This window comes from Perna viridis, chromosome 9, assembly GCF_037379345.1.
Source record: "Perna viridis isolate PV_CMFRI_1.1 ecotype Kerala chromosome 9, ASM3737934v1, whole genome shotgun sequence".
In the NCBI taxonomy this organism is placed as follows: Eukaryota; Metazoa; Mollusca; class Bivalvia; order Mytilida; family Mytilidae; genus Perna; species Perna viridis.
The window spans coordinates 3,305,531-3,377,619 of NC_142453.1; the positions used below are offsets into that span (position 1 = coordinate 3,305,531).

A 72,089-nucleotide genomic window follows, 5' to 3' on the forward strand; every position below is an offset into this window, starting at 1 on the left:
TTTGGAACATTAATTCATTCAAAGAGTTATATTAACATGGTTTTTAGGTGCGTTTAATTGTGCAATATTCTTTTCCACAGTGGCGGGATTTTAATGGGGAGGGTTTTCATCATGCTTTATCACGACGTCTTCCCATCATGCTTTGATCACGGCGTCTTCCCGTGTGTCGCCCCATGCGTGTCCGGGTGTCAAAAGAATAGGCCGCCAGCAGCAGCGCTAAGCTTGTCGTAAAAGGCGACCTAATAGTGCTCAGAAACCGAGCAGGGGACTAGGCGCTCTGCTAACAGAGCAACTGGGTTGTGTACCCCAGGTTGTGGAATAGGGTACCCCTGGCGTGTTACATGCTGGAGTTTTCAGGAAATAATACGGGAAACCTGACCGCAAGCCATAGTGGTGCACCGTGTTGGGAAAGATGCCACGTTCCTCGCACGTTAAAGAACCCTGCTGTGGTATTCGATAGGAGTAGGAACCTTTGCGCTCCGCTACAGTAGGCTAAATTGCCCGACTCTACCCTTCCCTCCATTTTATCTTGTGGCAATCAAAATTTGTCGACCCTATTATCCTTGTGTCCCATGCTTATTTTCTCATTTCCTTATCATTTCATGTTTATTTTATCATCCCTTTCAAGTTCATCGCCTGAATATAGCTGAAACATTGCTGCTCGGGCGCTACACCCCAACAATCAATCAAACAATCAAATCGTGCCATGTATCGTTTGCATGTTTATAATTTATTGATTGTTTTTGTTTACTAATAGACTAAAGTTTATCCACTAGCTTTGTTTGTTATATCTTTTATCCTTTATTTATAAACTGAGTATATGGGTTATGTGTACCCCCTCAGGCACAGACATTCCGGCGCATCCCAAAGTTGCGGAATAATTACAGACAACCCGGCGCATACCAAGGTCGCGGAATAATAATCCTAAAGCTTATTATGGATTTTCATAACACAGCAATATAAAATATAACCGGCAAAAACGCTGCCATTGACCTTCATGTGATTTTCTATGCCACAATTCTATATCGCTATAAAAACAAATAGATTAAAGTCATACTTATGACTCGTGAAAGTTTTCCTTATAGAAAGACAAAAGATATACATGATATGCATGTAGATTGGATATCACTAATTTAATTTATCTTGATCTTGTCATGTTAAAAAAAAATATTTTAATTACAACTCGGACGCCACTAAAAGCTGGGAGCAGGACCAGTTGCACCGGTAGGGTAAGCGTTTGCTTTTCTGGAAACAACCCACCGAGTTGCTCATAAAAAGTCAATCCGGTTGACGAAAGAAGAAGACCAAAATTTACTTATTTCATGTGTTTTTATATTTATTTTTTACAAAATTGAAAATGGTTGAAACAAGGGCATTGTTATAAAGTGCATTATATGTGTAGTAATATCGACTGAACAAGAAAAAAAAACATCAAATTTCACTATCTTTACCAACAAGCTTAGAAAAAGAAACAAATGTTTTTAAAACAAAACAGGTTGTTTTGAGTCATGTTGAGCAACGCCATAATTTGACATTAGATTACATCATTCACATTACATCAAATGTGGCGTGTTATGAATAAAAGTACTTTAAGGAAAATATTTTCGTGTCGTGTCGTTGTCTGAAAATGCATTTCATTTTTTCATAACATTACCCTCCCCATTTTTACCGCAATTTTCATAACATGATCACCTCCGAATTTTCGATAACTTATTTTATCAAAGAAATGTTTTCTTTCAAAGGATGTATAAGTTTGACATATGTTCTTAGGGTGCATAAAGTTCTCATTTTCACACATCAACTCTCATTATACAAGTAAAGGTACAAGTTTTTTAAATCATGATTATATAATTTCATATTGTTCGATCTATCCTTTAGATGCTTAATAAATTGATTCAATGTCATTGCAAGTAAGATGTGAATTAGTTTCTTATGTCGTGAATTTTGAAAAAATTTGTCAGGTACTGATCTCAGTACATATACTTTTTCACACCTCAACGCTCACTGTACCTGATGAGACTTATCATAATAAATTAAAGATAACATAATTCATATTTTTCATCTTTGTCAGTTCAAATAAGGTATGGATCATTTTCCTATATCGTGAATTGTGAAAAGTAATCCTCAGTTACTGATCTCAGTAAATAAAATGTTTCAATAATAAAAATGTATGTGTATGGGCACAGTGGAACAAATTTCTCAATTTAGATTATCCGGTATAAGTTCAAGAAAGTGAAAACGAAATCAGGTATCAAGTGGTAGTACCCTTCTTTAGAAAGACGGAACTATTCTATGATTGCCATGTTGATCATTGTTCAGCTCAGCTGTGTGTTCACATGACTCTGACTAAAGTATGACAAAGATTTCGCTGGCCAGGTTTTTATGTCAAAAGTTATGTAGCGGGTTGTGAAGTATGTTTGCAAACGAAAGACCATGTAAGTAGAAACGAGTACCAATGGGCATTGTAGAAACAAATGGGCCAATGGAGGCTAAGCCATAAATGATAATATCATATCATTTGCTACTCTGGAGAGTTAACTATTATCAACAAATACCAGCAAGTATGTGGGCATGGCAGATGGATGATATTATATAGGAAGCCTATTCGTAGATGTGAAAAATATGAAAATATAATTACCCTAACGCTGTCTTGACAAGTTTGAACAAATTGAGGAGATATATGTATCATAGTTTTCCTATTCTCGTTTGTCTACCCCGGACTTGACTTTTTATGAGCAACTCGGCGGATTTTTATTGAAAAGCAGAGGACGCTTATCCTACCGGTGCACCTGGTCCATGCTCCCAGTTTTTAGTGGAGTCCGAGTTGCTCATTTGCTTTTGTTACTTTGTATGTATGATTTTAGTTACTTTATGTTCTTTGTTGTGTACGTCTGTTTTCCATGTCTGGTCTTTGTTCCTGACTTACATTCTTTTGATTACCGCTATAACCTTGGTTCCCTTGATTACTCTTTCCAACTCACAAGAATGAGTGCTCTCCAAAGGTGACTTGTGTTTGGCGTGGCCTATTTAAGTTTTTACAGAAGTTTACAGACGTGACAAACAATTTAAAATGTGAACTTGAACGTTGACAGGATGAAAAGAAAAGTGAGGCAAGAGCTTTAAAGAGAATCATTTTTTTTATGACAAGCCTGCAGACAATGATGAAAATGAAATCGAGCAAACTGAGTGTGAAGCAAGTATTGAGGATGATGAAGCCATGTTACAAATAATACAGAAGGAGACAATAGATGCTTAAGAAAAAGCCTGAATTGACGAAGAATTATTTTGTGATATAGCCAGCTTGTGTATGTGTGTTTAATCATATGTACAATTTTATTATGTTGTGAATACTTCCATTCATCTCTAAGAGACCAAGACCTGTTGTTCTATTTATATCATGCTTATGGTTGTATGCATGGCAAAGACCAAAACGACCCCAAGGATATGTTATGAGTTTAGGTATGGTTTCAGTACACTGAAGTTGACCGGGCAAGAACGGAGTAACGACATAGTAAAATGTAAAAGGTGATCCTTTTCACATTGATATCTGTAATTACCGTACGACTAGGTTGGGTAATCTCCAGAGGCATACTAAGGCTAAGCATAAAAGTGAAGCTGTTGAACAAGAAAGAGACAACAATAACAATACCGGGGCAGGTTGTTTAGAGATGTATTACTGAGAAAATCAGGAAACTGGCAGTTGAATTGCTGATTCCGCTGAAGAAGAGAGTAGAGCTGGGAAGTCAGACAGTGGAAGTATTGTTGATACCGGAAACGAAGGTGAAGCTGTGTCTAAAGTACTGAATTCTTTAAAAGATAAGGTAAATTCCGAGCGGTTACTACAAGGAAGTGTAGTAAGAATTAAAATTTGCACTATACTGACGATGTGTCTGTCTAAAATTAAACAATCAAGGGCTTCAAAAATAACATCTGTTATTTACATAAAGGGTTGAGACCACCACTAAATACTCGGGGGGAGAGGTCAAGACGATCGTTTTTTTTTTAGGATTGTATAAATAAAATTGGATATGTAAAAGGTGAGATTAATTTTATTTTTTACAAAAGCTGTCAATTATACTGTTGTCAATTGTGCTTTAATTTAGACAAATTATATGACGGCTATTATCAAATACAACAGTTGAATCCCTTTAATATGTTAAGTACATAATTACGCTGACCATCGCGAGAGATTTAAATATAGTTCACTCTTTATACACTCATTGACAAAAATAATGCACAATTTTATGGTAAGTCCATTTGTACATTATGATGTACACGGTTGATTTATTATCATTGTTAAAATTTGTATTTAGCTATTACGATTGGTTTTTATTTGCCTACGGTAAGCTGGACTTGTTTATTCGACAGAGGTAAAACAATCATTTTTAATACAGTGTTATGGCTGATAATGTGTTAACCTCCACTGGTGTAAATAGACTGATCCAGTCATAGGGTTACGTTATGTGATCTGGGAATAGTAATACCATTACAGTCAGTAATTCGTACTTTTTCATCTTGTGGTCACTGGGCTTAGAGGAAAACTCGCTATAGTAATCGACATCGTCTATACAACTTTAGCTTTTATTTTGTTTTTATACAGGAGCAAGTGTAATTAATTCATTTAGTTTTAAGTAGCCTTTAAGCGAGAGTCTAAGAATGAAGTATAATATTTAGTTGATTTTCTTCCAATGAATGTTCTATTGAGTGACTCAGTGAGAAGTTTCTGTTAAGTGTTTAGATAAAACCTACTGAGTTGTAATTAATTTAGTTATGTAGATTATTTTTGAATATATATATATATCATTGTGTTAAATATAGATAAGTTTTACTGTTCTGACGTCGCGGGCATTTCAAAGGATAGACCCATTGAGGAATTAGAAATGAGAAACATTATATATCAAGGTAAACACTCGGTACACGTAAAACAAGTTACAAGATAATTTAATAAATTGTGAATACTTTATTTCAAATCAGTGGGATGAAAAATGATACTGTTGAACGCCAATATTGAAAAAAAAAACTGTTTAAACAGCTGAAGGAATTAGAAGTGCGTCGGACATGAAATCGTTAAGTGCAGTACCTTTATATGAAGTTGCATTCCAAATATCATAAGGATGAAAACTGTTACTGTTGACCACCTGTACATGTATCAAATTCCCATCAAAAATAAACTTTTTCAGACTTGACCTTGCATTATTGCCGTTTGACCCTCAGACTGATACATATACACTGCATATATAATACAAATATGAAAACGACTAATATATAATAGTTTACATTAAAAGAAGATTTAAAAATGTGCCGGAAGTAGATTTGTTATCATTAATATATGTTAAATACATTTAGTTACCGGTAACTAGTAAGTACATGTACATAACTATTAAGCTGTAAAAGAATGTAATAAGTCAAAATTCGAAACAAATATTTTAGGGTAATGGAGATTGTGTTATATTCATACATGTACCGCTGGCACGTGCCTTGAACTATTCCGTTTTTTTTTTTTGTTTTTTTTTTTTTAATTAATTTTTGGAACTTCTGGGTTGGGTTGAAACCCCACTTTTTGTTGGAAATTTTATTAGTTTTGTATATTTGGGCACAAATAAGCATGTAAATAGCTCGAAAGTCCCTTTTTCAATATTTCAAGATTTTTCACCGCTAAATCGTTTAAAGCATATGGATTTTGAAAGGGTCAAAGTGTAAGTACCCAATTGAACCTATTGTTTTACTAAATGAAATAAGTAACAAGTATCCACATTATTCGGCAAATGATTTACAGGCTGACTGTTCTGTTTGAAGTTGAATACATTTTTGCTTGTTTCAGTCTTTAAAATGTTATATTTGGCATGTTTAGATGTAAGTATCTCAAATATTTTTTAATTATCCATAAATTAATTTGTACAGAATACAAGCACTGTAAACTGTGTTAAAAAACAACAACCTTATTTTTTGTAAATTTTTGATCAATTTTGTTTTCCGTGTACTGAGTGCATTCCGTGTACCGTGCGCTTTCCGTGTACGTGTACCGAAAACCATGTCCATTTCGCGTATTGTGTGATTGGGAACGTTGATTGATTCAGGTAGTGTATATTAGAAGTACGCTTAAATCTGTACACAGGTCTAACTAAAACAACTTTTAATATTTTCGATGAAACTCATCTATTATTCAGAAACGTCGTGTTATCGTATAAATGCATTCAGAGAGATATAATGTTAATTGTTTTTTTGTCTCCAAGTCAGTTTTGGTCTTATATTATTTTTCACGATTTTCCAATCTTTGTTCCCTTAATTACTCTTCCAACAGATCCTGTGGTGCTTGCATAAATTATATCGATTATGTATAATAAATGTTTCTGTATTAAATATACAGCTTTGATAAATATGTCTCCTTGTGTATCGTTTGCATGTTTAAACTATTTGTTTATGTATAATATATAGTTTTATACTTTAAACTATTTGCTTTGTTTGTTACTATTAGGTTAAAATTCATACAATTATTAACGGTTCTTTATCCACTTATTGTGCTTGTTTATGCTTGATGCATTTCTTTAACAAACTGATACAAGTGGCAAAAACCTTACCAGAAAAAATTGTATCGCTATGAAAACAGAATGATTAAAGTCATACTTGTGATTCTTATAGTTTTCACTTATAACAATGAAATAACTATCCATCATATACATTCTAAAGTAAGCAAGAAAACTAAAAATCTAGCGGAAATAAAAATAAGTCACGTGATTCGGTAAATTCCTGAAATGGTTCCCTAACTATAACTGAGAACCAGAGGATGTGGTTGTCTATAAAGTATAGACTAAAATTGGTCCTTACTTTTAAAGAGTAATCAAGAGAAGCAAGGATCTAGCGGAAATCAAAAGAATCCAGAAATTAAGACCAGACATGGAAACCAAACAAATTCTACAAAAGAAGACATCAAATAATCCAAATTATGCATACGAAGAAACAAAAGTACACGACCAACTCGGACACCACTAAAAACTGGAAGCGTGGTCCAGGAAATGTTTGATAAAATTATGTCATATATTTATATCATGCGAAGGAAAATATTTTCACGCCTTATTGAAAATGCACTACATTTTTTTTCATGACAAAATCCTTCCCCATGTTGACCCCAATTATCATAAAATTTGGCCAACTCTTACTTTATGACAAATCTTTTGATTAGAGATACGTTTTTTTTTCTGTCAAACATTAAATAAATTTAAAAGTTACTCTGGTGCATTAAAATCTGTTTCACACCTCAACGCTCACTTTGCCATAAGTGATTTTAAGTATACATTTCATATTGTTGCATATTTCCTCTAGATGCTTAATAAGATGATGAAATGCCAGTGGGAATAAAGTGTGGATCATTTGTCCCATGTCGTTTAATTTGAAAACTAATTGTCAGGTCCTAATCTCAGTAAGTAATTGATCTCAGTACATATACTTTTTCACACGTTAACGTTCACCATAAAAAAAGTAAATGCCAGTGTATATAATTTTTTAACAATGAAATGTATTCATTGCTTTCTTTTCACGGCATTTGAAGAAAAGAAATTACTTAATACAACAAGGCAATGTGTCATTCTTGAAAACAGTTAGTTAAAAACAAAGAAATATTGTTCGTGGTTAGTCATAACATATTTTTCCTGTTGAAATTATTTATCTTAAAACATGAGTTGTCTGTAAAATGTAAAAAAAAAACAAGCATGATAAGTAGAAATAAATTTTACCTATACCTCCTTTTGACAGCGATCTACAAATGTATAATACAGATGGATACTTATTACTGAAACTTTTACGCCAACTTAACCAAGCTTGCAAACTTCGACCTGAACTTTTGTAGGGAATATACTAAAGACTGATTTTGACCCAAAACGCTGCTGTTGCAAAAACTTGTCGAATAAGGCTTATACAAGTGTCACAAAAGATAGAAGAGTGCTGTAATTAAACAGACACTGCCTTATATGAAACCATTTAAAATACTACTTTGAAAAAGGAAACTGCATATTGAAATCACCATATATATCCTTTGATAAATGTGGTATAGATTAATTTATATCCCACGTACACATCATTTGTTGTGGTCTGTTTTTCTTTTTGTTTTTGTTTCTGTTTTTATTTGTTTTAGTTTGTTTGTTTTTTTTTTTTTTTTTTTTTTTTTTTTTTTTTTTTTTTTTTTTTTTTTTCCTTGTTGTTTGTTGTTGCTTTGTTTCTCAGGAATGTTAGTTTGTTCCGTTGACTGATTTTTTTTATTATATTTTTCATTTATTTTTCATTTCTTCTAAACATGAGTTTATGATCTCTTAATGCAGAAATTTAATTAAAAACAAAATTTTGCATGTGCCACTTACTTTTTGGGTCTTCAATTGACGAAACGGAGAACTCAAAGTTTCCAAAAACTGAAAATTTGTCTGTAACCTGTATTAGATATCATGAATAACTTTTTAAGTTTAAGTATTTTTTATATCAAAATAAATTCATGATTAAACTTTACTTTTTTTATGACGGTGTCCATTTTTTCATTTGAATACAAAATAGTATGCAGATTAATTTATTTCGAAAAATACCTCCGCCATTTATCGACTTAAGATTCCAGAGACTTATCATAAATCATGGTGATTTACAAACTGTTCTTTGTTTCACGCTAACTTGTAATATGAATATCAATAGATGGTTGTATATTGTTGCAATTTACATGTGAAAATATTGGATGTAATCAAATATATTGAATTGAAAGACAAAAATTCTCATGACATGTTTTTGTTTATTGATTGTTGTATTACACTTTTTGTATTAAAAGTTTTTGTAAACAATTCACTCTTTTGTCATGATTATATACAAAGTTAATAATTTCCATCATTAGCGTATTTATGTAGCTTTCCTCTAAATGTTAGGTAAAATGATTTATTGACATACACTTAGAAATCGATGGTAAAGGAAAACTATTGATCAAACTTGACGACAAATGTGATGACTTCTTATTTAGAATTGTTAATTTTCCTTTCATCTGTAGCAACATCCCTTCAGCACAGGCGTATGTAGTGTTCATATCAAAACTCATTGTTACGATGTATGCGTCTGCCCCACGAAAACTGATTTGTTCAGCGAGTCATAGTTTTCCTTTCCTCTTTCGTCTAGCCCGACTTGACTTTTTGTGAGCAACACGGCGGATATTTCTAAAAAAGCAGTGCACCTGGTCCATGCTCCCAATTTTGGTTGAGTCCGAGTTGCTCACTTGCTTTTGTTACTTTGTATGTATGATTTTAGTTACTTTATGTTCTTTGTTTTGTATGTCTAATTTCCATGTCTGGTCTTTGTCCCTAGATTGCATTTTGATTTGTATTTTTTGATTACCGCTATAACCTTAGTTCCCCTGATTCAAAATATTAAGATAAAAGCAAAGAGAAAAAGTTTCTTTTGGAATACTTGATCTTTAACAATTGTCTGTAAAATGCAAACAAGAGAACAAGCATTGTCAATAGAAATGAATTTTACGATGTGTAATACGGATGGGTAATTATTGTTTTTAAATTTGCACTTCAATGTAGTCAAAGCTTGCAAACTTTAAAAAGGGAAATATTGATATGCAAATCGCTGTTTATAAAAAAGACATGTTAGATAAGGTTATAAAAAACGTGACACAAGAAGAAAAGAGTACTTAAATTAAATAGGCATTACTTGATATGAAACATTTTTTTAAATATACTATTTGGAAGATTGTACCCATATAGAAATCAGGCAGATCCTTTAATAAGTGTAATAGCTTTCCTTTAAATGCTAAATAAAATGTTTGAATCCTTTTGCCTTTGTAGTGAATTGCGAAAATTAATATTCAGGTACTGTTCTCCGCATATTTTTGATTAATATAATCTTGTCATCATTTACATTCCAGAAAATTCGAATAAAATGAATAACTAAAAATTAAAAACGACAATGTCTAATTCTGAGGATATAATTTAAAAACTTAAAGATAATGGTATTGATTTCTAAAAACAGTATTTTTATTGAAATATCTAAGCCTTAATTCAGCATTGTCTGTAAAATATAAAAATGAACGACAATTTAAGTACAACTCTTTAATTTGTAACAGTGGGTGTCTTTTTTTACTTCAAAATGTATTATTTGTAAGACTGCGTTTAATTAGATTCAATCTTTTTATGAAGAAAATAAGTTTATCATATACATGTTTATGTAGTTATTAGTCAGGGAGCATGCTAAGAGTTGCAAGTAAGAATTATCATTTCCTTAGAAAATAACGATGACACACTTCATGAAGGATGAGTGTCCATAAGGGGTTGTTCTGCCTACTGAAATTATTGGTAAAAAAAATTATCATCAATTCGGAAGAAAACTAAATAATAATGTAATACATATTGTAAATTTTCAATTTTATGCATTTATTTTGTGATTTAAAGAGTAACAATACAGAAACAAATGCACAAAAACCGCCTGGAAGGCTATTCTGTCAATAAAATAGCTTTTTTTTCACTTCTCTGCCACTTATTTTACAGTGAGTTCCAGCGTTAACCAAAAAAAAAATTGAAACTGAAAGTGTGCATTTATGAAATCTTTCTACAAGAAAAGGGATTTTTTGGTTAAAGCTGGATCATTTAACAAAAACCCTTCAAAAATCACGCTTGAAATCCCTTCAAAAATGACTGTCGTACTTCACCTGTACATGTATCATGTGACCTAGCTAACTGTCCCATGATTAAGCACCTGGCCACCCGTGTTATATACACTGAAATCCTAATTACACTGTAGCAAATGGAGTAAATACATTAATTAAAGAGCTTTAATCTCACCTTTTATGCCAAAAACAAATGAAATAAAGTCTGAAATAATCTTTGATCAGATGTCCATTTTGATATAGCCAATGCTTTAAATATGCATGCATGTACATGAATGTACTTATATTATTTTGACCCGCGTTACTGCACTTTACGTGGGATTATTCCTATGGATTTAATATTTGCTCCAATATTTTTCAATATTTTTTTGCTCTAGTATCCGTGTAAAACGATAAAAGATTGTTCTACTTTATGATTTATTTTTGCGTGGAACGTATAACAAAAATGAGGGCTTTAAATAAGTTAGTATAAGTATTAGTGTACAGAAACCTACAGCACACTTATTAGATAACTTTCTTTGTAATAAATGCTGCGACGCATTTTATTTCCTTATGCCAACGGGCAAAGTTGAAAACTGTTATAATATCAAGCGCGAATAAAGTTTTTTACTCGCTCCTGTTTTTATTTTGAGAGTAGAAAAAAATGAAAGCCGATTGCTTTGTTTGCCTGTAAAAAAATCCAGGTCTGGGTATTTATCTATTACAATGATTAAGTACAGTTCTATATAACAAAGTTCTTTCAACACTGTTTTCTTTATCCGGGGAAAATAATCTTCAATGCATATACATTTACAATGTACACATATCAAACATGTCCTTACCTGTATTCGATATTGCAAATTTAGTATGTGCAAAATGCTGATCAATTGTACACAACTTTTATGTTTAAAATCCTGTTGCTTAAGTTTCTTGTATATAACGTAAATATTCCATCATTTCTTTTGTATTTAGTGTACACTGACACAAAAAAACATGTAGACACTTAAAATACCCGTGTGTTATATTAAAGCTTTACCTAAGGAAGTCCCTTGATGCTCCGCTCAGGAGAAGCATGGATGTACATGTAAATTCTTCACGTCCATGTGTAAATATCTGTGCTTGATAGCCTATATGTAGTTTTAATATTTGTTAGAACAGGTCTTATATAATATTTGTGCCAAGCGGTCCTGTCGTCCTAAGTGTTCTCTGCAGTTCAGATTTTTGTCGGTTTTTCGAATATTAAATGCAAATTTCGGAAACCCTACAAAAGGAGACTCCCTGTTTTTCTAATCCTAAATTGAAGTGTGTCACTCCTTGGCTTCTTGACTTCCCAGTTTCATCCCCAATATTTTGACTGATAAATAGCGAAAATTTCGAAAGCGGCAGGATTTAAGCTCGCACCGGCAGACGGACAAGACCGTTGAAGATTATGAAATGTATGACGAAATGTTGGGAGAATCCAGCCGAAAACGGCCGATGGCGGGAGGTTTAATACCTATATAGATGCATTTAGTTCAAACTTTCCCACATTAATTTATTATTATTCGAAATAATAAATTCTAATCAAATTGTTTTATCTTTATTTTCTCATTTATGTATTTTAATACTTCGCAAATATTATATAAATTATTGATTTAACTAAAAGTATTGATAAGTTTTTCAACTATGATTTGTGTATGTACGTGCTTATCATTTTTTAGCTTTTGTATTCGGGAAAATTTTTAACACATTACTCATGACTCTGTCTGTCTGTCTGTCTGTCTGTCTGTCTGTCTGTCTGTCTGTAGTTAACCACGAGAATCATTACTAACCTTTAACTGGTTATGGAGATATATATAGCCACTCGTGCTGTGTTATTATTTTTGAGGATTTGTTGATTCTGTTTTCAGCGGAACATACTCTGAGACTCGATGATTTTATTTTATTTTAATTTTATACAAGTTTGATTCAAGTAAAACGATATTTTACGGAAGGGGAGACAAAAATTATTAATTGCCTAAAGCTTTATAAAGTGTAGAAGTTGCAAGGCTAAGTGCGCGACCGCACTAATTCGAAACTACCTAACAAATTGTTACATCGGGCACTGAAAATGAATTAATATATATATGCCTCCTTAATTTGAAGCTTCAAAGGTCAGTTCATGCGCAGACAAAAATTGTACATAAATCATTTTTTCTGGCTGATTCTAGAACGCGAAACGTTAAGATATTAACATTACATGTACATGTATGATATGGTAATATATATTGTGTTTAATTGATGAAAACACACAAGCAACAGATCAACACTAAACAGAAGAGAAATATTAATACATCATACTTGTATGGCTATATGAAAGGTTTTCCTCCATATCTTGTTACTATATATGTCTAACAGATTGCGTAAAACATATCACTAAGGTGTAATTGTTTTTGTTTGTTTGTTTTTTTTTTACTTTACTCAACATATGCTAATTGAATATAACTTTGTTTATTTGTTTCATAAACAAAATGAATTTTCTCTTTTGATTTTGTAAAGAACGAAGATGAAATAAATAGTTTTAATTTTAAAAATGGAACAATTTTGAGTTTATTAAATAGAGATATTTCATTTCTTCTAGTAGGCGATACAGCGCCTTATGTTCTCTCAACCTTTATTTTTTATCACGCACTAACTCTGTAAGCACACTGGTCAATAAATCACCTTAAATAGAACATTGACGTTTGTTGTTGCAATTAGACTTCCCTATTTTGTCTGACTTTGTCGATATTGTAGGCTTTATGTTCTGCAACCCACTTGTACATATGATCATACCTATATCACCCCAAATAACGGCGCTGCAAGCACCGCATTCTACCAAGATATTTTGCTATTCAGTTAAGAATAAATCCGCTGAACTATATATAATCAAAGATGAAATTTTGCACGTCAACTAATTCAAACTTCATCAAGTGAACATTCTAAAAACAATATATTTCAAAGGCAATTTCTGATTATGACAGAAAACGCTGTAATTACAAAATAGTTAAAGACTTTCCATAGTGTAATGTTGATAATTAAACATTGATAATGATTAATAAAGTAATCACGAAAACTCCATTTTGTCATTGTTTTACCATGGACTGGCCTTTTATGTCGCATTGTGTAACCCCGAACGATAGAGTTTCCGTGATATAGCCAATGTGCTGCATGAAATGTTGGTCATATGTTTATATCACTTTTTTTACCATGGCTGTGCTCAAAATAGCTTTGAATCATGTCATATTCGAATAAGGTAAAATTCTCATTTCAATTGGAAAACGATATATATAAAACTTTCATAGTTATAAAGTAGTTCGACTTTTCAAAATTTGCATCAACAGCAAAATGACAAGATTTGTTTTCTTAATAGCGCATTGAAAATGTAGATATGGAGCAGACTATTCGAAAAACATTGTGCTCGGGCGTTTTAGACGCTGAGTTATTTCTGTCCTATTTGTGTAGTTAAATCGGTCTCCAAGATAAAGCTCGCCAGGTTTCCCTTCTCATTCCTACGTTATCTTATCTGTTATCAATGTATAGTCCATTTAAATTTGATCAATACCATCCATTGTACCACCATCTACCTTTATATATAGCAGCACAATGCACATTGCGCTGGTCGTGGTTACTGTTATGGTCGAAAAGGCTTGGTCATAATGATGCTTTAGGGAATTTCCTATAACATATATTCCAGGATTAAAAGTTTTAACTCATGCAAGTACAATTTCAAATTTTCGTTACACATTTTATATGTTATCTACAAGTTGACAAATGAACAATAAATGCTTATCAATTTGGATCGATGTGTGTGTGTGTGTGTGCGTGCGTGCGTGCGTGCGTGTGTGTGTGTGTGTGTGTGTGTGTGAAAGTCGTCGTTATGTTGTAGTTCTTTTTTAGTTTGATAAGAAAAATAGTCAAATGAACGGAAATATAAAACTGTATCCACTCTAAATTTATCTTCGTCCTTCAACCTGTATCGCATAGCTAAACATGTACATTGTATCATATTCCGAAAAATCACATGGTTAAATCAATTTCGCTATGCGCTTGGATATTCATAGATTTTAACCATACAGTTTGATAAATTTTACATTATGTTCAATATGTTCAATGAAGAAATATATCTATTGTATATATGTTTTTGGTGGGGAGAATACAAAAACTTGCAACTCACTTCTAACTTGTACAACAATGGACAAACAAGATATTTATGTGAGTTGCCTGCATGCGGACTTTGCTTTACATAACAGTTATATTTATCCTTGTTACGAAGTAGGATTATGAGACCCAACGACACGTGAAAAAGATGCGCACCTGTTGCTTCGACAAAGCCTGAAGTGTCTGAATTGTAGTAGTTCCGTCTGTCTCCAATAAAAAAAAACATCTGAATATTCACTAATTACTTCGTTCTCCTTTAAAGTCAACCAGATTTACTCTTAGTTCATGCCTTGTCATAATGTGTAGAAATTTTTTCCCTAAAATAATTAGGACAATGACAGTTACGATTTTAATATTTTTAATACGTTTCTAGTTCTTGGGTTATGTAATTTAGTCTTTGTATATACGAATAAAGAAAGGAGAAAGTGATGAAAACAGAATGATTCGTCTTGAATATGCATATATTGACTTTTACATATGAAACTGTAAAACCTTTGACTTTTTTTTGCTTTTTATTCAAATATTTAATAAATATGGCTCCCGGTTTGTTGAAAGGATAACCAATTACATGATTACACTTGCCAAATCAATATTCACCATGCTTATTTTCAAACCCTCGCTCATACTCTTTCCAACTTCTGTAAAAATCTGTATACCCATTTTATCTTCTTTAGTAATATTATTCTTTACAAATTTGTACTGACTAAATTACACTATGCGGATTTATGTGTTCTTGTACGACTTTTTTCGTAAAAAGCAGATTAAAATAAAGAACACAAAAGGTTGAATTCGAACTTGTAGAATAGAAACGGTAGCTATCTACGTAAACTCGAGATGTGTATGCTTGGGTTTTTCAAATGTTTATGTGGGGAATCTATAATCATTTGTTACAAAAGAGTGTGATACATGCTAGCGAATGTTAATTACCCTAGCCAGGTCAGACGCGGTTTGATATCGGTTCTCGGGGAAAATTAGCAGAATGATAACTAAGTTTTGTTTGTTGGGGTTTAACGTCCGAGCAGCGATATTTCAGCTGAAATGGATGATAAAATAAACATGAAATCAAAAAAAGAAAGGATGGGTCACAAGGATAATAGGGTCGACAAATTTCGATTGCCACTAGAAAAAGGGGGGATGGGTAAGGTCGGGCAATTTAGCCTCCTGTGGCGGAGCGCAAAGGTTCCTACTCCTATCGAATACCACAGCAGGGTTCTTTAACGTGCGAGGAACGTGGCATCTTTCCCAACACGGTGCACCACTATGGTTTGCGGTCAGGTTTTCCGTATTATAGCCTGACAACCCCAGCATGTAACACGCCAGGGGTACCCCATTCCACCACCTGGAGCACACATCCCAGTTGCTCTGTGGGCAGAGCGCCTAGCCCCCGGCTAGGTTTCTGAGCACTATTTAGTCGCCTTTTACGACAAGCTTAGCGCTGCTGCAGGCCTACTCTTTTAACACCCGGACCTGCACGGGGCTGATAACTAAGTAAAGATGATGAGATTGATAAAAAATACAAAGTAAACATTATAAACACAAGTAGGAAATATAACATAAGTAAATTTCATACAGAATGTGTTTGCTACTCGGTGCTTCAAGACATATACCTGTAAGAGGTCGATTTTAAAAGATCACTTCTTGCGCTAGTATTTCGAGTTACATACGTTCTTTTTTGTTACTTAAACAAGCAAAATATAAATTATATCATTTAGATTTTGAAAACAATAATAATTCTTAAAACAAGAAGTGATCCGTACTTACTTTTTAGATGTACTTGACACTTAGAGCTTGATGAAGTGAAAGGTTTTGTTGCTGCAGTTTAAAGACTCTCTTTATTACAATCTGTGCGCTTTCCCCATAGAAACATATGCCTAAAATATATAATATTTTCATTATTGCATTCTTCGTTGCAATTTCCAAAAAGCTTCAATGAAAATAACTTATTTATTCTCCCCATTTGAAATTAAATTATATTTTTACAGTGTCAAAATGTAAAACTTAAATGCTGTCGACCTAACACTAGAGGTTTGAGAACTGATAATTCAGGAAGCTGTTGAACAACAATAAAACTTTTGGTTTTTTTTCAGTCTTGGTTTGTTAAATTGTTTACTGGTAAAATGTATTTTGTACAAAGACAATGACATTATTTTTATTATAACTCTACAAAAGACATATCCTTATGTTTCTAGTTTGGTTTTGCGATCGTTTATATTCATTAACTTTGTTACGATACAACGTTTTATCAAACTAACTGAGCGATTTCATGTTTAAAGGGGTATGTTTTTCAAACATAGTGCGTTTTCTTTTATTAAGGTCTTCCTTCAATAGTTTTCGTATATTTTTTCTTTCTTTTCTGACATTTACTATATAACATGGCTTCCCTAGTCATTTCTGTAGATATTCCAGGGACAGATATTTAAAAACAACGAAACTATATCACCTTGAAATTTTAATTTTTAATAAAATGGTTTTCTGAATACATGTATCATAAGTTTGTATCCATCAAATGGAATTGCATCATTTTTGTATTTACATAGACGGTGCTCGTGTGTCATATCATTTTGAAAGTCTAAATGAGCACATTTCAAAAATCAAAGTTTAAAAAAACGCAATATTTGATACATATTTGAGTCCGAGTTGCTCATTTACCTTTGCATTCTTTTGATCACCGCTATAACCTTGTTTCCCTTGATTACTCTTTCAAGGAGTAATCAAGAGAACCAAGGTTTTAGTGGTAATCAAAAGAATGTAATCCTGGGACAAAGACCAGACATGGAAATTAGACATACACAACAGAAAACATAAAGTAACTAATATCATACATACAAAGTAACAAAAGTAAATGAGCAACTCGGACTAAAAACTGGGTGTATGGACCAGGTGCACCGGTAGGATAAGCGTCCTCTGCTTTTCTAGAAACACCCACCGAGTTGCTCATAAAAAGTCAAGTCCAGGGTAGACAAATGAGGAAAGGAAAACAATGACCCGTTGAATAAATGAGAAAGGTAGGGTAATGAAAATTAAAGTGCAATAGGTAAAAGTTCTTATAATGTAGGGTTGTCGCATATGAAATGAAAGGTCAAAAATGGGTTTTGCGGGGACAATAAGAGTAAAAACTAATATAATTCATGGTTCGGTTGTAGCATATCAAATGAAAGGTCGTAAAATATACGTCACAAATATCTATTTCATTTTACCGGAAAAGAATCTGTTTGGGGACAATAATAGCAGAATGCTGACAATCATAGAAAGCATGGTTGTTGCATATCAAATGAAAGATAATGAATCGTACATTACAAAATTCATGATGGAAAAACCTCGAGGATTGCATTTAACAAGGTCATCAAGTGCAAACATGGAATTGTTGCAGAAGATTACTTTGTAAAATATCAAATGAAGGGTCTTATTACGTGTACATTACACAGAGGACATTTTCAAGGGAACGACCTTTCAATTGTTTTACCATTTTAGCGTGCTTCGTGTGTTTCGTGTGCGTGTATCATGTGCTTCGAGTGCGTGTTTAGTGGGATCGTATATCGTGCAGCATGGGCTTCGTGTGCGTGTGCCTTTCGTGTGCGCACTTCGTGCTTTGTTCTTCGTGTATCGAGCAACGTTCTTCTTGCAACGGTTCTGTAATCTGATTGGATGATAAAAATAGCTCTTATTGTAGATCAATTTTACGGAATATCGTTGTAATTTCGTTTTTTATGCCAAAGTCAATATTCCTTTTACTTTGAAAGGACACTATTTTGCCAGGAATATATACTTATAGGAATTAATTGATTTCAAACATTCGAACATTATTTGTACATATAATAAAATACTGTAAATATTTGAATGGCCTTCCGGAATGATCGGGGAAAACTTTTTCCGAACTATAACTGTTTATGATGTCATGGCGATCATTTCCTTGTGGTAATAGTTTGTCTTTTGAGAAAAACATTGAGTATATATTACCCCAATTTTATTCTTCTTGAACAAGGAAAATGTGTTCCCAATGATCCATATACATCGAATATGGACATAAAAATTACTTTCGTTTCATATTTAGAGCAATAAGATCGTATCGCATCAGCACAAAAATTCTCTTTAATCTAAAAATTGAGTATATTTTACCCCAATGTTATGAAATTTCATTTTTTTTTCATACTCCCAGTCCAGTGAAAATGTTTTTGCAATGTACCATGTATAACAAAAATGAACACTTCTCATATCAACAATGCAATATTTTCTTTTTTAGAGAGATAAGATGGTATCGCATTAGCTAAAATAGTTAAATTATTTCAAAAAGGAGTACTTTGTACCAATACTTTATAAAATTTGGTATTTTCATTCTCTTTAAAATATAAAATTAATTTCTTTTCATATTTAGAGCAATTAGATGGTATCGCATCTTTCAAAAACCCTCTATTATCTAAAAATTGAGTAAGTCTTACCCTAATTTTATGAACTTTCAAAATTTTAATACTCAGAGACTAGTGAAATGTACAATAAAACCAGGCGCGTAGCTGCCGTTAGGAAAGAAGATTTTGCCTGCACTTAATTTTGCCTTTTTTTTAGATAAACTACATCCAGGAGAGGCATAAATGATGCTCTAAAATGCTATCTCCGCGGAGCTTCGGGGGGGGGGGTGCGGCCCTCAGACCCCCTGCCGTAATTTTGCCTACACTTCAATTTGGCCTCAGCTACGCGCCTGAATATGGACATATTTCATATCAACAATGCAGTATTTTCTTTTTAGACCAATAAAATGGTATCGCATTAGTTAAAATAAGTAAATTATTTCAAAAAAGAAAACTTTTTACAAATATTTTTATGAAATTTTGGTAGTTTTGTTCTCCTGAAATACTTTTTCTTTTCATATTCAGAACACTTACAAGATATTGCATATGTCAAAAGTTTTTTTTGTTTTTTTTTTTAATTGAGTTTATTTTATATTTTTATGAAATTTTGATATTTTCTTATTCCAAGACCAGTCAAGATGTTTTCGCAATGTACCATGTTTAATGAAAATGGAAACTTTTCATATCAACAATGCAATATTTTCTTTTTTAGATAAATAAGATGGTATTGCATTAGCTAAAGTAGTTAAAATATGTCAAATGGAGTACTTTTTACCAATACTTTATCAAATGTTGGTATTGTTGTTCTCCTGGAACAAAGAAAATGTGTTCCCAATAATCCATATACAACAAATACTGACATTTTTTAAACATAAAAATAGGTCTATTTATTTCATATTAAACACTTTATCAACTAAATCTTTTTCAGAATTTTTCTTTAATTTAAAAAAAAAAAACTTTCAACATTTTCATACTCCCAGACCAATGACAATGTTTTTGCAATATACAATCTATAACGAAAATTAACGTGATTTTATATGAAAACATTTACAGACATTTAGAAATTGTGTACATCGAATGTGTTTAATAAAGCAAAATACACATTAGTGTAAAATTACATGCAAGATGTGAACAATCAAAATACAACGAACAACTACACTGTATATCATACATTATTATTAGTTTCGTTTTGCAAGTTAGATTTCGAAATATACCAATTACTGGGAAGAATACTTCCGGCGAACAATCATTCATTTATCATGCTTCGTGCAACGTGTTTCGTCTGGTTTTCGTGTATCGTGTGCTTCGTGTGCGTGTTTCGCGGGATCGTGTTTCGTGTGCTTTGTGTGCATGGGATGGGGAAAGTTACACGTTTCAGGAGATGTATTTATTCGTTGATTGGTGCATTGTATTATATATTTTACTTAATATGTGTATATTTGTGTTGGTGAATGTTGATTATATGTGAGTTATATTTGTTATGTTCATTATGGAGAAGACTACGTAATTCGCTATAAGTTTTGTCTTGATTCTTTTGCTAGAATTGAAGACATCATTACAGAAGTTTTATGGTCATCGTCACAAACTCGTGGATCGTTATGGTGTATCCATCTGCACCATAATAACTGATTTATTCAACGGGTCATAGTTTTCCTTTCCTCGTTTGTCTACCCCGGACTTGACTTTTTATGAGCAACTCGGCGGGTTGAAAATATAGTTTCATATTTTACACAATGTTAAAGATCAGCACAAAACGTGTGTTTCTATTACACAATATTCAAGATATTTGTTAACTGTCTATAAAATAATAAAACGTCACAGGTATTCACCTGATAAGGTAGTGAGTTGTGTTCAAGGACCATTTACTTTTATACACTCTCAGTTTATTTAAGGCACTGACGAAGGTCATAAGTTGACCGAAATTTTGCTCATGATATGTTTTATTATAATGTATTAACATCAGTATCCGTCTTGTTGTGCAATCCTTTAGACTTAAATATTTTTATTGTGCTGCATCGTCATGACTCGACGATCCTATACCAATTAAGTTTGCTGGACGTCAGATCTTAAGCTTTGGTATTGGAGAACTGTCGAGTACTGTTTTGTTTGTGTTAATGATTTGCTCGCTGTTTGTTATTTTTATTTTATTTCTTTGTTTTTAACATTCTGTCATTGTATAACTGGTTGAATTGGTTGTGATGACATACAAACCATATAATTTATTTAGCCTGTGGTGCCACACTGTTTTTCATTGCTTACAGTTCAGTATCTGTTTTGTATCTGAAGCATGTGATCAATATCATACCTTTTTTTTATAATAACCCCTCTTTATTAAGTTCACCACCATAGAGACACACTATTCACCTTAAGAATCAATATTTACCATGCTTCTATCATATCACATTCTTCACAAGCTAGTTTACTATCGGTATTTATTATTGTTATGTTTACATAGGATACTATTTTAACTCATTGAACGAAACATGTAACGAGAACTGTATATATGCAATGTTTCATGTCGAAAATACAAATTGTAGGGACGAATGTTGTATCTGGGATATGCACAACTAAGTCATTATCATAATCAATTATTATTTTTAAAATTCGTCTTCCTTTTCGTCGCTATCGAATTATACTGGTTACAAGTATGAGCTTCCTGAAAAGAATACCTGCTCACATGCTCAGCATATTTGATCGTTGTGTATTGTTTGTTTTTGTTATTGTTTTTGTTTTTGTTTTTGTTTTTTTTTTTTTGTTTTTTTTTTTGGTTGTTTTTTGTTTTTGGTTTTTTTTGGGGTTTTTTGATTTTTGTTTTTTTTTTTTTTTGTTCTTTTTGTATCACAAGTCGGTTTCCTGTGCTTGTGCTAAGATTTTCCCAAATGCTGTATCTTTTTTTATGTCTCGCTTGTATGTTTCGTTTTGTTTGTTGGGATTTGAATTATTTTGAATAGTATCCTTACGATTCCTGTAGAAATAGCCTGTTTCAAATATCAAAACTATTGATATTATTAACACATGTTTGTTGAAGGATGATTTCAAATACTTTCGTTTGATTTCAATATTTTCAAGATTCATCAAGTTATAAATTGTCATTAAAACAAACGTTTGATTGCAGTGCCAATATTACTTAGATTGAATTCCATGGTAGTAAGATCGTATCCGATACACTATAATCAATAATTATAATCAAAATTAATTTAATTTCAATTTTGTAATTTTATTTCTTTTTCGACGCAGTCGGTATAGTTTCGCTTTTTACCCTTTGACCTTAAAGACGCTTTTCCATGGAAACGCAAGTAACCTGATCAAAATTCTGTTTCCAGATTGGCCAAATACTGATACCTTAGTGGGGTTCGAAAAAGGAAATTTAATTTGCGTGCCATGGGTTATTTTCTGATGAAAATTATAAGTAAAAAGAACAAATTTTATTGCGTCGGCTATAAAAGATAGTACTTGTTTTAAATTGTGAAAGTTATATTGAATACCATTCAGATTAAAAGTATGTACAGAATTCTTGAGAGTAGAGAAATAAATATACATATATATATATTATTTAAGTCTTTTGGTTGATTGATTATTGAAATGCCATTTCCTGCTGCAAAAATATAAGCCTCCAAGATTGTTATGAAAAGTGTTAATCTATAAAAACTTCTTTTTTTGCGAAACAGGAATAAGAATAAGCTGTTACCAAAATAGAATAACGTTAAACATAAACTTCTTCTATTTTGATTTTATTTTTTCTTCTTCCTGTGTTTGATTTATATATTGATCTTTCCAGTGTTGTCTTGCAAGTGGATTTTCCCTTGTGTGTACATGAGCATTTGCATTAGTGTGCAGGTAAGGAGAGAAGTTAATCACACGAAAACAATATTATAATGGTACAGAGAATGGTATAGAAACACTATACATAAATAAAGACATAAGTAAGAAGTAAACCAAGAGCATATACACCCTTGTTTTCACAAATGTCCATAATTCATGACTTTGGAGTTTCCTTGTTTTTTTTTTTTTTGTTTTTGTTTTTTTTTTTTGGTATATGAATAATAGTTGGATAGAAAAGTAAAAATTCCTAACCGCTCGCGGTTCAGGGAGCATTAACTGCCCCAACGTTCGTTATTTTATATTACTTGTTAATTAAAATAAACACAATCCTTAAATACTTTTTTGTATATGCGTGCGTGCAAGAATATTACATGCAGTGATCCACGTAAAATAAATTGCGAAACGTTTGACTGCTACAATACAATCAACAGTTTATGTACCAAAAACAATTGTGAATTGTTGTAGTAACATAATTATTAAAGACGACGGAAAAGTGCATTTCACTTAAATTGTAAAGAATTCTAGCCTGAATACGTACTTAATATAATACACGCACTATTATTGATTTAATGCTTGTTTTTTTTTTTTTTTTTTTTTTTTTTTTTTTTTTTTTTCGGAAATGTATATTATTTATTTACCTGCAATGATTGTCCAATGAAATACATTTTTCAATTTAAAAACACTGCTTCGTTATCTGGAAGTGAAAATATTTCACGTTTATGAGACGACCAATGAAATACATTTTAAGTAAATTTCTGTAACAGGAATTCCTTGTATTGATTGATTTTATTACCGGAAATGTGTGGTGTTCACCTACAAGGAATGTCCAATGAAATGCAACTCTGAGACTCATATAACAGAGCTTATCTATTCTCTTCCATTTTGTGTCTTCCTTGGCTAATAGAATATAGACAGAGAGGATAACCTTAGTGTAATCATTTTTATGACTACCATTGTTGTTTCTGTTGTGGCAGGTAGGAACCTGTTTCTTTGCTCACATTTTATGCAATTTGATTCAGAAATGAAAGATACTCTTTCATTAATGACTGTAGTAATAATCAAAATCAAGAATACGCATTGGTTAAAAATCACCTGACTGACTGGCTTAGAATGTGAGAAGGGCTTTTTAGGTTTTTTAGCTTGATATTTATTGAAATGATTATAGCCTGACTACTCATCCCATATCCTCCACTTCTCTTCGCCAAGAAAATTGGCATCAGCAATCAAAATGGATTGTTTGAATTTTTGGGAAAAAATGTAATTTGACCAAAACACACCACTGACTTATAAGTAATATTTACTATAAATTATGTGCGTTTTTTTTTTTTTTTGGTTTTTTTTTTTTTTTTGGACAATTTCTGTTTAAACATGAATTATCGTAGACCATTTTATTTTCATAGATATTCTGATATTAACATTCTAGTCATCTTATCTTATATGAATACAGCAAACCACTTTCTGAGGAATAAAACACAAATATACAACTCAAAACACGTAAAGGAGGGAACGTTTTTCATACTAGTTCAGAACCCAAATATCGGAAAACAGCCAATGTTCCCGCATAGTAAGGGTTATGAATCCACGAACTTGTGTATCTTCCCTAAGTAAGAAGAATTGGTATCCACGACTAAAATTACTTAAACAATATTTGAATAATACATATTAAAATCTAACATGAACATAAACTACTGTGAAAGTACTAAATTCGTGGATTTTCATGGATAAGGGAAAAAACACAAGTTCATGGATTTCGTGAATTCGTGATTTTTAAGTTTTTAGTATACACATCAATGGGAATCCCTTATTCGTTGGGAACCAAACTTCGTGGTTTGGTCTACCCACGAAAGCCACGAAAATTGTTTCCCAACAAACCAAAGATCTCTCGCAGTATATCAAGTCTCGCCACATTCAATCTAACATGAGTTAGAGGTATATGTGTTTACATGGACTTTGCAAAACGTAGTCATTATAAAAAATATTTTTTAATACGAACATTTCCCCTTTTCCTCTTCATTCTATTAAAGTTTAGAGGATACATGTATGACTTTCTTAACAGCAAAAAACACTGCTTTCCCTGATATTGGTACCATATTTTATTGTTGTGTATCTTTTGTTGTATTTTTATGTAGCAATCCAGATAAGAATCATGCAAAATGTGATTCATTGTTGGAAAGCCGACATATTTTTATTTTTGATATTTTGTTTAAAATGTTATAGTTAACAGAAATCAACATGTGGCTTTTCAAATAAACCTTGTTTTAGGAGATAAATATTATATATATAATGTACTGTGGAATTCAAAATTAAGGAAAATAATCTGCAAATGACACTGAAATACAATAGAAACTGTTTAATTTTCAATGTGGATAATTCCAAGAGCAGACAGAATGGAATGAAAAAATATATATTTTACCATATAGACCTATATAAGCAACTTAATAGCAAGAATAAACATGTGAAGCCTTTTTGGAGGTGTACCACATATTGCAGATTTTGTATATTCTTGCAATGATTACTACGTATAACCTTTTGATTTCTTATGCTTGTTTGTTGCCTCGTCAATATGATTTGCGATCAAAATGATTACACCTGTTTTTTACTTTTTTGCATGGTCTTAAAGAGACAGTGTAAGTGTGAATATGACATTTAATAAGGCTTTTATTACGGTAGATCATACCTATTACACTGGGCATTCTGTTCTATTATCTTACAATATATATATACATACGACTCTATTCGCTACACTTCTCCATCGGACCAATTTAATACAGGGAAGATAACGTAAACTTATAGAATGGTCTGAAAAATTCCCAACGATGTTAGAACTGACAAATTCGCGAGACTCGAACTCGTACCGCTGTGACATTTATGGCAACACCGCCTGCACAGATCCAGCGCCCTAGACCATTTGGCCAGCTAGGCTATATAAAAATATAGCTTTCGCTGGCCGGGTCATTCCTCCTCGTTGGATTAATCTAGAGCTCTAAGAGAAAAGCTTGTATTGTACTGTTTTTTACTTGATACTTATTTCGTTAGTTCGTTAGTCTTTCAAGCTTTGGCGTTGATTTCATAAAAAGTCGTAAGTAATGACGTCACAACCAAAAATAGCTTTGTGACATCATTACTTACGATCAATTTCACACTTACGACTTTTTGTAAAATTGACACCTGATGTTATTTAAACTTCTGTTTCATTCTAGTAAAGACTAATTTATAAATAAAGTAAAAGCTGTTCATAATATGGACTTATTTTGTTCAAATTGGTCGATTTGGAATTGACAAATTAATTTAAATATTTTACTGCTTGCCTGAATTGCATTTCCCCGTAACTTTTGATTAAAACAGGGATGTGATAAATGTTAACATGAAGCCATTAGAGTATTGCAGTCTCTTTAAGCACAAGAACATTTGAATAAAGGCTTTATTTCTATCTGCAAAGATCCTGAAAAATAGCTATTAATACAGTGTACAATTGTATAGAAAGGTCAACTAATCATATTCAAACCTTTGCGTATATAAAAAGTGCAAAAACATCTTCCATACAAATTATGTATGAAACGCCGGTTTAAGATTAATACTATTGATGTCACAAATATATGTTTATTGAAAGTTATCAATACACGTTTCATGAAACAAATGATTTCTTTTGAATTTTGAATTTTATTTTTCTGATCTATCTAATAAAAAATTGTTTGAATGTGGCAACATTTCTTAGATTTAATACAGAGAACGACTTTTAAAGGATAATGTAGAATAATGGATTTGATCGTAATAATATACTTTATATATCTGAACTAAATGTGAGGACATAATCTAGACGGCAACATGAAGAAATACGAATTTCGTTTAATTGTAGTATATGTGCATATTTGATATCATTCATGTTAAAATTAATTTAAATTTCAGCTGAATTCCCCTTTAACACATTTCTATGATTTATCCGAAATCTCAGTTCACAATTCTTAATTCTGCAACCACCAACAAGCCGTAACTAAAAAGGTGTTTTTGTGTAGATGGAAATCTATCTATGTAATTGTTTATGTCTGTTGGTTGGATGATTTCTGATATGTCATTTCCTGCTACAAAAATATACATAATTTCCCAAGATGATTTTAAATACTGTTTGTCCATCATTACTTCTTCCGTCTTGACTTTTTTTTTACTTACTCACTTGATTTTTTAATTTTTTTATTATTATTTGAATAACATTATAGTATTATTTGAATGTTTAGCTAATACAAAACGAATAAGGAAAACACTAAATCAAACATATACGATACGTAAAATATTATTAGTTTTATCATTGTCACGTTTAAGTGTCATAGGAGTCTTGCAAGAAGCATGAATTACTTACACTTGCGAAGCAACTGAGATAAAGTTTTAAGTTGAGTTCGATCGATTTACTAAGAGTATTTATTGTTTCGTTTACATCAAATAATTTCCCCTCGTTTGCACCTATTGCATTACTAGTTTGTTTAAGCAATCAATCACATCAGTATCTTACGAACATGCCTTCGACAGGTAAGGTTTCTGGTTTTGACTCAAGAAAACATTACCGTGATTTCAAACCCTCATTAAGAATGTTTTCAAGTCTTAACTAAATGACTCATGACCTTCAGTGATGCCGTAGGCGGGAAGGGTTTCTGTTCTCAACCGAAAAAAAGGTTAATGCATGCCGTCAGCAGATACGGTTTCTGCTCTAAGCTAAAACAATTGTACCGTCAATACATGCCGTCGACATGTAAGGTTACTGTTCTTAACCCAATAAGTCATTACCATCAGTACGTGCCGTCGGTAGGTAAGGTTTATGGTTTTAACTAAAGAAGTCAGTACCGTCAGAATACTTAACTCAAAAAGTCATTACTGTAAAATACATGCTCTTAACTCAAAATGTTAGTATCCAAATTGCGTGCCGTCGGTAGGGAAGTTTTTGGCTCCTATCTAAGAAAACGTTATTACCTTCAGTACACGCTTTCGGAAAGTATTGTCAAAACGTCAGTACCGTGTGTATATGCTGTCGGCAGTTAAAGTTGCTGTTCTCTACTCAAAACGTCAGTACCGTGTGTATATGCTGTCGGCAGGTAAAGTTGATGTTCTCTACTCAAAACGTCAGTACCGTGTGTATATGCTGTCGGCAGGTAAAGTTGCTGTTCTCTACTCAAAACGTCAGTACGTGTGGATATGCTGTCGGCAGGTAAAGTTGATGTTCTCTATTCAAAACGTCAGTACCGTGTGTATATGCTGTCGGCAGTTAAAGTTGCTGTTCCCTAGTATAAAACATCAGTACCGTGTGTATATACTGTCGGCAGGTAAAGTTTCAGTTCTCTACTCAAAACGTCAGTACGTGTGTATATGCTGTCGGCAGGTAAAGTTGCTGTTCTCTACTCAAAACGTCAGTATGTGTGTATATGCTGTCGGCAGGTAAAGTTGATGTTCTCTACTCAAAACGTCAGTACGTGTGTATATGCTGTCGGGAGGTAAAGTTTCAGTTCTCTACTCAAAACGTCAGTACGTGTGTATATGCTGTCGGGAGGTAAAGTTTCAGTTCTCTACTCAAAACGTCAGTACCGTGTGTATATGCTGTCGGCAGGTAAAGTTGATGTTCTCTACTCAAAACGTCAGTATGTGTGTATATGCTGTCGGCAGGTAAAGTTGCTGTTCTCTACTCAAAACATCAGTGCGTGTGCATATGCTGTCGGCAGGTAAAGTTTCAGTTCTCTACTCAAAACGTCAGTACGTGTGCATATGCTGTCGGCAGGTAAAGTTGCAGTTCTCTCCTCAAAACGTCAGTACGTGTGTATATGCTGTCGGCAGGTAAAGTTGCTGTTCTCTACTCAAAAAGTCAGTACGTATGTATATGCTGTCGGCAGGTAAAGTTGATGTTCTCTACTCAAAACGTCAGTACCGTGTGTACATGCCGTCAGAAGGTAAAGTTGCTGTTCTCTACTCAAAACGTCAGTACCGTGTGTACATGCCGTCAGAAGGTACTGTGTATATGCTGTCGGCAGGTAAAGTTGCTGTTCTCTACTCAAAAAGTCAGTACGTATGTATATGCTGTCGGCAGGTAAAGTTGCTGTTCTGTACTCAAAACGTCAGTACCGTGTGTATATGCTGTCGGCAGGTTGCTGTTCTCTACTCAAAACGTCAGTACGTGTGTATATGCTGTCGGCAGGTAAAGTTGATGTTCTCTACTCAAAACGTCAGTACCGTGTGTACATGCCGTCAGAAGGTAAAGTTGCTGTTCTCTACTCAAAACGTCAGTACGTGTGGATATGCTGTCGGCAGGTAAAGTTGATGTTCTCTATTCAAAACGTCAGTACCGTGTGTATATGCTGTCGGCAGTTAAAGTTGCTGTTCCCTAGTATAAAACATCAGTACCGTGTGTATATACTGTCGGCAGGTAAAGTTTCAGTTCTCTACTCAAAACGTCAGTACGTGTGTATATGCTGTCGGCAGGTAAAGTTGCTGTTCTCTACTCAAAACGTCAGTATGTGTGTATATGCTGTCGGCAGGTAAAGTTGATGTTCTCTACTCAAAACGTCAGTACGTGTGTATATGCTGTCGGGAGGTAAAGTTTCAGTTCTCTACTCAAAACGTCAGTACGTGTGTATATGCTGTCGGGAGGTAAAGTTTCAGTTCTCTACTCAAAACGTCAGTACCGTGTGTATATGCTGTCGGCAGGTAAAGTTGATGTTCTCTACTCAAAACGTCAGTATGTGTGTATATGCTGTCGGCAGGTAAAGTTGCTGTTCTCTACTCAAAACATCAGTGCGTGTGCATATGCTGTCGGCAGGTAAAGTTTCAGTTCTCTACTCAAAACGTCAGTACGTGTGCATATGCTGTCGGCAGGTAAAGTTGCAGTTCTCTCCTCAAAACGTCAGTACGTGTGTATATGCTGTCGGCAGGTAAAGTTGCTGTTCTCTACTCAAAAAGTCAGTACGTATGTATATGCTGTCGGCAGGTAAAGTTGATGTTCTCTACTCAAAACGTCAGTACCGTGTGTACATGCCGTCAGAAGGTAAAGTTGCTGTTCTCTACTCAAAACGTCAGTACCGTGTGTACATGCCGTCAGAAGGTACTGTGTATATGCTGTCGGCAGGTAAAGTTGCTGTTCTCTACTCAAAAAGTCAGTACGTATGTATATGCTGTCGGCAGGTAAAGTTGCTGTTCTGTACTCAAAACGTCAGTACCGTGTGTATATGCTGTCGGCAGGTTGCTGTTCTCTACTCAAAACGTCAGTACGTGTGTATATGCTGTCGGCAGGTAAAGTTGATGTTCTCTACTCAAAACGTCAGTACCGTGTGTACATGCCGTCAGAAGGTAAAGTTGCTGTTCTCTACTCAAAACGTCAGTACCGTGTGTACATGCCGTCAGAAGGTAAGGTTTCAGGTCTTAATTTTAAAAGTAATGTAAGTTCTTGCTGTCGGCATATCAAATTTCTGATTTTTACTCAAAAAGTCAATACCCACAGTTCATGCCGTCCGTCTTAGTTTTCTGGTCTTAACTAAATAAATCAATACAAATGTACAAACCATAATATCGTTTGGCTAGATCCTTCAATCTCAGTTTCCGCTATATAGATGACGTATTATCTTTAAACAATCCTAATTTCGGGGATTTGATACATCGCATCTACCCAAAAGAACTTGAGATAAAGGATACTACAGACACTGTGAAGTCAGCCTCATATCTTGATTTACACTTAGAAATCGATGGTAAAGGAAATCTATTGACCAAACTTTACGACAAACGTGATGACTTTTCATTCAGAATTGTCAAACTTTCCATTCATCTGTGGCAACATTCCTTCGGCACTTGCGTATGGAGTGTTCATATCACAACTCATACGATATGCCAGAGCTTGCCGAAACTACTCAGACTTTTTGTATCGCGCTAGAACTCTAACAAATAGGCTTCTGGAACAGGGTTGTGTTGCTACAAGATTGAAGTCATCACTACAGAAGTTTTATGGTCGTCATCATGAACTCGTGGATCGTTATGGTGTATCCATTAGCACCATGAAAACTGATTTATTCAACGGGTCATAGTTTTCCTTTTCATCGTTTGTCTACCCCGGACTTGACTTTTTATGAGCAACTCGGCGGGTGTTTCTAGAAAAGCAGAGGACGCTTACCCTACCGGTGTACCTGGTCCATGCTTCCAGGTTTTAGTGGAGTCCGAATTGCTCATTTGCTTTTGTTACTTTGTATGTGTGATTTTAGTTACTTTATGTTCTTTGTGTATGTCTATTTTATAACCTTGGTTCCCTTGATTACTCTTATACATTTATTGGGTCAACTTAATGTGCAAAACACTGCGCCTATATGTAACTGTTCTGTGCAACATTAACCCAAAAAGGCAGTACCGTCAGTACATAACGTCGGTCAGTAAGGTGTCAGGTCTTAACTCAAAAAGTCAACCTTGGCAGTACATGACATTGGAAGATAAGGATGCTGGTCTTATCTTAAACAGTTAGCTCTATATCCACATGGGGTCGGCTTTTGTGGTTTTTACTAAACCAAATTTTTTTCTTATTTTATTATTATTTCTTTTCCTTTTTTGTAAATATTACAAAGGACAAAACTCGATTGATTTTTTCCTGCTGGCATCATTGAGACACATCGATTAAATCTGTATACAATAATCTATCAAAAAAAAACATTGAAATATGTGGTATTTACCTACCAGAAATATCTAATGAAATGCAATTCACAGAAACATGTTTTAACGCGCACTCCTGGTCTTAATTAATCTCTTCTACCGGAAATATGTGGTATTCACATACAAAAATATCAAATGAAATATGTTTCCTAGTATAAAAGGTCAACGCGGCCACCTAGTCTTGATTAATTTTATTCACTGGAAACTTGTGGTGTTTACACGAAATTTCTAATGAAATGCAGTAGTGCAAACAAAAACGTATTCATGCGTCATCATAATCTTTCTTTTTCTGTTTTACCGCACAAATGTGTCGGACTCGCTTAAATGAAATTTCTAATTTATTGCAGTTCTAAGTAAACATGTTCTGATGTGCTATCATAGTCTTGATTTATCTCTTATCCCGGGTAGGCGTCGTTTTACTATTAAAATTCATCTTTTTTTTTCATAGATAATGAATTATACATGATACAAGTATTATTCCTTGAAATAATTACCTTCTCACCCTCAGCACATTTCATTGCTTTCTTTGTTGTTTTGGTATAAACGATTTATTTTCTTTGCGTACGTAGTGATTTTAGAAAATGCTCAGTATTCATCAATGCCTCATTCATTTTAAATTACTTATTACTTATTCACTTCCCAGTAGCTTTTGATTAAAATTTAACAGTGATAGTATACATGTATCTACTAGAGGATTGTAACCTTATTAAGTACGTGAACATTTGAAGAAAGTCGTTAATTCTGTCTGCAATGATCCTAGAAGTCTACAAATTACAATACAATGAATAGTTAGGTCTACTAATCATTTCAACAATCTTGGATAGATGTAAAATGTGTAAACAATATCATTACAGTTTATATAGGAATCGGTTTAAGATAGCAATACAATTGATGTTATAATTTCATGTTCATTAAATAGTAGCCTTTATAAAAATCAGTCAGGACATGATTCATGCATTTCAAAAACCTGTCGAATTCAGTGTCATTTCTTGTTCAAAAACAGTTATAGACCACATAACCAGTCTTAGATTTTCATTTGGGTGTTGTGCAGTGAAGATAAAATTTAAATAGATTGTACATGAAATTAGCACTATTAAGAGTTTTCGCTCTTGTTTTAGTTTGATTTGATTGATTTTAGTGGGAGTTTACAGTGTAGTTTTCTCAATAGTAATGAACCAAACAAGAACGGACTGTTGGCACATACATGTAAAGACCAAAAAAAGATCATTTGTTCCGGTTTTTTCTCTACACCATGAATCACCTTTCCATTGGCAGAGTCTGATTTTTATATGGACTGGTACTTATTATACGTTTCTTTAAAGAAATGTTGATTTCCGTGGCAACGGGTTTGCAAAAATAAAAGTTTCTGCTAGCTTCGTTGTAAATATGTCGTATAAATTTATTTTAGCAATTAACAAAGCACTTGATGTATCCGGATGATTTTGATCTATGTAGAAAATGGCTTTTAAATCATGTAAATATATACGTGTGTATATATGATATCTTCCAGATTAAATTATTTTGACCTACATCTGCAGTCCCATGTTAAACATTTCTATTACTTATCCAAAATCTTAATTTTGAATTCGCAATATTCCATCCAAATATACAAACAATCCTAAAAAGATGTGTTTTAAATGCCATTTTCTGCTCTGATTTATATTTAACTTCCAATGTTGATGTAAAAACATATTGTGTGTCCATCAAGACTTCGTTTAGACTTAAGTATATGTGAATTGTTGACTGATTTTTTTAGCTGCGACTATGGCAAGCTGTTGATAAAAACAAAAAACAAAATATAAAATCGAATATATAAAATTGACTCTTCAAAACCCACAGAATTTGGAAAATTGGCACGCAGCCTTGCAAATAAGCCACTTTTACGAGTGGTTTGTTAGTTCTCTATGATTCAGGGGAGGATCCAGACACTTTGATAAGATGGGTCTAAGACTTGAATACTCAGAAAAGGGGTGATAGGACATTATTTGCCGTTTTTGTCAATTTTACACATGAAATTGACAAATTTTCCAACAAAAAATGGATGCTTGACCCCAGTACCCCTGGATACACCACTGCGATTGATAACCACTATGAACAATCGATTAACAATTTACAAAAAATGAATTACATGCGTTTACAAAAACAGTTCTCGATTCAGTGCGGTGACTATAAGCAATTGACGAATGTTTCAGATATTGTTATGAATTATTGCAAGCACATCGCGAATTTTAACGATATTGTCCAGGTGTAAACGGATGATTTATGATGGTAAATGATAGCAAAACTATCTTTACAAACATTTGCGGTTAGGCTACAAGTGTTTTTCAAATGATAATAATTTATTTACAAGTGGAGCTGCATTTACTCATGAATTTACGCCATACCGCCACTTCTATTCTTCAATTGAACATTCAGGGGAAGGGGGTTTGACATAATTTACGAGAGAAAAACCGCCATTATAGATGTGGCTCGATCATCTGCAATGCAACAACCCCAACCTAGCGATCACATGGTGTTTCGAACATCTATTTGGATCAACTGATTATTTATTGACTTATTTCTGTGATCCCGGCCATGTTCTCCATCAGTAGCCAAAGTCATATCGATAATTTGCTTGCATTGCTTACGCGTAATCAAAACTATAGCAGTTGATTGTTGTTTTAGTTCTAGAATCGAAAGTAATAAGCATTATTTTTGTACAATCAGTGCCCTTGGTATAAAGTAGCCATCAAATATCATCTCTACAGTGCTCAATCCAGTTTCCTATACTGAAGTCTACTGTACCATATTAAATATATATACTGTTTTTTAGTCAAGACAAAACCTTTGTCTCAATTAATTTGAATACTAGTCTTAATGATTTATAGTTTTAATGGTAAACTTGTTAAGCGCTTGACAATTTGTAAAAGCTGGTGCTTCGAAAGCTTTAGATCTAAAAACAACGGCTTGTTATATCTGTATAATAAGAAACCCCCCACCTCACCGCAGATTCGCGGTCTGGGTTTTTATTTTTTATATTTAGCAGAACAAAGAACAATATCATGTTTATTGGACCGTTGCATATTATTCTACAACCAAAAACCTTATACAAATTATTGCTACATATTCCCACCGTTCTCGACTGAATTGGTGTTTATTTGTTATTGACATTTGCAATAAATTATATATCTTTTTGAAAATGTCTGGGAATGTATGTCTATGAGTTGTTAAGGGAACCAAGGTTATAGGGTAATCAACAAAATGTAATCCGGGGACAAAAACAAGACATTGAAAACAGACATATACAACAAAGTACATAAAGTAACTAAAATCATACATACAAAGTAACAAAAGCAAATGCGCAACTCGGACACCACTAAAAAATGTGAGCATGGACCAGATGCACCGGTAGGGTAAGCGTATATATTTTTATATAGCCTAGTTGGCCGATTGGCCTCGGGTAGTGCACGTAGTTTAGGCGGTGTTTTAAACTCGATTATATATGTTTCCGTATTGGGGAAAGTATGTTTGCGCCAAAATCACTATAGCATGTAGCATGTTTGTTCATTTAATAGTTGTGAATCATTATCTTTTTGTAGACTATAAAAACTTTATTTAATAAAACCTGAGACTGAGGCAACGGAAAATATCAATGATGGTCCTGAAATTACATAATTGTCAGTTGTGGATACTGATCGTACAACTTTTACCATCTGTACACCTACAAACATGCATACAATGCTTGTGCACGAACACTGTTGTAGATTGCCCTTTTCGGAGTTTGACGACAGTTCCTAGTGGATTCCCAAATGGTACAACAGTCATGTATGAGTCCATATTTTATAATCGTATAAAACACTTTCTTCTTGAAATTCATCAACTTGTGAACCGATTCCCTTTAAACCAAAATGAAATGTATGCAATGTTAACTAGTAAGTCTGACCGAATTAGTAATTAACTGCTTTGGAAAAGGAATGAATTTTAATTTTCATTATGAATTTGTACATTCCTTAAGCAATTATTAAGTTATAGGAATAGGTATCAGACAGGCCCGTAGTAATAGGCCAAGGAAGTGAACTCAATGCGAAATTAGCCCTTAAATTGATTTGATAAAATATGCAATTCAAAACCTAAGATTTTTTGTTATTTACACTATGTAGATCTGGTATGCTGAATATGTTTTATAGCACAACCGTTAACCTATTCTATCTCGTTCCTTTCAAATATCGTCCCTTTTTCAATGCCTCAATAGAGTTAAAAATGCAAAGCTCGGATGTAGACTGTGCCTTATTCATATTAATGGTTGATAGATCATCCAGTGTAATTGTTACTATATTGAATTGTTATTGAAGGGCACTACGTAAATACTGCCAAAACAATCCGTCTTTTCATTCACTTATCGTTCTCCTACATCGATTTCTAACATAATAGTTTATTATTCTAATCCTGATTTTGCATACAACCGTTTTATGTCTGTTTGTCTTTATGTTTGACAGAAATTTAATATTAAATCAAATAACACATATCGCAGATAGCAGTTTTGCTGGACTATCGGAAGTGAAGGAACTGTAAGTTGAAATATAAGGTCCGGGCTTGATCAAGAAATTGAGAGATTCCAGGCTTTTATTAGTTATTTGTGCTTATATTTTTTTCGCGAAATAAACAAATAAGAATCCCATCAAAAAGGTGTTAGGACTATCAGAACAACCTTTCCCAGAATCTAACTGATACGCCGGTCACTGTGATTTCAGTCAACTAGGACGTATCTTTCCTTATAGTTTAACAAAAAGTTATCGATGTGAGTTATAAGTACTTCTCTGTCTAAGAATCAGGCAAAATGTGTATAAAGTGTGGCACATAAAAAGAAACCGCCAGAAAAAAAATAATAATAGTGTTTGAAAAGTTTGCCTTATTAAGAAATTGATTCGTCAAGTTTATTTTTAAAGCACTTTAGAAATGGCGGGAAAATTTCCCTGCACTGTTTTCCTATATAAGCAATCAAACAATATCAATTCAAATGATACTGTAGGATAAATTCAAATAACTTTTCGATTGTTTTCCAGATGTATTGAATATATCTAAGGCACAAATGATTGAATTGGAAAAAATGATGTGCCACCCATTGCCTGATTCTTTAAAAAGAGTGGTACTGAAAGAATGTACTGTTTTTCTACGAAGTACATGATAAGAAACTTAACTATTAACGATCCGTTCTCGGTATTGCAGGTTTACTTCCTACTAGACTGATATCTGGCACGCATTGCTTTCAATGTCGGAAATCAAATTCGTATTAATTACCGTTATGACGAATTCGTCATCTTTAACATTTTAACCAATCAATTTCGTGGTGGCAAATTAGGTAGGTAGGGAAGTACTTATTTGTCATCTAACACAATTTGTAGTCGGTACAAAGTATATTACTATAATAATCGCACGGTAAACTCAGTTTGTAGAACTTTTGTTCTTCTTGCGAGCGAGAAATATATCATTGATATGAGAACTCTTGTAACGAGTGATGAACTTGTTTAATGAGTTACTCATTTCAGTTTTTGCAAATTTTGTTATTGTCTCGTGTCACAAATATAATAGTTTCTTGGAATAGCACCCGACTCCAGCACTTCAGCATTTGGAAACTTGCATTTGATCGGTTTCTAACAATAAAAAAAAACATATATCAAACATACCAAATTCTTGTTACTTTCGCCAGATTTTTGTGTCCTTTACGTGTAGAATTTCGTGTATTTAATGATGGTGCGTTATCTTCCTTTGTTCCAGGTCTTTATCACGGAACCAAATTACAACAGTTTCATCTCATGCCTTTGGAGACCTTTTAAACTTGAAAAAAATGTAAGAATGCAGCTGTAAGATAGATAACACGTTCGATACTTAATATAATTCGTCGTCTTCAATTTCTTTTGATTACAATATATATCCATGCAATTGGTGCTGACATTGATAACCATATAACTGTATCATACTTCAAGTCATTATTTTATTTGTTCTTTTTTTATTTCAGATATTTAGACAATAATAAACTCACAAGTTTGCCACAGGGATTATTTGCCAAAAATCCTCTACTTCTGCACGTGTAAGTCTAATAAACCTAATTTATTTTAGATAATATAACACGGTTAATGATCATATAAGGATATCAAACACAGTCAGATAAGAGGTACATCCATGTTTATATCAGGCCTAAATGGTTCGAGTAGGTCCTAGAAATAAGTTCCATTTCTCCACGTTTTGGCCATTGTTTTGGATTTTGACATTTTGGAATCACCCTATTTCTGGTGATTTGATATCTCTTTCACCAATATTTTATACAAATAAAGGGAAATACGCGTGTTTGAAAAAAAGAAGAACAAACATTATTCTGTTAAAAATACACATAGAATGACGCTAGAATGGCTCCTGTTTATAATTCTTTGCTCCTGTTAAATATGTCTGTATCCTGTTCATTGTTCCTGTCTCCTACATATTCCTGGTTACTATTAAATATTCCTAGCTCATTTTTACTATTTCTGGCTCATGTTCAATACTTTGGCTCTTGTTCCCTACTGACTGTTTACTATTCCTTGCCCCTGTTTATAATTTCAGGCGCCAACTTACTCCTGACTCCTGTTCACTATTCATGGCTCCTTTTTTTATATTTTTTTAACTTTTGTTCACTATTCCGGACTCATGTTCGATATTACTGACTTCTGTTTACTATTCTTGGCTCCTGCTTATTCCTGGCTCCTGTTCACTACAACTAGCTCCTGTTTGTACTTTGGTCCTGCTTATTCTTGGAACCAATTTACTATTTCTGGCTCCTGTTTACTATTCCTGGCTCATGTTCACTATTCCAGACTCTTGTTTACTATTCCTGGCTCCTGTTCACTATTTCTGGCCTCTGTTTACTAACTCTGGCTCCTATTAATTCCAGCATCATATACACTATTCTATTTTAATCACTTAGTCTATCTATGTGTGTGTCCTATTTGCAATGTTTGCCATTTCAATGCTTACTTCTAATCTGTCCCTATTTTATGTTCCTGTTTTAATCTTTCACCATTCCATAGTTTCTGTTAACAATACACTATCCAAACCCGAAATTCAAGTTACGATTTCATTTTACAATTAATTAAAACTTTAAATAATTGTTTCCTTTTATCTATATTCTTTTCAGAAAACTTCACTCAAACGAAATGACATACTTATCAAGAAATGTATTCCAACCTGTGACAAACATCGTCATATTGTAAGTTTGCATACCATAAGAAGCCTTGTCTATACATAATGTACCTATCAATTAGCTGATATGTACAGTGTTCTATAATGCACGATTTAACAAAGACTACCTTCTAGGAAACGATTCCACTTTATGCCTTTGAAGAAGTATTTATATAATAACAATGTACAACATACATATAATTGAAAATAAACAACAGGATGAACAAAGCATGAAGAATGATCGGAGTAAGCGGTACAATTAACATTAAACAAGATATTGTTATTTAATATGTAAAATATGTCAAATAGATTTGTTGAAAATTAAAACACGACAACTTAGAATATAGCGGTCAATTTCACGAAAATGCGTAGATGTCAAATCAATTTTAAGATATGACGAAAATATAGGAAATAGTCTAGTAATGTCATAACCTACGATTAAGTTTACACTTTTGTGAAAATCGGCCACTCATTTGTTTTAAATCATATTTTTCAGAATAATTGTGATAGAAAGATCGAAAAAAATGTGTCTTTATTTTAGGCAAATAAATGACAATAACTTTCCGATCGAATGTTGCTCAATGACAGATTTTATTTCTTGGGCTTCCAACCAGATGTCACTCACTCCGATTACAGCAGAATGTCCTGATTTTGGAGATACCTCTTTTATTGATATCAAAACTTTTAATATATCAGCTTGCAACGGTATGTTGAAAATGATTGATAAAAAGGTAATTTTTATAACACTTTGCAAGGCTTGACGCTTAGAATATAAGACGCTGAAAGAAAATTTTGCTGGAAATATTGTAGATTGCGAAAACAGATATTCGAAAATTATGCGACTTGTGGGTTAACCCGAATATGTTTGATACACTTTTTCGAAATAGAGAAAATAAGAAAACGCTGCCACAACCATTGCTTTTTGTGTTAATTAGTATTTTTATGTATTTGTATTTATCTCTCTGTGTCTAGGAATATGAGCTCGTAGATGACTTGTTTTAGAAAAATCCCCGGGAGATCAGAACAGTATTTTATGCAGTAATATATCTTAATTCTTTTGCCTTTTTTACGCATTTCCTAGGGGAATAATGGGTTGCCCCTTTAGGCACATTTTAATAATATTTTAATCTTATGAAAAGAATGATATAGTTTGATTCTCATAGAATTTCAATAGTCATTCCCTAAGGAAACATGACGGTATTTCCCAATCGTAATGTCTTTAGTAAGTTATTCTAATTGATAATTTCAGTGAAAATTTATGTTTTATTGTATTTAAATACAATATCATTCTGACGTTGAATGAGAATGATATAGTATTTTGAAATAGCGTTAGTAAGTCTCGTTCTAGTTTCATTTCCCACTCGGGAATTGGCGAAGACCGCTCTGCATTTTATTGTTTACATCCTTGCTCTCGAAACGCTGCATTATAATGCAAAACCTTCTAATTTATGCTTTTCTTTACATATTTATCATGTGATAAAATATCATCAAGTTCATTATACGTTACTATATGTAAGGAACTGGTGTGGACAGACCAGAAACTTCGACAGAACCTACGAGTGAGTACTGTATGAAGAAGTGGTCGGTAAAAAGTGATGAGATTCGATGTTTTGTTTAATTAAACAGATAATTATTGGTGCAAAAATACATATTCGTTAAACGCGTACATTTAAGGCTAGATAAAAGTTCCTAAATAGAACCGATACGATAAATTGACGAAATAAATGTGCTTGTCAATAACATTCTATTTAGAAAATACCTGAAGGATTTGAAAACTAGTGTATATTTATGTGAATTTATTACATTTTAACATGTAATTCTAAGAGTAGCAACACATTGTTTTCGACAGGAAATTTAAGTTGCCTCACTAAGCCTCTTTTCAACAACCATCCATTCTTATGGATAATACTTATAGGTTTCATGATGAGTGAAAATTGAATATCACAAAATATCAACTCGAGTTATTTGATTTGTTATAATGTTGCAATTTTGCGATATTCAACTTTCACGAGTTATCAACTTTTCTCTCTATGTTCCCTTTTGAATAATTTGGCCCCTTGACATTCGGCATTTCAATCCAATCAGGTTTTATAGAATATGATTCACAATCACACAACAACCAATTTTTCTTTCACTAGTTCGTATCACATCGTCCATGCATGGTGTAATATAGTAAATATCTAACCGTCCAAGAAGTAGATATAACGACCAAATCATAGAGAAATCTAAATTTCCATCCTATTTCTCTCTAAATACCCAAGACGAACGAACGATTGCTTTCATGCTATTTATTTCTACACATAATTTTCAGTGGAATTTTATACTACTATACTTTGATTAGATTTTATTATAAGTTAAGACACATTTGATTAGTTTAAGTTGACCTTCATGATTGTTATTAATATGGTATATTTAAGAAGAAAATAAATATTGCGAAGGTCATCGTCCATCTTTATTATTCTAGCAACGACTGTTGACATACCAGAACCTTCAACTAAACCTACGAGTGAGTATTCAATGAAGGGGCAGAAATAAAATATTAAACTTATCCACCTTGTATTTGTTATGGTAACTTACACGAACTTGTGGTATTGCATTTTATTAGGGGAAATGACACATTATTTTTTTCAGAATGGTGTATATTTGTTTATTTTGCGACAATAATAAAGTAATCTCTTAGTACTGCTTAGTAATTTATTTACTTTTTTGTTATGACTTTAAAGTATTTGTCATATCTTAGCAGATGCATTTTTATTATAACTGTTTCATTGCATTTTTTTTTCAAGGATAACCGCTTATATATTTCTCTCTAAAAAAAACCATAAAACATAAGTTTTTCATTTCGTCCATACTAAACATACTTATATATTGATGGTGTCGTTCTGATATTGTGTACTTTCAATTCAAACATTTTACAGCTTGGTACAACCATCGATGGAACACGGGGTATCCATGGGTCCTGACTCCTATACCATATGTTTCTTGGACGGGTGTCTACTTTTATCCGTTTATACCATTCTTTCCCTTGACCAAATACTACAACACCATGAACTTCTATCCCTGGGTTCATGCGTATCATAGAAATCACTGGAGTTCTCATGATTACAAGCTAATCTACAGAGAATACAACTATTGAACAGCAAGACAAAAAGATTTCAATCAAGGTTATATTTCATTATAATCAAATTATTATGTGAGGTTATCGTAGCAACCAGGATCAACTAATACAGATAGAAACTTATAGGAAGGCTAGTAAAATAAAGAATGAAAGACATTTGTTCTATTTTATTCTATTTTCTTGTTTTTTTTATGTACAGTATTAAATGAAATTTTAATTTTAACAGAAAATATGTTTTACCTTTTCAGATTAAGTATTTCAAAGGGCTTAACTTCGACATATACCGACCCCTTACTGGAAGTAGTCATTACTATATATGTTTGATTGAAATAAATTTGCAGTAAAATATTTTTCTGCTTTTTTTTTATCAGATGCACATAAGTAATTTCGGAACTATACTGAAGGTTAAAATCGAATGAACTAAATATTTCAATTACAATTTATATTATTGCATTCTGCTCTTTGTTCAATGGGAAAAAATGGTGGGGCGTCGTAAGGCGAGTGGCGTGTTTCCAGTGCCCGTGTAATAATTCGTTGGGTATTTTCAAAGAGGTCGAGTCGCGCACTTAGCCCTGTAAAAAATATCTGCATTCGTACCTTTACTTCTACATTTTATAAAACTTTTGGCAATAAATCATTTTTGTCTCCCGTTCCGTAAAATAGCGTTTTACTTGAATCAAACATGTATAAAGTTCGGTGATCATCGGGCCTCCGAGTGTGTTCCGCTGAAAAGAGAATCAACAGAGATGAGGCAGATATACAAATCATATGTTACCGTTTTGTCGTCAACTAAATGATAACACTGCATGAGTGACTATATATATCTTATACATCTTGTATATTCATACTTCAGATGATTCACGATTAGGCCATGCTTATATAACTTGATAACCTATAAAACATTGAAGCACCATATCAAATCCATCACACGGGACGCGCCTGCTTTTGTTTATTTTTTTTCAAGATTTTCAAGAGACGGATAACAAAATTTTGGAGACATGGATTAAATGCAAAAGTAACACAGGACGCAGCTGACAACTTCCGGATTATCTAAAGGCAAACAAAGCAAATGGCTTTTACTTTTCCTAATTTCATAATAAAAGTAGGAGCGAGTAAAAAGCTTTTTTCGCGCTCGATATTATAACAGTTTGTCCAACTTTGCCGGATTGCATAAGGAAATGAAATGCGTTGAGACATTTATTATAAAATTATCTTTAGATAGCGTGCTACAGGTTTCTATATTAACACTGATGCTTATTCATCGTGCAGTATAATATATTTCAAAAAGGTCAGAATACAATAGAACACAACTAAATGGTTAGCACGTCAAAATTGATGTAAAAACTGTACGATTTTCTGTTATTGTGTTTCAGTATAACAAAGAGAGGAAAAGGGTTAAAAGTTATTGGGTAATAATGAGTATAATTTAAACATATTTTTATATTGTTACTGAAAGACGTGTCCAGTGTGGGTTCATCTACTGTAAACCGTGTACGAAGTCGCTTTCTGACGACGAAATGCAACCTTTCCAACATTCCTTTTAAACAACAAAAAATAAGCATAAAGTTTCACTCATCTGCCATTTATTGGGAACAAGACAGTTATCGTTTTTTTTAATATCTACGTCACATTTTTAGAAGAAAACACTGTAACTATTTTGAAAATACTCTATCTATACAGAAATTCAGAATGTTAAATGTACATGCATTGTGATGTTTTTTCTTTGTATTCCTACCCCCATCTTCGAATTAATTAATAATCATGTTACCAATATTAACTATAAAGGGAAAAAAACACACAGAATGCTACCACAATATCATAGCAATCATTGATTGATCAACGATGAAGGAAAATAGATTGTTCATTGTTTTGGAAACATCTGTCCTTACGTTTCCTCATACAAAAAATTATCAATTATTTTGTATTTTCAATACTAAAAAGTGATATATTGTTCCTCTGGTACTATATATCCGTCCATTGAATTTCCTACATGTACCACAACAAATTACAATTAAAAAAGAATGCTGTACTTTCGAAAACATCTGCCCGTCTATTTCCAGCCACAATATACATTGTTTCTGTGATCATTCAAGTAATTTCCTTTCGGAAACTACTGTTATTTCTAAACGTTGTACTGTAAATTGGCCAACGATTAATCCGATTTATAAAAGAAACCATTGTATTAATTTTTTAGCAAGTGACAATAAAACAATTGTTCGATTTATTTTAGACATAATCACACCAGATTCCTTGGTCATAGTTATAAGTTCAAAAAAAGTAGGAGATGTTGTATGATTGCAAATGAGACGGTCATCCACCAAAAGCCAAGTAACAAACAATTACCAGGTCATTACAGGTGTTCAATTCATTTGTCAACCCCTTACTTGATTTTTTATGAGCAACTCGGCGGGTGTTTCTAGAAAAGCAGAGGACGCTTACCCTACCGGTGCACCTGGTCCATGCTCCCAGTTTTTAGTGGAGTCCGGGTTGCTCATTTACTTTTGTTATTTTTTATGTATGATTTTAGTTACTTTATGTTCTTTGTTGTGTATGTCTGTTTTCCATGTCTGGTATTTATCCCTGGATTACATTCTTTTGATTACTGCTATAACCTTGGTTCCCTTGATTACTCATTAAAACGCGCTGTTTAAGGCCCTAAAATAAATTCACTTTTCATTAAAGATCACATTCAACCTAATCTATAGAAAAAAAACGTAAAACGAATAACATTGGACATAAAAAAACAACAACGAGTGGACTGCAAGTTCCTGGATCGGGACAGGCACAAAAAGAATAAACTAGGTATATAAATGTCAATTTGTACAATGAATATTTCTGATAATAGCTACTCTTAATAAGCAGTTAAGAATTGATGCATTTGTCCAGAACGTAATAAACAATAGATGACTGCATGTGTCTAGATCAGATGAGAGCATGTGTCTAGATCAATCACAAAAAAAAGGAAAAATAACCCATACAGTGGAAATCATAAAAACTCTTCACAATCTGCGCGTGACATTTCGTTGGGGCATAATCATGAATTTACTTTTTGTACGCTTTTCAACTTCGCAAGCATGTTACAAAGTTTGAAAAACTAGGAACAAAAATAGTCTACAGTAGTTTTCAATGTTTTATTATTTTCTTTTTAAATTTTATTTGTTGTTTTATTTTCACGCATTTTTTTTTGAAACTAAAAGAGGTCAACTTTTAGGACCTTCCATTACTTTGGCAAAATGTGCTAATACAATTGAAAATGTGTGCTACTGCGCTACAGTAATGAGATGGTTAAAATGTCAAGACAAAAATATATCAGCTTCAAGAAGATTGTCCTATCTGAAATGTGAATGCAGAATATTTAATCAAAAAAATAATATTTCAAATGGACGCAATGATATATATGTATATTTAAAAAGAAAAAAACAATACTGCAAAACTGTCTTAAATTGCAACTTCCAAAAATAACATATTCAGACTGAAAAATAAATTATTTACTCACATTAGAAAACACAACTGTTCAATATGGAACTTCAACAACATTATAGACAGGAAGCAACTAATGAACTTTTATTGTTTTCTACGATTGGAATGGGGTTTTTTTATCTAAAAACTGTCCTGAGACTTTATGATCAGTTAGAATATAGATTATGAAAATAATGATATGAGGTTGAACAAATTCTTAACCATCTGAATTGCAGATCTGAGATTTTGACTAAAGAGTAATCAGTTGTTTAAAACAATAATCTTCGTTTCTCAACGGTGATAATATAATTTGTCGAAACAATCAGCAGCCATCTGCCAAAATTTCAAGGAGGATTTGTATTTACGAAAACATTTGCCCGTCTGCAGCCGGCATTAAGGATGTAAGCTGCTCTGTTTAAAAATAAAAGGACTCAAAACGTTTCGAAATATTTTAGGATCTTGTATGGTAAGTAGAAACAAATCATTTGTATTATGGTGAGGAAAAGATTACACTAGAACTTTTATAGGTTTTGTCTTAATAGTTTTTATCTATTAAAACACAGACGAAACCTTCCCAAAAAAATAACATTTTAAGGTGAGTTATTATCAAATTATGGAAGAAAATGAGGGTCACTATATCGATGCAATAAAACCAGGGGAGTCCGAAGAAATATCAGCGAACATCCTTAATAAAGATGTATCAGAAGTTAGTTTGATATATGACGACTCATTTTTTTTTCTCGGAAAAATCTGTTCTTTTTAACAACAATTATTTTATTTTTGGTCTTATACTGAAGTATGTTTTTTTAACAACTGACTTGCTAGGCTAGCGCTAGTACTTACTACTGATTTCCGTGACCCCAAAAGAATGTGCGTAACAAAAACCTGAATCAGGGGTATGAGGAAATGTGTCTGAAGAGATCTCTTACAAATTATTTTTTTCAGATAGCAGTACTTGGTTAAAAATATCAGTTTGTTTTCTAACCCAATGAGTAATAATTGATTTTTGTAAACTCTATTTTTAGAATGTAAATACTATTTAATCACCAACGTTATATTCACCTGCAATGGAATAATGAGGTGTGGCGCGCTGTAAAATCTATATTTAATCTTCCAATTCATTGGAAATGCGTGTAGAAAGTCAGGACCATGCTACTCCGGTGATTTGATATCTGGTCAGATTTACTCAAAATTGTCCTTAACTTCCCTTCTTTCTATGGCATCTGTGGTCAATTACCGAAAATATTTTACATTCTGAATCGTCAAAATTTATGACACAAGGAATATTTCATAAATCATTAAATATTCACCCGATTGATTCCTACCCCAACTTTTCAAATATTTCAACATGGATTTTTTTTTCTGTCAATAATATAATGTTTTATATATTTCTGCCAATCTGTTCCCTACCATAACATATTACATATTTTGTAAGTGGTAAACATAATAGACATTTTTTATTATTGTGGAAACATCTTCCCGTCTTCTCTTCACCTTTTAAGATGTCACTTGATAACAGGGTATGTAAGTCTTGTTTCGTGACTCCGTGCTTTGTTGAATGTGGGTCCTCGTCTACAATTCAAATGCATGGAGATTCGTCATTAATATAGCATAATAATACTGTATTAAAAATATCTTTTCGTGCAAAATACTGATAAAAATTATAAATATCTAGTTTTAAATGATAAAAAGGTTAAGAAAATCATAAAATAGAAATTGTTTCATTGTGGTACAGCGTTCCAAGATCCCGGAAGTAAACAATAAAATGCAGAACGGTATTTGGATTTCAATTCCAGAAAAGAAAATGAAACTAGAATGATACTAACAAACTCTACTATAATAGGGTAGCCGACATTTGAAAAGGCTTCCAGTTTCGGGTTTGGAATAATAGTACGACATTCGGCTGTTTTCAGTCTCATTAAAAAAAATATTTCTAGTTTTTAATTGTGTATGTCATCGTTATCTATCGGTGTCACGTGTTTTAAATGTTCACGTTTTTGGAGGAGCCTTCAATGCATTCTACGAGTTTAACAAAAGCGGAAAAGTTGGTACGACTGCATTATTTAGAATCAACTTTATTTTCTTAATATAATGTTTTGGTTTACTATAAAGTCTTTTTTATGAAATCAAACAGTGGGTGATTAATGCATGTCAAAACCCCACCATAACCACTGTTATTTCTATTTAAAATACAAATTTGGCCACGATGGCGTATTGAGAAGTCAGAATTGTCGCTACTCGCTCTGACATACATTAACAACTGAGTTATATTAACACTATATGCAGGGCTAGCTTGTATATTACTGCACAAGAATGGAATATTTATAATTTCAATATCAAAATCATTACTTGTGTCATTTATATTTGTACTGAAATGACTTTTCTGTCGTCACATTCGAGGTGAATGTCTGACATGACGCGAAGAAGGCTGTGTCAGTATTCCCTGAAATTTCTAATAAAGATGGATAAATACACGGAAGCCATTCTCCATATTTAGGATTATGAATAGAGAGAACGTCGTCAATATATCAACGCGTGAAATTAAAGGATATTGCTTCTCTAACATTTTTTCTTTCACAATATTTTGAAGGAACTCCAATTCATAAGAATAAAGAAACAGATCGGCTAGTAGATCTGTAGAATAAGTGTCCATGGGAATGCCGATACTTTGTTGAAATATGTACCTCCAAAAGTGACAAATATGTTATTGAGGAGAAACTAGCATACTGATCACTTGTTGGTAGGTGAAGCAATTTTTGTCTTTTTGCTTTGTAGGGGAAAATGTGTGGAATCTAGCCAAAAATAACAAATTTGTGAGAATTACCATTTATTCAATTAAATGCTTTGTTGATGATTTCTTTGAGACAGGTTTCTAATTTTTTGTGAGGCACCATTGTTAATAATGTTGAAAATTCAAAAGTTTTTAAAAAAAACTATACTTTACTGAGAGAGCGAATTTTAAGATTATCTAAAACAACTTAAGAGTTTTTAAGAATCCACATCGCGAGTAAACAGTTGTCCTTCCTTCTTGTGTGATTGACTCAATATATTATTCAGGGTCTTATTACTGTGATACTAGTTGTATTAAGTAATATTCCAGCTAAGGATCATGCAAAATGTAATTCATGGTTGGAAAGACTACATATTTTTATTTTTTTTTATATTTTGTTTAAATGTTAAAGTGAACAGAAATTAACATGTGGCTTTTCATATAACCCCTATTCATAGGACATGAAAGTTATGTAGAATGTACTGTAGAATTCCAAATTAAAGGAGATAACTCAGTAAATGACACTAAAATACAATAGAAACTATTGGATTTTCAATGTGGATTATCCCCTGAGAGCAGACAGATTTTAATGAATGATTATTCATGTCATCATATATACCTATAAAGCAACTTAATACATGTAATAAAAACAAAAATATGTAGTCTTTTTTTTGTGTGTAACATTTTATTTTAGAATTTGCATGATTCTTAGCTAGAGTACTACTTAAAATGATAGAAGGGGGAAATAACAGTTTTGTTAGATTACTGCAGGAAAAGACTACTTTACAATAAGTATTTAAGGTATATATCATATAGAAATGAATATAACATACTGACGAAGGTAAATGTAGGATTCGATTGTTTTTCGTTTTTCATTTCCTTGTCTATTTTTTCTTAAGTAATGAAATTATTTCAAGAAATATCATGTGACTTACAACTAAATTGTATAAGCTTGTGTAATGACCTGTAATGTAACACAATACAAGATAGCATTTTGGTCAAAAATGTAAAAATCTAAGCATTTTTCCTTTATTCGATATAATTTAACTGACTACCATGTAATATTCTACCTTCATTTCAGTTGACTACTGAGTATCGTTTGTTTAAATACTTAGGACAATTTAATTGAAAATAAATTAAGTAGCCATTATCCAAATAATTTTTAAAACTTGTTTCCACACGTTTAATTATGATTTGACAAATTTCCAACAAAATATAAATACATTTTTATGTAGATCATTTTATCCCAAACTATTGCAATATTTTGTCAATGTAGAAAATTTACTATATCATGTAAACTCTTTCATATTTAATATATAATTTAGATGAGTGATTTCAATATTTTTAGATATGTGAAAAAATGAATAAAAATATTTCTCTCTTACCATTGTTATTAAAGACTGAGCAAGGGAACGAAGATTATAGCCGAAATCAAACAAATATAATCCAGGGACAAAGACCAGACATTGAAACAGACAAAAACAACAAAGAATATAAAACAAAAATAAATTCAAAATAACAAAAGCAAATGAGCAACTCGGACTCCACTAAAACTGTGAGCATGGACCAGGTTCACCGGTAGGGTAAGCGTCCTCTGCTTTTTTAGAAATACCCACTGAGTTGCTCATAAAGGTCAAGTTCGGGGTAGACAAACAAGGAAAGGAAAACTTTGACACGTTATTTTCATGGTGCTGATGGATACGCCATAACGATACACGAGTTTCATGATGACGACCATAAAACGTCTGTAATGACGACTTCAATCTTGTAACAACATAACCCTGTTCCAGAAGCCTATTTGTTAGAAGTCTAGCCCGATACAAAAAGTCTGCGTAGTTACGACAAGCTCTGGCATAACGTTTGAGTTGTGATATGAAGACTCCATACGCAGGTGCTGGTCTTTGTCCCTGGACTATATTCTTTTGATTACCGCTATAACCTTGGTTTCCTTGATTACTCTTCAATATTTGGTACTCATTTATGTCAAATCAGTAAAACAGAGGAATATGTCCAACAGCCACACAATATTTTGAACCCACAATGGCCATTAAAATATTCCCATCACAAAGCCCGATAAGATTCATTTCCTTTTTTCAAAGATTTTCTTAACAAATAAAAACAAATATGACTTATTTCAAAACATAAGATGCAGCAAGAATGACTTGCTTTTGGGTCCAAATACTTTTTCTAGCAATTGCAATCAACAAAATACAAAGTACAAAATACGCGTAATAAAACTCCATGCAAACGAGGTATGTGTGTCATATGTTTCAAAAGAAACATTTCAACATAAACGCACACAACAAAAACAATTTCAATAGGACAAACAAGTATTATGACATGCTAGATACAGAAGATTAATTACAAGATCAAAAGACTTTTTTCACCATACAGCACACTAAATATAATTCTTCCCAAATGAAGGGAATATAAATTGGGTTTTTGAATTAATATGAGTAGTCAGTATCTGTGAGTGGTATGTATAGTTGAAATCATTAGTGAACTGAAATACGGTATTCAAAATTAATATAAGGAAACGGGAGCTAAATCATTTAATTTTTAAGAACGTGTCAGCCATGCGGTTCTCTTCAAATAGTTGCTTATCAATCAAGATGAGCGATTCAGGCTCTTTAGAGACTCTAGTTTGTAATTATAATATTTTTTTTCACAGACTGATTGTCACGTTTTATATTTTCCTTATATCTTAAATTACGTTGTATTGTTACATTTGATGTATTCTACATGTAATTTATATAAAAATGTGAACAAACCTTTGTAGGAAATGGCTTTCCTAGGTATGCTCAATGAAATCACAACAGTGGTGGCTCTTTTAACGATCACTTTTGTCAATGCTCGAAAAACGATAAATGCAAAATCAATGGAACATAATTCGGACCTTCGCTGATTTTGTCTTCTATTTGCTTTGCCAGACCGGAAAAAGTGGGGAGGAGTCTATTTGGGAATCTTAAGCATGAACAAAGGATGAATGAAGCAGAAAGGGTCTGTTTAAATCAAGATACATCAAAACCAAAATGCGCCTACAGGAGAATAGCAATTATAGGAAATTTGTTAATTGCAGACTTAAAAAGACTTGAAAATCATCTGAAACTGAATCCTGGCTTAAAAAATACTGAAGAAATATATATCAACCTTCTTTCCACGTGGTACATGGATCAAGTGTTCTTAAAACTTTATTGTGGTCCGGTTGATAAAAACAATGTTCAACCAGTTGTTCAGTGGAAAACTATGGCAAAATGGAGCAATTATTTATCATCCCGACAAATATTTTGTACATGGTCAAAAGCTTTACACATTAATGTTGCAACGAACTTGCGACAAGAAGTGAAGACAATCTGTGATAAAAAGGAAAGTGAACCAATTTGTCGCCTAGAGTCTATTTTTGATTTAGTTGACAAAATGGAAAATCTTTGCTCCATGGTTACTGAAAGTAATTGGAAAATAACGTCAAATAAATTTAAATATCTTAAGTCTGCAGCATATATCAATTTCTTTAGTTTAAGATCTAAAATGCCTCCAGAGATAAGCAACATGTATGCCAGCGATACGTCGAAATCTGTCATAAAAAAATATCTTCAGGAGATTTTCGAAAAATTATATTACGATTTCAGAGCCAACGACCTGTCTTTGGCAAAGGATCTCTTAGACGTTTTGCCAAAATCAATGTACCTACCATGCGAGTTCATGGCCCGATTCCCATCGTTTGAGTGGTTAATCTGTTCGACTGCAAAATAATTTGACGAGCTTCGTTTTTACATAAAAACGTATGTCAATAAATATGTAGAAAATCGTCGTCATAAATTTTTAATTTCGAATATTGATTTGCGTGAGTACATTAAAAACGTAAAAATTTCCCAAATAAAAGAATTAGCGGAAAAGAATGCGGTCAGCTTGCAGGTCGTAGCAGCTGATATACAAAACAACGTCCAGGAGCGATTCCAGCAACTAGGGACCTACTTCAGAAATGTGGCCACTTATCAACAGAACAAGTTTAACGCCGATGTCGATTATCTTAAAGGGCGTATTACAATGTACAAGAAAAGGTTGGATAGCAACAATGAGCAGTTACACACAAAGCTGGTTGACCTTATGGCCTTTTTTGTCGGAACATCTTTTTCTGATTTATCACAAGCAGTAGCTAAGATGGCAATAAGGGCAGCCAAGGCAGCAAACCCTTTCAAGTGGCTGTTTGATAGTGGGAATGCTGATGAAATATTAGAATCGACAACTGAGATAGCAGAAGTATCTAGACGTCTGATTGAAGCAATAAGAAGTGCTGTACATTTCAGCAGTCTTCTGTCATACACAAGAGGCATCAGCATAAAAATTAACAAAAATCAGAAAATGATAAAAACTGTCAAAGACATCATTGACAATGCTCAACTTATCATAAAATCACATGGGGATCAATTTAAGGAACAACAGTCTTTTTTTCTTGAAGAATACAGAAATTATGAACCAAGCGTTACCAAAGAAGATTTAGCCAAACTAGATTCATATTGGGATTTATTTATTGAAGGCATATGCGAGGGCATTGCATCATCCAGCAGCATAGCTGCAAATGCAATTAGAGGAATAGGTAATACGGCAGGGAGGTGCAGGGAAGCTAAAATGCAAGCTTCACAACTTGTTGCAACGCTAGAAGAGATATATGAGCTCCAGTTTGAACTAATGGAAACCATGGCAAACTTAATGGGCAGTCTTACTCAAATACAATGTTCTAAGATTTTAGATAGTGGTGCAAGAGTCGAATACCCTGAGAAATTATCAATAAAAAACATTCAAATCCTAATGGCCATTTCTTCCATGTCTTATGACATACTTCAAACCACAAATGTTGAAAATCTTTGTAATAAAATGGAGTATATGGAAGGTAGAAGACCAACATTGTGCAATGGTTTAGCAACAAATATTGACAAACTTCTAGCACTAAGAAATCCTAAATGTCAATACGACTTTAAATTTATGACTATTACTTCTTCCCAGTCAAGCAGAACTCGGAATTTTTCATTTGATTTAGAACGACTGTATAAAGGCCAAACCGTTGGCTTCCAAATACCGAACAGTAAATGGCTGATGGACCATGCGAACATTTTACCATCACAAAGAAATGACATTATTTACCTTGCAGCTTTGGAAATTTTTATGCCAATTAGTAGTGAAAGAGCACGAAGCGTAAGTCATCTAAAGTAATGAAACATGTTGTTTTTAACAATTTATGTTCTTTCAAAAACAAGTATTTAAACATCATTTTATATTCTGACTGAACAGAAAAAAGTTTATATCTTTATATTGGTAATGAGGCAAATTAGTGTTTATAGATAATATGATCAAATCCAATAAACATTGTGAGTCAAAACCCCCAAATTTGTCAGGAGAGTGTCGTTCAAAAAACAGGAATAACATCAGTTGATATACAGACTTTTCTTCTTATTTCTTTGAATATGATATCAGCTCATCATGTATACACCAACACAACAAAATATTGTTTTGAGGTTCAGGTGAAAGTTTCATAGGTTACACAAATGTCAGTTTTAAAATATTTCTACCAAAGATATAAATACAAATTCTCTTTCAGTATCAAGGGATTATTACATGATTTTAAATTTTACATTTCAATCCACGAGCTTCAGCAAGCGGTTGAAACCTAAAATTTAATTATCGAGAGTGGAGAAATCTTGTCATCCCCGAGTGCATTGGAGGAGAATCTGTTTCTCCCAGTGGAAGAAAAAATAATAACTCCTCCTAGGAATATAACAATTTTTGTCATGTTTGTTAAAGGTCAGGGTCCACGTTACACCAACAAATGTAGACAACAAAATTCAAGAAGATTCAAATATCAACTATATTATACTTCCATCAAAGACTATTGCGGACACATCTTACATAGAAGGCCATGGTAGTAGATGTCGACAATCGAAGATATCGAATCCATACTTTACTTGTGGTCGAAATAATCGTCCGGAATTCCCAAAGATATGTCCAACTTCACAAGGTTTGTTGTCAAAATCGTGGTTAGCAATCAAATTAATTCAAATGAAAAATATATTTAGAAACTCATATTTTTTTAATATGATAGTTGAACCTTTTGCAAATTCTGCAAGCTTTTTCACAAAAATATTTTGTAACTTAAAATTAAGGAAAAAAGTAAAATGTACAGCAACCTGTAGGCTAAATAAACAAGCAACCATATATAATACTGAAAAAAAGTATAACACCATAACATTTGTTAACTGTCGTTCTAATTGTACAACATCTCTCCGATGGTATAAATTTTGTTGCAACGTGCACCGTGGTGTGAGGGTTTTCTTGCCAATCATTGAGGACCCATGGGTGGCCTTGTGCTGACATTTTTCATTCTCTTGAGGTTGTCTCTGTCACATTTTCATTATAGGCCTATGAATTATGGCACTCACGAATCCGAGTCTCCAATATTTCATAGAATAGAAAGTTTACCCAATTCAAGAACTGTATGACTAAATTTGCCATGCTGTTTCCATAAGTGTAATATCCATTTGAACATGTTTTTCCAATATTTGATATACAGTGTTATTGCTTGATATTGGGAAATATTGTCCCAACGGGAATTTTATTTTGCTCGAGCCTGCGAGTGTTATAGATATTCTACGAGGAATAATATTTTATAACATTTATGCAAAAACCTCTTTACTCTATTTCAGATATTACTTGACTTGGTAAACATTATTTTGTATTTCATTCTTATCAGATAGAAAAGACGATGAAACGCTGCTTCCCTCAATCTATTCCAAGTTTGACATACGACTCGAGGGCTACGAACAGCTAAATATCAGTAAACCGACGACGGTTGTTCCTATACATATTGGAATTAAGATTTGCACCGTAGCACCATATGAACGTAGCTCTTACAATCAGTTAACAAGCCATACTGAAAGGTACATTTATTTATGTTAAATAAATTAACAGGAAAGGATTAGGAAAAACCTTTTTTATAATATAACTATTTGAATAAATGTTGAAAACTGTCCATAAAACATCGGCAGAAGTAATAGTTGTGATAATTAAAAAGTGGAAGTTTACGTTCAGCGATTTGGAGAAGAGGCAGATAGGAATTGAGTACTAACTGACGAAAGGTTGAACAAGTGGACATTATCGTAACTTTATATTTCTCACTTTTTCAGCATTAACAGCGTGAAGATAGATCTGAATACATGATTTTTCCTTGAATATGACGGATGAAATTCAACTTTGTCTGATATTGGTTGTTAAAATCTACATATTTTCATTCCAAATTAAACTTCTAAATGACAATTACACTGAATTTCATTATTAGAGGTTTAACCTTACGATGTTATACATTTCCAACAATATTTCACTTAGCTGGCGGTAATCCAATGTAATTAATTGCACCTCCTTACAGGCGAAGTTCTAGGAGTAAATGTTGCCCGAACGAGAACCAGTTTTTTTCTGAAAGAACATTGAAATGTGAAAAGTGCCCTATTGGATCAAAGAGCTATTATAACAGTCTGTTTTGTGGTATGTTAATACCCTGCTTGCACTTGCGCAATCATTGTGATAAATGGGTCGCTTTTCATTGAATTAATTGATTGTAATTTTTTGCTAAGTTTGAAAACGACAAACTCAATAAATCTTCTTTCAAAAGACAATAAATATTTAGCGTACTACATATGAACACAAAGAAAAAGAATATTTCGTCAAACTGTTAGGCAGGTTTATCGCCCACGTAAAAGCAGTTGTAAAACGTGTTGCGTGCAAAAGTAAACTAATACATATAGCTTTCGTAAAAGCTTGGTTTTAATGTAAATTATCAGGATTTAAACTATTGGATAATTAACTATGAATAGGAACCAAATCGATAAATGACCCAAAAATCGCATTGATATTGAACTTGTTCAAAATAACAGTTGTATGACACATGTGAAATATAGATTTTGACCAACAATTGAAGGAAATGATCGGGCTGACAGATTACCGATGGTAATGTCAAAGAGGACCGTAATTTGTTGGTTTGTGTTTGGCTTATCTTTACGACCTTGCGCAGCTACTTACTATTATTATATGGAAAAGAATAACAAATATAGTAACTACCCATGTTAAAATAAGCATAAGGCGCGGAGTCGAGGAAGTATTTCTTACAAAGTATATAGTCAGAAAATCTACTAACTTATACACTTATTTATTTAAATTCTTATGCATAATCTACAATTTCGGTGTACTTTTTTGTTACCAGATGACTTTAAGCCTACAAGTATTTTAAATCTGGTTTAATAAAGGGATCAATTTTAATACATTTCGGTTCATTGTTTTGTGTTACCATGTGTTTGTAAACGTTAAACTACGCTTTGAAATAAAAAGATAATAGTTTTCTTTAATGTAATCTCAAGTTAGATATTGTTTCCTTCTATTCAAGGTGAGGTGATCGAGATTCAATTTCCAGAAAACATTATAGAAGATCTATCATACAACGATGCAGTCCGTCTTTGTCAAAGACATGGATCTAATATTGCTTCCCGACAGCTTTTTCTCGAAGCACGTCGTCTAGGGCAACAATCGTGTGTTTGTGGTTGGTTAAAAGGGTCCACTGTTGATTCCCTTACAAGCAGAAATGACTGCAAAAACAACAAAAAATATTGCAATGAGACTATGGTAACAAGCGCTGTCCATTGTGCAGCAGTGTTTGTCGCTTGATTTATAGCTTAATGTTATAGTTTTTTTATCAAACTATTGTATCAATTTTCAAAATTGTGTCATCTTTTATTAGCACTTATGCACTGTTTTCTGGGCCTTTTTATAATATAAATTTTAGTATACATATGTTTCAAGTATTAGGAAGTATAGACAATAATCCATCAGATTTGTTTTAAGTTTTAAGCAATTAAATCCGCTGTAATGTTCTCTGATTAGAAGATCAATTGTACATTTTAATAAGGGATATTTGATTTCACTATCCGTCAATATCTGTCAAACACAAAATGCAATTCAAACATAACTACGAATTATGTATAGATACTTTAAAGTTGCGAACTAATTAATTTTTTTTTCTTGAAATTTGTTTTGATTGAATATGGAAGATTCCGGACTTGAATTATAATATACAACTCCTGAACGGTATAAAGTTACAATCAAAAGCACAAACGTGTACTGCTACCAATCCTTGTTACCGGAGAAAAAATGTCCTTTCTTATAACCATAGAATTCACTTTGTTTTTTATCAAACTACAATGATTTGATTACAAACAAAAGTAACACGATTTCATAGTTGATAAAAACATTGTCCATCATCTCAGACAAAACTAATTTATCTGACTGTGACGTCTGCAACCCTTTTTGATGTTTTGATGTTTGAATTAAATATTAGGCATGGATGTTTAACTTTTTCGTTTTATTTGAAATAACCTCAATGTTCGTGGTGCACACGTGAAAAAAACTGCTGATATACATTGTATTATGTGGTCCACGGAGGTAATTTCTTGATACACCGAAAAAATATAACAGTCTTTCTGCAAATAAATTGAATTTGTTTTTGAGAATATTTAAATTTTCCTTTTACAAAATGTACATCATTAAGTATCAAAGGGAAAGACCACCTTTGCATTAAGTTAGGCTCTTATGATAAATCATACCCACGTAAACAAAAAATTAAAAACCTTTAATGCAAAATGCGCTTTTATTAAATGCTAAAGGCTATGCAAAGTTCGAAATCCTTGAAATATAAGTGGACAGCCATCTTGCAGAACTCTCCTATCTGAAGGAAGATCATAGTCAGACTTTATTGATTTTTACCGGTAGCTTCCGATTGGCTCGTGACGTCACTAAGTCGGTTTGGTACTGATACAAGTACTGCAAATAATATGCAAATAAAAAAAATACTCGGTAAATATTTCTACGATCCTGTTTATTTAATCACCAAAAACATGACGACTTGTCAAGCTTACAATTGCACGAATAATAAAAGAAAAATGTTCTAAAAGTTTTTTTTTTTTTTTTTTTTTTTTTGTTTTTTTTTTACCAGCAACACGAACATTCTTCTGAAATCATGGAAGTAGACATAAGATTTTCTTTACAAATACTAGTCATCTGGCTGCAAATTTCGTTGTTGGTCAATGATGTCTGACATTTACTTACATGTTGTGCCTCAATATCTGCTTCTATTTATTTTGGGTTGAATTTATAGTGGGAAAGTCCCAAATTTGCGATTTCTTTGGACATCGTAATCAATTACCTATTTACTTCCACTTTACAAACCAACTTCGTGACGTCACAGTAGGCGCAGGAAAAAGAAATTTCCTAATAATAAATATCGATTAATCAATTAAGAAAAGAAAATTATTTTGTTTCAATTGAATTTTCATGAATATTTAACAGATTAGTTCCGATATTTATGACTTGCAAAATAACATGGTCTTCTCCTTTAAATATAAAGTTCAGGAAATTAAAAACTAAAATTCACAATTGAATCCTAATCACTTATTTAACCTTAGATTTGGCTTCCTCTTTCGATATATTTGGTTATGACTACTTCTTGTATACAACAAATATTTTGATTATGATCTTCCTACATATTTGATTTTAGTGCTGCTGATGAGAGGTTACTCCTTGGAACACATGTGCAGCATATCGAAATTTCCAATATACGAAACTGGTATATTTTGTATTTCGAAATTATCATTCCACCTGAACGTAAATATGTATGCAAGCCAGTTAATCCATCGAACCGCAAATGGTGTCCATCAGAGTGTATGTTTGTTAACCTTTAATGCAGTTTATATGATGCCTTATTTTAATGCTAGCAATAAAAAAATATGAAAACTGCTCTGCTTTTTATGAAACTACAATTTACCGGGAATCAACGCAAACATACATGATTGCACGGACTGTGTTACAATTCATACTACATTTCAATACGGGAATCTTAACTTTAAAATACAGGTTCCGCAAGACTCATGCCGACAAAAACATTGTCACATCAAAACATTGACATGTCCAAACCTTTTACGGGGCGGGATATCCCTTTATATTCCATTAATGTCCTATATGTTTTTAATATCTTTCAAAAAGTAACATTTTTAGAAAAATACAATGAGTTTAGAACATTAATGGAGTTATTAAAACATTCTCGTTTAATTTTAATTAAACATTTTTTTCATTTTTTTTTTTACGTAAACCATATTTTAATTTCGCATTCATCTTTATTTCATTACTTGTCAAATTATAATATGTATATATATATATTTTTATACGGACCATACGAAATACATTTACAATAGTAAGAAACATTTATATGGCATTATTATTCCTTGTGACCTTGTTTTCAAGTATTGTTTCCTTCATGACTAAATGAATTGAGAAATTATTACATATTTTCTTGAAACGGTTATTAAGGCTTGTTGGTAAATCACGTACGATACCATGGCTCGGATGTACATCGGTGTCCGGTATTAATCATTGTGTGTGAATACTTCAAACATTCGTCACTTTTCAGAAACAGTGTTCTTTTTAACGGAAGGTGGTAACTTGGTTGGTAACTTTTTACGAAAACTGGTTGTTTATCAACTTAAACAGACTACAACTCTCTACTGTCCTTCTTTTCCCACGTAAATCGAATATAGGAGGATCACACTTACACCTTACAAAAATTCTATCTAAATCAACATTGTATAGGGTAGACTGTTTTTAAAAGGTACACCCTACAATGTCAAGTTATTTTTTAACCATCTATAGGAACTTTTCGATTACAAAGTACTAATTGTTTATTCAAATATTGTTTTTAAAAGGCAACGTCCAAAACTCCTCAAACTTAAAAATTAAAATAGAAATTCTAACATTTTTATGACAATATACCGCAAATATTGAAATGTTTTATAAGATATGTTTTTAAAACTGGCATGTAATAAACATTGAGATATCACACAGGATGAGTTTATTCTCTCACTATTCGTTTGCACTAGCAACAATGCATCTGAAATATTTTAATTTTAAGAAGTTTAATTTGCTCTAATGTCTCTCTATCGATCATTTTGATATTGGATTATTGATTCTAATAGTGGTCATGAACACTCAAAAATGAAATACAACGGAAATAAGAGCATATAATTTTAAGCTTTCTGCAAATCGTATATCTGTACTTAATAGATGCCCAAAATAATTTAAAATGAGTTATGTAAATGAACGTTTTGTTCATTTATAGAAAATTCCCGTTTGACTTAAAACCTACAATTCCTGAATAATACATTCTTTGAAGTCTTAAATTGTGAAAGTTTTAAGTAGGTCAATAAGTGTCATTGCTACATCAGTTTTCAAAGACGCCGATGTGTCAAAAACATTATCTACTATAAATAACCAATATGTTGTCATACCAGCAGACATTTTTTTTTCAGAATACTTTAATCCAGTGTTTATTAACATATTAAGACGTAGAAAATAAAAGCAGTAATAAGACCTATACAGCTACCACACTCTCCAAAGAAGAGATAGTGGAAAACCATAAAAACCATAGATCTGTCTTATCCTCTTGTGGCCTCTCTACCAAAAGACGATAATTGTGATCTACAGTCTATATACTAGATTTCTAAATTCCACAAGAATCTATAAAAACAACGCTACATAGCTGGATCTGAAAAATTTTCCATCGAACATCTGTCATAACTTTTGACTTTTATTCTCACTGCTTTCGTAGAGAGCCTCCAGCACTACATGTACCACGACACTTGTTGCTCCCGTAATAGTTTTATTTCAATATGGATCATGATAAGTTTGAAGGATCATCTGGAAACACTCAATTCAAGAATAGAATCAGATTACAATAGTTTTAAAACCTATGAATTACACTTAAAATCCACACTCAAAAATATTATACATCTTTGTTACTCCAAAAAAGACTTTACGCCTAGATACAAATATGTAGTGCTTGGTAGAGATTCCTCATACTTTGTAAAAAAACGATTCCAAATCATCTTCCAAATATACCGAAGACCATGTTTTGAAAATGTTGAAACTTTTTATCGACAACATATTTGTTCAATATGGTAGACTTTTTTCTCAACAAACGTCGGCATTCCAATGAAAACAAATTGTGATCCTCTACTCTACACCTAACCTATACCTTTATTCTTGTAAGGCTGATTTTATAGCTGATCTTAACAAAAGGAAAAAACATCTTTATGCAAGATCTTTTGATCTCAGTTTTAGCTATATAGATAACATATTATCATTAAACAATAGTGTTTCAGCATATTTATTAATTTCATCTTCCAGAAAGAACTTGAGATAAAGGATACTACAGACACTATGAAGTTAGCCTCATTTCCTGACTTATACTTATAGATCGATGATAAAGGAAAACTATTGACCAAACTTAATGAAAAATATGATTACTTTGCATTCCGTATTGTTAACTTTCTCGCCATTGTTGGCAACATCCTTTCAGCACCTGCGTATGGAGTTTTCATATCATCTCATAAGTTATTCCAAAGTTTGCCGTAACTACATCGCGCTAGACTTCTTGCAATTAGACTTCTGGAAAAGGGTTGTGTGCTGCAAGATTGAATGCATCACTACAGAAGTCTTATTGATATTATAAACTCGTGGATGGTTACAGTGTATCCATTTGTATCATGAGAACCGAGTTCTTTCTTTAAGTGTCATAGTTTTCCTTTCTTCTTTTGTCCAACCCATAGACTAATTTTCTTTGAGCAGAGGACACTTACAATACCTGTGCACCTGGCCCATGCTCCCCGTTTTTAGTGTAGTCCGATCTGTTCATTTACTTTTGTTGCTTTGTGCGTATTTTTTTGTTGGTATATGTTCTTTCTTGTGTCTGTCCATTTTCCCTGTATAGTCTTTGTACATGGATTAAATTATTTTGATTTCTGCTAGAGTCTAGTTTCCCTTGATAACTCTTCCAATTCAAAGCACATACGTTTACTGCTAACTTGTCCTGTTAGAGTAATCAAGGAACTATATAATATCCTCTCTTTCCAATAACCACTGATTTCATATTAAACATATTTTGAGACATTTTTTTGATTTTCCTTATATTTTTTTGTTTACAATTAATTTCATGGCACCAAAAACACTTTTAATCCGAAATTCACATTCAAAATCGCAAAAACCTATGTTTCTATATATTAGGTCGATTTTTGTTTTTATGAATAATTTCACGTTATTTATTTTGGGGGCTTTTTCAGCTTGCTTTATGATATGGGTTTTACCCATAATTGAAGACTGTGTGGTGAGCTTTAGAAGTTCATTTATTCGTTGCTTGGTAATTGGTGGACGATTATCACACTTACAATCGTACCACGTCTCCTATTTTTAGATCAGTACAAGTTTCATAGAAGAACCAACAATTTTTTGGTAAATCACGTATGATACGATGGCCCGTATGTACATCGATTTACAGTATTCATCATTATATCCTTCAAACATTTGTCACTGCAAAACAAAGTGCTTTTTAACGGAAGATGGTAAGTAAACAACTGTTTTTAGTTACGGAAACTTGTTGTTTATCAGCTTAAAACAGACTACAATCGTCCCCGTTTTCCCACGTAAATCGAAAATAGGAGAATCACACCTACAAAATAAGCATTGTTTTTGAACGGTATACTTAAAAAGATTTAAATAGGAAAATAAAGATAAATGTTTACCTCTCTACAACATTCCCTACAACTATTCAATAGCATATTTTCAAAATTGCTGAGATTTTAAAAATATAGATAGATAGATGAACTGTCCAGTACTACCATACATCCTGTACTGTTACAACCCTAGATAAATACTACGAGGAATGATCCGGTCAGCAAAAGCTATATTTTTATATAGCATAGCTGGTCGAGTGGTCTAGGCCGCTGGACTTTGTGCAGGCGGTGTTGCTATTGATGTCACACCTATCTTTATATATATTGATCGAATATGTTGTGGAGATCCTCCTGGGTGTGTCCGGCGGATCTAAAATGGCGACTTAAAGGGAGGTCTGGTTTGCATTTGTAGTCACTGCGATATTGGATTGCACAACAATACCGATAAAGATGCATATATTTAACGTGGAATAAAACACGATCTGGAGCGATGTACAGAGAGTGAAGCGGGAGGGCTTTTGGATAAAAGAACTCAGTGTTTTGCATCCACGTGGAATTAATAAAAACATTAAGTTCTCTCTCTCTCTCTCGGTTTCTGTTCATATTGGACTTCAAACATTATTCATATAAATACGCTTTTCTTACACACAACAATATTGCATTGTATTTACATTAATTACGTTGCTACAGCCAACAGAAAAACCGAAAGAAAAATGAGATTTTCAACTTTAAAAATCGGTCAATAGATTGCTTAGCTTTCTAAACGTAATCAAGGGAACCAAGGTTATAGCGGTAATCAAAAGAATGTATTCCAGGGACAAAGACCAGACATGGAAAACAGACATACACAACAAAGAACATAAAGTAACTAAAATCATACATACAAAGTAACAAAAGCAAATGAGCTACTCGGACTCCACTAAAAACTGGGAGCATGGACCAGGTGCACCGGTAGGCTAAGCGTCCTCTGCTTTTCTAGAAATACCCACAGAGGTGCTCATAAAAAGTCAAGTCCGGGGTAGACAAACGAGGAAAGGAAAACTATGACCCGTTGAATAAATCAGTTTTCATGGTGAAGATGGATACACCATAACGATCCACGGGTTCATGATGACGACCATATGAGAAAGAAATTAACCAGTTTAACGGCAATGTTACAGATGTGGTACTTGATAAATGATGACGTATCTGACTATATTTATTGATGTCTTAGTTGAAAACCGTCTTAATAGTTTTTGAAATGTTATGATTTCCCACTATTGTTAGCTATTAGTTTCACATGATAGTACGACTTTGTGGTTTTTGTCCTTCTTTGATATGCTTGGTTTTGATTAATGTATAGAATTGATTTTGAGTGTAGATCTTCTTAGTATATAATTGGTTATGATGATTGATTGAAACACGTGTACAGCATACCGAAATTTGAAATATTTATATGATTGGTGTGTTTTATTCAATATAGATATAATTTTCGTTTCCCACGAATACGTCATCAAAATTAAACAATTGATGAAAAGGTCTATATCATATTGACCAATCAAAAAAATTTCAAAAAGAAAAAATTTAGATTGGACACATTTAGTTGCATGTTCATATCCGACATGTATACACTATATATAAAGTTATATCTTCCGCCAAACGAATACGGTAAGGGTAACGCACTTCGAGGTAGGTAAAATTTTAATTATAAGTCTTTTAAAGAATTAGGCAAAATCTGACAAATTTGAAAAATACATGTCCATAAACCCACTGACCCTTTAAGTTTTGGCGGAGTTGCGTGTCAATAAAAGTCTTTTGCAGTGAATTTCAATAAAATTACATGTCAGTTTGTGATATGGAACACCTTGTAGTTATTCCTAAATGATGATGACTCAAATAGTAACTCGCTGTTCTCACAGACTGCATGTTCTATTCAATAATTTGATAAATGAAAGGATATGAAGAAATTATTCATTATGTTCCGAAGTTAAATGTTATCAAATATATTCGTAATGAAGTACAATGGGTCTTGTTTTCAGTGTATAAAGTAGTGAAAAATATGTAACCCCGATATTCAGTTTGAAACCTCCGGATTCAGTGATATGATACATGATAAAAGTACTTAATTAATCAGTACTTTATTGCGGGAAAAACAGCTTAATTTAATAGCGTAGTTTTTTTTAAATCACTGTATAAATACAAAGAGAAGTAGTGACTAGATTATACTAAAATTTCTTTTAAGAGCCAATTCCCGAATAAGACAGGACTGGAACATCGAACAAAATATAATGGAAACAAACAAAAATATTGCTAAGGATACTAATTTTAAATAGTGCCATAAAAATCAATTGGCTAACTATGAATGACAAATACATTCTTAGGACTTTTATACTCCAAACAATGACTTTTGGGAGGTTAAAAGAACGCACAATAATGTAATGCCATAGTTAGGGATTACAGTACTTGAATGGGAAGGGGTAAACAAGGGAACCAAAATTCTAGCGGAAGTCAAAATAATAGAAACTTCTCATTCTATGGTATTTTGGGTGTGGGGAACGGGGTGGGAGATTGGTATTGTGTATTGGGGATAGACATTTTAAATAGGGAGGATGGGGAAATTAGTTTTTAAGGTATTTATTGATCTGGAAAATATATCAAATTTTATCTAAAATTTCATTTTAAATGATGAAGAAATTAAAAAAAAAACAATATTCAATTTGATTACATTACTGTTTAATAAGAAATGTGCAATGGGGATGGTATGGGGGATGAAGATTTTGTATTAGGAATGGGGAATTGTTAATGGAAAATTGGAACAATAGGGAATGGGAGATGCTAAATGGTATAAGATGAACGTTTATACCACTCAAGGGCCGCACCAGGTATTTCAAAGAATATCACTTTGTTTATGCATGATCCAGAGTAGATCTAAAAAGAGCAGACATCCCCTCTTCTGCGCAAAAATTTAAGTTGATTTGACGAAAAAACTTAAAATTCAAAGATTGGCTCCTTTCTTCTTTAAAAAAAAACTAAATATTTTACTTGGTAACGAGAGCGTTATGTATAACAGATATGAACACTTCATTATAAAATTGTTGATATGTTTGAGTCCAATCATGTTTTACTTGTAGGACCACGATGACCTATTTTACACTGTTTGCCACGATTGTAGTTCTATTTGCTGAATCAACTTTTCAGTTAGACAAGTCAGTTCTAGATATGTTTCCCGACTATAATGAGTTACATGAAACAGTTGATAGAATTCTACCAGGCCTCAGAGCATTACAAACAACAGTTCCGAAACTAGCATCAGATGTTAAAATGTTGCAGTCATCTTTAAATCAACTGATAGGAAGGGCAAATAGATATTGTAAGAAACATAATGAATTAATCCCGAAACAACGTTTTTAAATGAATTCGTAAATGTATCCATGTTTGGTATTTACGTTCAATTTACGAGCGTTCATTTTTTTTCATATATACTGTTAAGAAATCATTCTCTTGTTTCATGCATGGCGCAACATCTGAAAATCAATTTGATGTAACTGTTTTGAAATTTTTTTATGACAGTTTTTCTTATTTCAAACACAATGTTAATATTTTCAAAAACACCTATGTCAAAATATTTGTTTCTATGTCGGAATAAAAACTGTAAAACCATTTAAAGGACAGATCACCTCTTGGTATCAGACTCTGCTAGGATCATAGTGTATCTCATTTATTTGATGTGTCTCTTTATGGGATTATTATCAGGACCGTGAATTCATGATCAAAATTCAATACCACATGTTATAGGATAATTATTGGGAAGGAGTGATCACAAGTGCCGATGAGCGCCTATATTGAACAGAATTTGGTCCGCGCACGACTTAATACGTTCTTGGCCAAAGACTTTCCTACTAGATATATAGATTTACGCCAATATTCGCTGCTATTTTCCAAACACGTTTTTGGCGGGAGAAAGTCCAGGAGAGAAATTACCGAATTTATTTCACAGCGAGAACATTTGGTAAATCACTGCTTATATATAATGTTTTAATTGAAATCATTTCAGGGGTAAAAGTCGGATTTTCTGCCACCCGGAGAACTAAACATCAATGGTTTAACAAGGGTTCAACAGTTCCGTTCGAGAAAGTTTGGGTAAACTATGGTTCGGGATACAACAGCAATACGGGTGTCTTTGTCGCCAAAGTATCCGGTCTTTACAGCTTTTCAGCAACCATTATGGCAAGGTATGATGGAGAAACAGTTTCCTGTGGTTTAGCAGTAAATGGTGCGGTGCGTTCAAAGATATATGGGTCAACTAAGTATGCCCAAGGAGTAATCAGTGATGTAGTTTCATTAAACGTTGGTGACAGAGTCCAAATTAAAATGGTAGAAAACGGTGGAGTATATGGCAATGACTGGTCTTTATTTTCTGGACATTTAATCCAGCAATGATTACTTAAAGAAGAACAAATTCTTGTTCAACTATTTACACTTAATCTTTACATTTATTAATAATTTTTTGTACTATCAAAGTTTTGTTTTTAGTATATAAAATTCACAAGTCTATTTTAATATTTCATAGATGCAAACATGCAATAGGGAAGAAAAAAATTATTCATTGGTGCATGCATTGTTAAGATAATATGGATTGTGTTTCTCAACATTTTGTTTTTAATCCCAAAATGTAGTCATGTAAAACTTGATGCTAGTGATGCTAATCCGTTTGAATTATGTCTTTTATTGTATAGTTGACACATCTGTGAAAAGATAGTGTCGTGTTAAAATCTAGATATGCATCCCTGTATGGAATAAGCGTTCCAATATATAGTATATGGGTAGATGGGGATTGAGATGGGAATTTTCGATGGCGAGGATGGAAAAGTTATTTTTTTAAATGATATTAAAATATGTATTAGATTTAATTAGAAATAAGAGCTAAAATGTTGAAGAATTTTAATTTATAAAATTTCATTTAATAATGTTAATATTCGATAAGAAATATGCAATGGGGATTCTTTAGGGGATGGGGATTTTTCAATGGGGAATGGGGGATTTTCAATTAGGAGTGGAGATGGGGACAAAGGGTAATGGAGAATGGTGTTTGGTATCAGTTTATACTGCTCAAGAGCTTTAAATTATGATATCCGTCTTCTTTACAGTATCATATTCCTCATCTCCCACTTAATTAACAGTCAATTACTCCCTTGTAAATATGTAATATGGTTACATGTATATGGTCATCAAATTTGACCTTAGTACTGATTTACGTTCAGAGAACAAAACTTTTTCGAGTCAAAGGAATTATAAGGACTACGATATTCTATATCCTAGATTGGTCCAACAAATTGAACCATAATATCAATACAACATGTCTGAAAGCAAGATAAAGATCACCCTTAAAACGGGGAACAGGGACCTGGGACAACGACAAGACCGTATAAACACCCTTAGAACGGGGAACAGGGACCTGGGACAACGACCAGACCGTATAAACACCCTTAGAACGGGGAACAGGGACCTGGGACAACGACCAGACCGTATAAACAGTCCTTAGAACGGGGAACAGGGACCTGGGACAACGACCAGACCGTATAAACACCCTTAGAACGGGGAACAGGGACCTGGGACCAGACCGTATAAACAGTCCTTAGAACGGGGAACAGGGACCTGGGACAACGACCAGACCGTATAAACACCCTTAGAACGGGGAACAGGGACCTGGGACAACGACCAGACCGTATAAACACCCTTAGAACGGGGAACAGGGACACCTGGGACAACGACCAGACCGTATAAACACCCTTAGAACGGGGAACAGGGACACCTGGGACAACGACCAGACCGTATAAACACCCTTAGAACGGGGAACAGGGACCTGGGACAACGACCAGACCGTATAAACAGTCCTTACACTATTAATAACGCAATCTATTTTCCACACAGTATCTAAAGAATCTATGAGCAACTCACACTTAAATAAACATTGGGCAAATCATGTACCAACGGTTATTCTCGATAAAAAAAAAATCAAACATTTATTGGTGAGATATGATCTTTCTCGACCGCTTTATTCAAATGTGTCATTTTAAGGGAAAATCCACATGTTCTTTCCTTACCCGTAGGTGAGATAAGGAATTGTAGGAATTTTCTTTTTTCTGAAGTGAGAAAAATTGTTCTCACGAGTTTATGATTTCGACTCTTAAATTTTGAATCATCTTACATATGAGATAAATATAACAACTAATAGTATTTAACGACTATGATAAATTTATGATTTTTCTAGACAGATATATTTTATAGAAAGGAGAGATTGAAATTACATCTGTATCATTTGTATCTGATATTATTTCAAATATAAGGAAAATATTTTGTTTGAATTTTTCTTTTTCGTCCTTACAATTAAATATCAAACAAACATACATTGGCATTCTGATTAATTCATAAGTGACCAACACATGTTCCTAGTACAAAGGACCTAATACGATAACACATGTTCCTAGTACAAAGGACATTATACGATAACACATGTTCCTAGTACAAAGGACCTCATACGATAACACATATTCCTAGTACAAAGGACCTTATACGATAACACATGTTCCTAGTACAAATGACTTTATACGATAACACATGTTCCTAGTACAAAGGACCTTTTACGATAACACATGTTCCTAGTACAAAGGGCCTTATACGATAAACTTGTTTTGCTTGTTATCATCTAATTTGAGAAAACGTTATACCTATTCCTATAGACCACACCCACTTTAATCGGACGACTTCGATTGGTCGGTGTGTTATAGAAAAGGTTAAGATATGGTACGACGCAACAAACTGACCATCATGTAACCCCTATACAATATGAAATATTTACAGAGATCACCAGAAGGTCTCCAACTATAGTTAAAACACCTTCAAGTAAGCTCTGGAAGGCACCGATAACAAATGGAAGGTAACAGAACGATACCACTCCTTACAAATATCGGTTTTCTGCAAGGTCTATATTTCTACAAGTATACAAAACATAAAATAGCCAGAACGATATTAAAATCAGTGCACATTGTATCTCCAGACTACAGACACATTATTCAAAGATAAGATAAAAATCAGAAGCGCATCAAATGTTATTTTAAGCATTTAATGATTCATTTTGATGTTTGTCGGCATGTAAAAGCGTTGACCATGCGAACATTTCGATATTAAAAGAGTTACGGTCAAGGCTATCGTACACCGATGAAGGTAATAAATGAACCGTATACCAGTTATATTTTTATTATTTGATGTTTAATTTTCTCTTATTATTGATAATCAAAAATAAAATATTAAATAATTTTTTTTTCAATTCTTTTAAGGGCTTAGTTATTGTAAAACATTCTGAAATTCTGAACCAATCAAGACGTAGTATGAATTAATATGATGCATCATCAGAACAAGGATATTCCGAAACATAGAATTATTGAATGTAAATAATCACTCTGAAAAATAAAATAAAAAAGAAAAGAAAATTGATTGGGTTGAACAATGAGTCTGATTTTCTTATATGCCACTACATGCTATTGACGCTCCATTCAGAATTTCAAGGAAAGGACAAATATTTCGCGATGTAATGACATTGGTAAAGTCTTGATATTTGAGAGTCTACAACTGTTTGTAAGAGAAGATACGAACATTTATACACATGATACACATTTTTTTCTATGCCCCTTTTTTAGATTTATCCTAATAATTACACCTGCAGGCTTACATGTGTATAGAATTAAAAATGAATTTTGGTACCCGTTAGATATCCAACAGCTATGTAAACGTTTCATTTGCTACAACGTGCTTAAGAACTGTTCTATCAGAACACACATGACATCTAATAAAATTTTATGTAACTAAATAGTGCAACACACGGCTACGGATTTTCATCACTTTAATAGGCCTGCAACTTGAGGGTATATGGCTATATTATATGTCATTTGCCCGATAAATCAGTGTAACTTTTTTAACTAAAAAGAGGTTAAGTTTTCTTATATTGTGCATTAGTTAAAGGAGGGGTCAGAAATCGATTGACCCAATACATTTTGATAAGGAATTTAAGTAGGTATTTGGAAACAGGTTACATGTAAAGATCACATGTTCAGAGGTTAAAAAATGTGAAAAAAAAGAACTTTTCCCGTCAAACGTTGACCTATAAACCACTAAACAAAAATGCCCCTAAAATTGGTTATTTTTTTTTAATTTACTTTTAATGATAAAGGGATAATACGACATAGTCGAATATTACAATGTATATCTAAATACTCGAATGGATAGTACAATATAAGCATAGTTGTTATAGAGTATAAGTTCAAAGAAAACATCGTTGTCCTGGGAACCAATATATCACTTGCTATTTACTGCCTATAACTTGTTATAAACTAACTTTTGCGGCATTAAGATACATGTACAGAGCAGTTAGGGTAATTAGTGTGCCCATTAAATTGATAAGTATAAGAAAGAGTAATCAAGAGAACCAAGGTTATAGCGGTCATTAATTTTAAAAATTGTATTACTGGGTTGATGATACCCTCGGTGACCAAATCAACCAGCAGAGGTATCGATCCAGTGGTGTGAAAGAGTAATCAAGGGAACCAAGAAAGTACCTTTACTTCTACTTTCATTTCTGACAAGTTGTTTTAAACATTTACAATTTTATAGTCCTAATGTTTAGGCAGCCAATCACGTCTGTCTGCTTAACGAAAAGAATGTATAAGTGAGCCACTTTATGTAGGTCGCTTCTCAAAATCTGTTTATAATTTAATTACAAGCAAAAAAAAACTGAATCTGAGATTTATTAAATACAACTGTAAAAGCATTTTGATAGCCAGGAGTAACGCTCAGTAAGGGGAAATGACCCTTGCTATGCTGTGAAAGCTATTGATCTTTCTATATGATTGTAAATGCCGATTTTATTGAAAAAAAATGTACCGTTCTTTTTCCTCTGTCATATACTAGATGAAAAACTAATATAAATACTAAAGCTGGAGGTTTCCTCCTTCGTTTAAATATGGAATTACATCAAATGTATTAAGAACAGATCGAAGGATGCTTGTAGAAAAAAAGGTGTAAAAATGAATATCCTACCAATGAACCTGGTGCTCACCCCAGTTTTTTTTTTTATCAAGCCGATTTGGTCTTTATTTTTTTCTAATTTATACATTTTATTCCTATGATCATATTTTGTACTCTTGATGTTTTGTCTAGATTATTGATATTCTGTTCTTCGTAACAATCGTCTCTTCTTCTTCAAATATCAGCCATAGGTTGAAAAATACTCAGTTTCTTTTAAAACAATGAGTAATGATTGCATTTTGTAGATTATTCTTTTTGCTTATATGAACACTGATTTATCAATTGCGACACTAGCGCATGCAAA

General features: G+C 32.9%; 3 protein-coding genes across 7 annotated transcripts; all 3 read left to right on the top strand.

Annotated features, from left to right (window-relative positions):
* Positions 1-22,874: 22,874 nt before the first annotated feature.
* Positions 22,875-42,236, top strand: LOC148606134 (uncharacterized). Of its 5 annotated transcripts, none has more exons than XM_088546487.1 (11): positions 22,875-22,947; positions 35,172-35,397; positions 36,069-36,140; positions 37,348-37,419; positions 37,589-37,660; positions 38,741-38,812; positions 39,326-39,489; positions 40,302-40,343; positions 41,249-41,290; positions 41,703-41,948; positions 42,151-42,236. In XM_088546487.1, the coding sequence occupies exons 2-10, from the start codon at positions 35,225-35,227 to the stop codon at positions 41,918-41,920; spliced, it is 927 nt and encodes a 308-aa protein (XP_088402613.1). In that variant the 5' UTR covers positions 22,875-22,947; positions 35,172-35,224; the 3' UTR covers positions 41,921-41,948; positions 42,151-42,236. The 5 variants fall into 5 exon arrangements, with proteins under 5 accessions (XP_088402613.1, XP_088402616.1, XP_088402614.1 ...); XM_088546485.1 differs by lacking the exon at positions 22,875-22,947 and adding an exon at positions 23,684-23,906; XM_088546488.1 differs by lacking the exons at positions 22,875-22,947; positions 40,302-40,343 and adding an exon at positions 23,680-23,906.
* An 8,835-nt stretch (positions 42,237-51,071) lies between these two features.
* On the top strand, positions 51,072-55,150 carry LOC148606135 (uncharacterized). The gene is made up of 3 exons (XM_088546665.1): positions 51,072-53,324; positions 53,931-54,144; positions 54,877-55,150. The coding sequence occupies exons 1-3, from the start codon at positions 52,179-52,181 to the stop codon at positions 55,080-55,082; spliced, it is 1,566 nt and encodes a 521-aa protein (XP_088402791.1). The 5' UTR covers positions 51,072-52,178; the 3' UTR covers positions 55,083-55,150.
* Positions 55,151-64,341: 9,191 nt separating this feature from the next.
* Positions 64,342-69,061, top strand: LOC148606136 (cerebellin-1-like). Its single transcript, XM_088546530.1, has 3 exons — positions 64,342-64,393; positions 65,836-66,074; positions 66,759-69,061. Exons 2-3 carry the CDS (start codon positions 65,843-65,845, stop codon positions 67,142-67,144), a joined length of 618 nt encoding a protein of 205 aa, XP_088402656.1. The 5' UTR covers positions 64,342-64,393; positions 65,836-65,842; the 3' UTR covers positions 67,145-69,061.
* Positions 69,062-72,089: the final 3,028 nt, after the last annotated feature.

Bases quoted from the DNA above. Each gene is read 5' to 3' on its own strand.
- LOC148606134 (XM_088546487.1), top strand. From the start codon at position 35,225: ATGATGGTCCTGAAATTACATAATTGTCAGTTGTGGATACTGATCGTA. The intron at 35,398-36,068 runs GTATGAGTCCAT...TATGTTTGACAG, and splicing joins CCAAATGGTACAACAGTCAT to AAATTTAATATTAAATCAAA. The intron at 40,344-41,248 runs GTGAGTACTGTA...TTATTATTCTAG, and splicing joins AACTTCGACAGAACCTACGA to CAACGACTGTTGACATACCA.
- LOC148606135 (XM_088546665.1), top strand. From the start codon at position 52,179: ATGTACAAGAAAAGGTTGGATAGCAACAATGAGCAGTTACACACAAAG. The intron at 53,325-53,930 runs GTAAGTCATCTA...TGTTTGTTAAAG, and splicing joins GTAGTGAAAGAGCACGAAGC to GTCAGGGTCCACGTTACACC. The intron at 54,145-54,876 runs GTTTGTTGTCAA...CATTCTTATCAG, and splicing joins GATATGTCCAACTTCACAAG to ATAGAAAAGACGATGAAACG.
- LOC148606136 (XM_088546530.1), top strand. From the start codon at position 65,843: ATGACCTATTTTACACTGTTTGCCACGATTGTAGTTCTATTTGCTGAA. The intron at 66,075-66,758 runs GTAAGAAACATA...AAATCATTTCAG, and splicing joins AGGAAGGGCAAATAGATATT to GGGTAAAAGTCGGATTTTCT.